The sequence below is a fragment of the Bos indicus genome, chromosome 22 (genome assembly GCF_029378745.1).
Source record: "Bos indicus isolate NIAB-ARS_2022 breed Sahiwal x Tharparkar chromosome 22, NIAB-ARS_B.indTharparkar_mat_pri_1.0, whole genome shotgun sequence".
Classification (NCBI taxonomy): domain Eukaryota; kingdom Metazoa; phylum Chordata; class Mammalia; order Artiodactyla; family Bovidae; genus Bos; species Bos indicus.
Window position 1 is genome coordinate 22000219 of NC_091781.1, and position 72089 is coordinate 22072307.

The 72089-nt window shown below is 39.0% G+C and overlaps 1 pseudogene; it reads left to right on the forward strand.

The window, feature by feature from the left end:
- Positions 1-7045: 7045 nt before the first annotated feature.
- On the forward strand, positions 7046-32304 carry LOC139178590 (high mobility group protein B3 pseudogene; annotated as a pseudogene).
- Positions 32305-72089: the final 39785 nt, after the last annotated feature.

Consider the following 72089-nt stretch of genomic DNA (forward strand, 5'->3'; position numbering starts at 1 on the left):
AACTGGATCATACTTATCAGTAATTACCTTAAACATAAATGGGTTGAATGCCCCAACCAAAAGACAAAGACTGGCTGAATGGATACAAAAACAAGACCCCTATATATGTTGTCTACAAGAGACCCACCTCAAAACAAGGGACACATACAGACCGAAAGTGAAGGGCTGGAAAAAGATATTCCATGCAAATAGAGACCAAAAGAAAGCAGGAGTAGCAATACTCATATCAGATAAAATAGACTTTAAAACAAAGGCTGTGAAAAGAGACAAAGAATGACATTACATAATGATCAAAGAATAAATCCAAAAAGAAGATATAACAATTATAAATATATATGCACCCAACATAGGAGCACTGCAATATGTAAGACAAATGCTAACAAGTATGAAAGGGGAAATTAACAATAACACAATAATAGTGGGAGACTTTAATACCCCACTCACACCTATGGATAGATTAACTAAACAGAAAATTAACAAGGAAACACAAAGTTTAAATGATACAATAGACCAGTTAGACCTAATTGATATCTATAGGACATTTCACCCCAAAACAATGAATTTTACCTTTTCCTTAAACGCACATGGAACCTTCTCCAGGATAGATCACATCCTGGGCCATAAATCTAGCCTTGGTAAATCCAAAAAAATTGAAATCATTCCAAGCATCTTTTCTGACCACAATGCAGTAAGATTAGATCTCAATTACAGGAGAAAAACTATTAAAAATTCCAACATCTGGAGGCTAAACAACACGCTGCTGAATAACCAACAAATCACAGAAGAAATAAAAAAAGAAATCAAAATATGCATAGAAACAAATGAAAATGAAAACACAACAACCCAAAACCTGTGGGACACTGTAAAAGCAGTGCTAAGGGGGAGGTTCATAGCAATACAGGCATACCTCAAGAAACAAGAAAAAAGCCAAATAAATAACCTAACTCTACACTTAAAGAAACTAGAAAAGGAAGAAATGAATAGCCCCAGGGTTAGTAGAAGGAAAGAAATCTTAAAAAATTAGGGCAGAAATAAATGCAAAAGAAACAAAAGAGACCATAGCAAAAAGCAACAAAACCAAAAGCTGGTTCTTTGAAAAGATAAATAAAATTGACAAACCAGTAGCTGGACTCATCAAGAAACAAAGGGAGAAAAATCAAATCAATAAAATTAGAAATGAAAATGGAGAGATCACAACAGACAACGCAGGAATACAAAGGATCATAAGAGGCTACTATCAGCAATTATATGGCAATAAAATGGACAACGTGGAAGAAATGGACAAATTCTTAGAAAAGTATAACTTTCCAAACCTGAACCAGGAAGAAATAGAAAATCTTAACAGACCCATCACAAGCATGGAAATTGAAACTGTAATCAGAAATCTTCCAGCAAACAAAAGCCAAGGTCCAGACGGCTTCACAGCTGAATTCTACCAAAAATTTAGAGAAGAGCTAACACCTATCCTACTCAAACTCTTCCAGAAAATTGCAGAGGAAGGTAAACTTCCAAACTCATTCTATGAGGCCACCATTACCCTACTACCAAAACCTGACAAAGATGCCACAAAAAAAGAAAACTACAGACCAATATCACTGATGAACATAGATGCAAAAATCCTTAACAAAATTCTAGCAATCAGAATTCAACAACACATTAAAAAGATCATACATCATGACCAAGTGGACTTTATCCCAGGGATGCAAGGATTCTTCAATATCCACAAATCAATCAATGTAATACACCACATTAACAAATTGAAAAATAAAAGCCATATGATTATCTCAATAGATGCAGAGAAAGCCTTTGATAAAATCCAACATCCATTTATAGTAAAAACTCTCCAGTAAGCAGGAATAGAAGGAACGTATCTCAACATAATAAAAGCCATATATGACAAACCCACAGCAAACATTATCCTCAATGGTGAAAAATTGAGAGCGTTTCCTCTAAAGTCAGGAACAAGACAAGGGTGCCCACTCTCACCACTACTATTCAATATAGTTTTGGAAGTTTTGGCCACAGCAATCAGATCAGAAAAAGAAATGAATCCAAATTGGAAAAGAAGATGTAAAACTCTTACTGTTTGCAGATGACATAATCCTCTACATAGAAAACCCTAAAGACTCCACCAGAAAATTACTAGAGCTAATCAATGAATATAGTAAAGTTGTAGGATATAAAATCGACACACAGAAATCCCTTGCATTCCTATACACTAATAATGAGAAAATAGAAGGAGAAATTAAGGAAACAATTCCATTCACCATTGCAATGAAAAGAATAAAATACTTAGGAATATATCTACCTAAAGAAACTAAAGACCTATATAGAGAAAACTATAAAACACTGGTTAAAGAAATCAAAGAGGACACTACTGGAGAAATGGAGAAATATACCATGTTCATGGATCGGAAGAATCAATATAGTGAAAATAAGTATACTACCCAAAGCAATCTATAGATTCAATGCAATCCCTATCAAGCTACCAATGGTATTTTTTCACAGAGCTAGAACAAATAATTCCACAATTTGTATGGAAATACAAAAAACCTCGAATAGCCAAAGCAATCTTGAGAAACAAGGATGGAACTGGAGGAATCAACCTGCTTGACTTCAGGCTCTACTACAAAGCCACAGTCATCAAGACAGTATAGTACTGGTACAAAGACAGAAATATTGATCAATGGAACAAAATAGAAAGCCCAGAGATAAATCCACACACCTATGGACACCTTATCTTTGACAAAGGAGGCAAGAATATACAATGGAGAAAAGACAATCTCTTTAACAAGTGATGCTGGGAAAACTGGTCAACCACTTGTAAAAGAATGAAACTAGAGCACTTTCTAATACCATACACAAAAATAAACTCAAAATGGATTAAAGATCTAAACGTAAGACCAGAAACTATAAAACTCCTAGAGGAGAACATAAGCAAAACACTCTTCGACATAAACCACAGAAGGGTCCTCTATGACTCACCTCCCAGAATTTGGAAATAAAAGCAAAAATAAACAAATGGGACCTAATTAAAATTAAAGGCTTCTGCACAACAAAGGCAAGTCTAAGCAAGGTGAAAAGACAGCCTTCAGAATGGGAGAAAATGATAGCAAATTAAGCAACTGACAAAGAGTTAATCTCAAAAATACACAAGCAATACCTGCAGCTCAATTCCAGAAAAATAAACGACCTAATCAAAAAATGGGCCAAAGAACTAAACAGACATTTCTCCAAAGATGGCTACAAACACATGAAAAGATGCTCGACATCACTCATTATCAGAGAAATACAAATCAAAACCACAATGAGGTACCATTTCACTCCAGTCAGAATGGCGACTATCCAAAAGTCTACAAGCAATAAATCCTGGAGAGGGTGTGGAGAAAAGGGAACCCTCTTACACTGTTGGTGGGAATGCAAACTAGTACAGCCACTATGGAGAACAGTGTGGAGATTCCTTAAAAAACTGGAAATAGAACTGCCATACGACCCAGCAATCCCACTGCTGGGCATACATACCGAGGAAACCGGAATTGAAAGAGACACATGTATCCCAATATTCATTGCAGCAGTGTTTATAATAGCCAGGACATGGAAGCAACCTAGATGTCCATCAGCAGATGAATGGATAAGAAAGCTGTGGTACATAGACACAATGGAGTATTACTCAGGCATTAAAAAGAATACATTTGAATCAGTTCTAATGAGGTGGATGAAACTGGAGCCTATTATGCAGAGTGAAGTAAGCCAAAAAGAAAAACACCAATACAGTATACTAACACATACATAGAGAATTTAGAAAGATGGTACCGATAACCCTGTATATGAGACAGCAAAAGAGACACAGATGTATAGAATAGTCTTTTGGACTCTGTGGGAGAGGGAGAGGGTGGGATGATTTGGGAGAATGGCATTGAAACATGTATAATATCATATGTGAAACGAATCGCCAGTCCAGGTTCGATGCATGATACAGGATGCTCGGGGCTGGTGCACTGGGATGACCCAGAGGGATAGTATGGGGAGGGAGGTGGGAGGGGGGTTCAGGATGGGGAACACATGTACACCAGTGGTGGATTCATGTATGGCAAAACCAATATAATATTGTAAAGTAATTAGCCTCCAATTAAAATAAATAAATTTATATTAAAAAAATCAATGAATTTAGCAAAGGAACTCAGTTTTAATCACAGGATACTAATTAAGCCATCTTGCATGAAGAGCAGCACACAAAGGGGAGATGAGCTGAACAGTGACACAGTGTAATATGCTCAAAGAATCAACTTGGCCTCTTAGTGGTGGGCAATGGAGACTTGGTGAAATGAAAGATTTTGTAAAAGATGAAGAGAGGAAATTATAGTGACTTCTGTAATGCTCCTTACAATTTTTCTTTCTATTCCTATGTTTACCCTTCCCTCTCATCCTACTCCTCAAACTGCAGTTCTACTGCAGTAATCTCAGCCTCTTTCCACTCCAGAATAGTCTAAATACTGCTTCCAAGGTTTATCTTTTTATAATAATCCTTTGGTGATTCTAGTTTCTGGCTCAAAATATCTCAAGGTTTTCCTTGCTGAAAGCAGTGGCTCTCAATTTGTTACCAACAGCACATAAGGGTGCTTGTTAGAAAAGTACATTCCTAAACACGCTCCTCAGAGAATCCGATCCCATGAATCTAGCATGATGCTGGAGAATTTATATTTTTCCAAGTATATTTCTAATGCAGGTACCTCAGTAATGTATTACTGAGAGAAATTTACTTACATGGTCAAGTCCAGCTCTTTAGCCAGAGGACTGACCTTTAATGGTGGAAATTCAGTTCTAGGGCAGGTAAAAGAGGGGGAAGAGTGGTTTGGGGAGACTGGTCTCCAAAATATCCATAGGATAGGATACATTGGCAACCATGATTATGGGGGAATTTGCATCATATGGATGGAAAGGAATTTGTAAAGTCATGCCATCTGTTTTTTTGACTTAAGCCTCCCAGATATCTGGCATAGTGAGAAGTCTGGAATGAGGGCAGAAGACAAAGGTGTACTGCTTAACTTCCCTGGGCCTCAGCTTTCTCATCCATAAAATAGGAATGTAAAAATGCCTTCCCTCTCGTTGTAAATATCAAATGTGTGAAAATGCTTTGAAACTTGGAAAGTGTTGAATAACATGAAGTAATTATTTATATTAGTAGTCTGTTCTCTTCACCCTCTGTTCTCTTCACCTTTGCAAAATGACAAAAAAGATCTTGCTCAGGAGAGTAATTGTGGTTAAATACTCTAGGCTAAGCCTGTGGAGGGAGTGTGTGTTATTGACATCAATCCTGCTACAGTTATTTTCAGGAGAAAAGGTATAAGTCCTATAGCAGCCAGCAGAGTGTTTTTGATTACCCCATGGATTTGGGTAGCTTGGAGATCTGCTGTAGAGCTGGAATCTGACTTCCTCTGTGAGCATGAATTTGGCTGAATTTAGTAGTGAGAAAAGCTTAAGAAAACCCACACATGCTGAAACCCAAAAGGCTAATGAGAATAAACAGCTTGTGTAATTAGACCTTGTGCATTTCCCTAAAAAGAAATCATGAAATATGAACAAAATGTTGTCTCTGAAGACTTCATGGTTACTTGGTCTAGTTTTCAATTTGGAAACTATGCTCATTGCCTGCAGGAATTATAAGAACAATAGGCTTCTGGCTGTTTAGTGAATTGATGCCCTCACATGGATTCTGACATTTGATGTCCTGGCCTTGGCCCCACTCACAGCAGCAGGGCACTCATGCAGGCCGAGTTTTGCTCTGTTCTGAGCACTCACAGCTTAGCGACCTTACGTGGCTTTATATCGTGACTTCTTGATGAGCCAAAGTCTTCGTGATTTTGGTTTCAAACACATTTATTCTTCCCTGTATGTCTTGTCCACAGAAAACAATGAAATGTTTTGTTTTAAATAAACTCTACTGTTCTTCTCAGAGTCCTGGTGTTTTCAGTAAAAAGGACACAATTCCCTTACCCACCCAGGTTTGTCAAATCTCTGCATTTTGCCACTTTTGCTCCATGTCTTTTGTTATATAATAAATATCTTTATTTTAAAAACAAATAAAATGGAGATGCAGTTCAAGCGCCTGTGAAATCCTCCCCACCAGATTCTTGTTTCTCTTCCTCTCTTCCCAGAAGTGGCCACTATGCTGAATGAAGCAAGCAACATGAGGCTCAACTGAATGTTTTGACCAAGTAATAATATTTCAAAATGAAGTTCCCATCCCTTGTGGAAATATGAAAGTAGGTGTCTCAAATCAGGCCATAGGAAAGTCATGAAATTTTGTTTCTTCTAGAAATAATTTTCTTAGTTTCTACCACTTTCTGGTATAAACCTTTAAACTTTCCCCTGCTGAATTTCATTAGTAGTACTTCTCTTTAAAAGATAAGTAAGACATTACATGGTTCAAACTTCAAAATTGTTTCCAAATAATATATATTAAGGCTTCTTTCATCTACTTTGGTCCCCTCATTCCCAACCTTGTGGTTAATAACTTTTATTAGTTTCTTGTTTGTACTTCTAGTCTTTTTATTTTATACACAAAAAAATGTGAATATACATTCTTACTTTCCTGCTTTCTTTTCTCAGAATATTATATTCTATATTCATTGTTTTACATCACATTTTCCATTTAGTAATATATCCTGGAGATCTGTACTGCAGCAGCCCCCTTCTCTCTCTCTTTTTATACCATGTTGTATTTTATAGTTGTATAACATTTCATCCAGCACATATTAATGCATAGGACTTTATTAATTTTACAATTACATAGTATTTAATTGCATGGATAGAAAATATTTATCCTAAATGACAACTGGACTTTCTTTTTCTATTGCTTTTTGAGTTTCTTCTTCCTTTTTTTTAAAAATCTTTTTGTTGAAGGATAATTGCTTTACAGAATTTTGTTGTTTTCTGTCAAACCTTAACATGAATCAGCCTTATGTATACATATATCCCCTCCCTTTTGAACCTCCCTCCCCATCCCAACCCTCTAGGTTGACACAGAGCCCCTGTTTGAGTTTCCTGAGCCATACAGCAAATTCCCATTGGCTATCTATTTTACATATGGTAATGTAAGTTTCCTTGTTACTTTTCCCATACATCTCACCCTCTTTTCCCCTCTCCCCATGTCCATAAGTCTATTCTCTATGTCTGTTTCTCCATTGCTGCCCTGGAAATAAATTCTTCATTACCATTTTTCTAGATTCCATATATATGCATTAGAATATTTATCTTTTTCTTTCTGACTTACTTCACTCTGTATAATAGGTTCTAGGTTCATCAACCTGATTAGAACTGACTCAAATGTGCTCCTTTTTATGGCTGAGTAATATTCCATTATGTATAGGTACCACAGCTTCTTTATCCATTCATCGGTACTCAGGGGAGTTGGTGGCTAGGGTGGCAGGAGATATAGTGCTCTAGAAGGGTATGTCAACCAGTACTGGCCAATACACTCCAGTATTCTTCCCTGGAGAACCCCCCTCCCTGACAGAGAGACCTGGAAGGCCCCAGTCTACAGGGTTGCAAAGAGCTGGGCTCTAGCGAAGTGACCCTGTGCATGTAGATGCAAGATTTTTTTTGCCTGTGGCAGCTCTGCCCCAGTGAGAGTTGAGCATTAAGATAATGCAGCTGCTTGGCTTGCGGGGACCCTGGCAGTTCCAACTGTGCAGGAGCATGGACTGCTTCTGCTGCAGGAGTTATGGCCCTATCAGAGTCTTTTTCTGAGCCTCTTGTAGCTGGGGATCAGAACACCTCTTTGGCCAATCTTTCTCTGTAGCTCCACCCATTCAGGCACTTAGAGGGCTCCCTTGCCTGCGGTCCTTCTGTGTTGTTCTGCATGTCAGGCACATAGAGGGGTCTTCCTGGCTGGGATCTTACTCTGTAGATTGGTGGGTCAGGCACTTAAAGGGGCACCCTGGGTGGGGTCCTGCTCTGTAGTTCAGTGCATCACATGTTTGACTGGCCAGCCTGTCTATTGTTCAGCTGCCCATGCTGGCATGTGGAGAGAGAGAGGCTATGGTGATGGCTCCACCCCCTATGCCGTGACTCAGCAGTAATGCCTTCCTTCCATGACTGCCTGGCTTTCCTCCACAGGTATTTCCCACCACAATGTCTTCCCTCACATCCCCTCTATCTGTCTCTCCACAGTCAACAGCAGCCCTTGCCCTGGGATTGCTTCACAATCCCTAAACTCCAGCTCCCAGCCACTGCGTCTTCCAGGGGACCTGCGTCCCTGTCCAGGGTATGTATGGCTGCAGTAAGGACTGTCTGATTCTCATTCCTTTTAGGCTGCCACAGATCAGCTCTTTCACTTTCAGCCTTAAATGTTTCTCCTCTGACTTAGACAATTGCTCTGATGTGGGAACAAACTCCTGCTTTGGTTCCCCTACCCTCCTAGAGCAAGTCCAGTCCTACTAATACTCCTGTTTTCCCCCCTAGTTCCTTTGTCCTACCAAGTTTTGCGTGGTTCTATGTTTTCTTTTCCTTTGGTCAGGTACTCCTGTCTGCTCTCAGCTGGTGTCTGAAGGTGTCTTCCTGATGTATCCGTGGAGAGAGATGTACTCCACATCCACCCACTCCTCAGCCATCTTGTTCTCTTTCCTCTCCTTAATTTTTAGGATTTCCTTATAAATTAGGAATAACATTTTGTCTGTGCTGTGAGTTTTAAAAATTTTTTCTTAGATTGTCATGTGTGGCAAAGTTCACTTTTACTCTTTTATCATGGACGAAATTATTTTAAAATGGAAAGGATCTTAGAACTCTTCTACTCTTTCATTTTGCAATGAGTAAACTCTGGCTTATGATGCCTGAGTACTGAGTACCACCTACCAGGTAAAGACAGAAGCTGAATTTGAATACCAGTCAATGGTTTGTCCACCATGGTCCTGTGCATAATGAAATAGTGCTTGTTATGGAGTGATTGACTTGTGTAAACTTCATGAAAGTAAAAATTTATGTTTTCTCAAAGACAACTGTAGAGCTACCCATATCCTAGTTCCCCAAAGATTTAGTTGAATCGTCAAAAAGAATAGTATCCCATGAAGACATGTCCAGGTGTAGATAGTTTAACTAGGGAATTCTATAAGATATTTAAAGAAAATACAATACTCATCCCACATAAACTTTTTCAAAAAATAGATGTGAGACCTTCTTAATTAATATAATTGAAGACAGTATTATCATGATACCAAAGCCAGATAAAGCCATCAGGAGGAAAGAAAACCATAGACCAGTATCTCTCATGAACATAGAAGAAATCAACCTTAACAAAATAATGGCAACCCGAGTCTAGCAATGTGTTTTAAGGATTATCATCATCTAAATGGTACTTATTCTAGGAATGTAGGGTTAGTTTATCCCTTCCTTCTCCCTCAGTTATTCCCATTATGTGTTACACCTTTTGTAGTTGTCCCACAGTTTTTGGATATTCTTTTCTGTTCTTTTTTGAGTCATTTTTCCCTCTTTGCTTTTCAGTTTTGGAAGTTTCTATTGTTATATCCTCAAGCTGAGAGATTCTTTCTTCATAAAATTAATAGCTGTGTCCAGTATAACTAATAAGCACATCTAAGGGATTCTTTATTTCTATTACAGTGTTTTTGATCTTTATCATTTCTTATATATTCTTCCTTAAATTTCCCATCTCTCTGCTTTCATTATCCATCTGCTTTTGCATAATGTCTACTTTTTCCATTAAAAACCTTAGCACATTAATCATGGGTTTAAAAAAAAATCTTTTAATTTCAGCATTTCTGCTGCATCTGAATATGGTTCTAACGTGTTTTCACTATCTTCAAATTGTGTCTTTACCATTCAGTATACCTTTATTTGGTGTGTGTACGTGATTATGATATACTGGGTGAAAGGAAACTGTGGTAAGTAGGGCATTAATAATGTAGTGATAATGTGTGGAGAGAAGGGGAAATATTATAGTATGTGATTTGGTTTCAGTCTTTTGGGGAGCCCATGCCCCTGGATTGTGAACTTCCACAGTGCTGCCTAGTATCTGCTACCTCACGTCTCCCTCCCCCACCACTTAGGTGGAATAGGATGGCTAGAGAGAGCTGGAGTTCGTGCTTCTCTTCTACCATGTAAGTTAGTCTCTGGTAAAATTGCTTCTCCTGAAGGCAGGCCTTATTAAGAAAGACGGAATGGGTTGATATATTTCAAAATGATACCTTTTCCCCCTCCCCTGCCTGCGGGAAGCGCAAGAGAGTTTTTCTCTGATAGTCACATTGAAAACAGGATGAAGTTCTTAGAGGTAAAACTTAGAAAAGTGTGGCTCCTACTCCATGACTGGGTCCCCTTGGAGTTTGTGGTCTCTCAGACTTGTGCGCACTGAACCACCAGCAATTGTTAACTACAGTTCAAGTAGCCCTACCCTGGTGCCGGGTTCCATGGATGTTTCTGCCTGCAGGTTTCTGTTCCAGTAAGTTGTAACCTGTATCTCTGTATCTGCCTGTCATTCTCTCCAATTTTTAGACCAGCAGTTTGTCCTGTAGCCTCATTTCTCTGATGGATCTAAGAACTCTTTTATCTTTTTACTTGTTGTTAGGATGAAGTGCTGACTTCTAAGCTTCTTACAATGCAAGGTTATCCCAAAATTGATTTGTGTAATGTACCATGTTAACGGAGAAAAAGGACACAAACTACGTGATTAGCTCAGTAAACATAAAAAAAAATTTTTTTTAATATCCAGCATGCATTCATGATAAAAGTTCTCAACAAATTAGGAATAGATGAAAATTTCCTCATCCTGATAAAGAGCTACAGCTAACAACATGCTTAATATTAAAAGCTTGAATGCTTTCTCTCCTTAATATTTGAACAAATGTATGCTCTTGCCTCTTTTATTCAGCACTTCACTGGAAATTCTACCCGGTGCAATAAAGCAAGAATAAGAGATCACAAGTTACAAGATCAGTATCTAAAAATCAATTAATATTTTCTATATATATTAGCAATTCAGAATCTAAAAATAAATTTACGAAAATAATGTTATTTATTATGTAATCAAAAAGAACAAAATACTTAGGCATAAATTTAACAAAAGGAGCAGAAGCTGTATGCTGAAAACTCTAAGACTTTGCTAACAAAAAGTAATGAAGACCTAAGTAAGTGATGGCACCCCACTCCAGTACTCTTGCCTGGAAAATCCCGTGGATGGAGGAGACTGGTAGGCTACAGTCCATGGGGTCGCTGAGGGTTGGACACGACTGAGCGACTTCACTTTCACTTTTCACTTCCATGCATTGGAGAAGGAAATGGCAACCCACTCCAGTGTTCTTGCCTGGAGAATCCCAGGGATGGGGGAGCCTGGTGGGCTGCTGTCTATGGGGTCACACAGAGTCAGACACGACTGAAGTGACTCAGCAGCAAGTAAGTGAGAGATAGACTATGTTCATGGATTTGAAGACTCCATTTAGTTAAAACGGCAATTCTTTTCTCAAGCCGATCTATAGATTCAACAGAGTCCCTATCAAATTCCCAGCAGGCTTTTTAATATAAATTGACAAGTTGATCCTAAAATTTAATTGAAAATTGAAAGTAACTAGAATAAACAAAGCAATTTTGAAAGGACAGTGTCGAAGGAGTTGTGCTACCTAATTTTCAAAGCTTAGTATGAAGCCACAATAATCAAGACAATGTGGGGTTAGCATTAGACTATGAATCACTGGAACAATACAGAGTCCACAAATAAAGCCATACACAGCCCCTTGATTTTTTACGGACTTGTAGATAATTCAGTGGGGTAGGAGTAAGAGAGTTTATTCAATTCGACTGGAACAATTGGATGTCTCTATGCAAAGCAAAAGTACATTATACACAAAGTTCTATTCAAAATGGATCATAGATCTAAATGTAATAGCTTAACATATTATATATCTAGAATTAAACTGGATAGAAAACATTGATAACTTTAAATTTCTTAGGACACAAAAAACATGAACAATGAAAGATAAAATGTTTACTTTTCAAACGACACCATTGAGAAGACAGAAAGGAAAGACAAGTAAAAAGAATGGGAAAAATATTTTAAATTATCTGATAAAGAACTTATATTCAGAGTATGAAGAAATCCTGTACAGTAAATAATCTGAAGGCACACAACACAATTAAAAATGGATAAAAATTTGAATAGACCCTTCAAAAAAAGATCTGTGAATAGCAAATAAGCACATGAAAAGATGTTCAACATTGTTAGACCTTAGGGAAATACAGACTGAAATCCCATTGAGAATCCCCTACACATCTCTAAAATACATGCTACCAGAAAAGACTGAGAACACTAATTACTGAGGATACATAGAAACCAGAACTCTCATATGTTGCTGATGGAAGTGGAAAATGAAACAATCTCCTTTGAAAAATTGCGTAGCAGTTTTCTACAAAGTTGAACTTACATTTATCAAATGACCAAAAAATTTTCCTTTCTAGGTAGGAATATGCCCAAGAGAAATGAAAATACTTGTATCCAAATATTTGTTACACACAATATCTCTTTTTGGAATATTTGGAAGCAATCCAAATGTCCATCAATTGGGGAATAGGTAGGCAACAGTTATATCTAAGCAACAAGTGCCATTCAGCAGTAAAAAGGAGTGAATTACGCATGTAACAGCATGGATAAACTCCAAAAACATGCTAAGTGTAAAACTAACATGGGAATATATACTGTGTGATTGCATTTATGGGAAATTGCTAGAAAAGGCAAAACTATAGAGACAAGAAGCAGGTTGCCTGGAGCTGGGATTGGGAGTAGGGATTGACAGCAAATGTACACAAGGGGAGTTTGGGGGGATGATGAAAGTGTTCTAAAGCTTGAGTGTAATGATGTTTACAACTGTGTACATTTACTAAAAGTTATTTGATCTGTATACACCGAATGGGTAAATGTTACACTATTGTAAACTATACTTTAAAAAGCTGTTAAAGAAGGAGAAACTCTAAAGACGAAGTTGTATCACATGGTAATAGCTTGGAAGGTATCTTTCTTAAATGATTGTTTCTTGTTTCTTCCTTTAAAGTGAGTAGGGTTTTAATTGTTTTTGCTTTTTGAACAGGCTACTTCCTGGTGGCTCTCTGGAGGGATCATCCCCTAGAGCAGATGTACATTATAGCTCATGCTGAGTCTCTCCGTCAGTAGAGACAGTTGCCAGCCAAGAGTGAGACTCAGCTGGAGAGGCAGAGTGAGGCTTCTGGGGTAGGCGCCCCTCAGGTTTTCCTCTAATTATTCCAGCTGAGCATACAAGAAGAAAGGCAAAGCCACAGGGAGGCATATTAATTAAAATGTCTCCTTTTTCAGTGGGCCATTGTGATTCTCCTAACTTTTAGGAGGTTACAGCTGTAGGTTTACAGTTTGTTATTTCCTTCTATTGCCAACATAATTGCAAGATGAAATAATCCCACATTTTAATATTCAGAAATAGTCACTTGGATAGATTAATAAGCAGGATATCTAATTACCAATTGGGGTCAGGTAAGAAAAAGTATCTAGTTTTTAAATGAGACTGTTGAGAACTGTCCTGAATGGGGACTTTCACTATAGATTTCCTTCTGGTGTAGTTTACTTGGACATAGCAGGAAAGATCTTAGTCTTTGAGCTTTTGGTGTCCAATTGCCTCTTATGTGAAAAAGCTCCACTCACTGGTTTTGTTACCACTGTTTGCTTAGACCTTCACTGCCAATTAGTAAGGAACAGGAGAAACATGCCTCTTAGGGAATATAGAGAAAATTTTACTTTGATCTTATCTGTTGCCATTTTTGAATACATTTTCCCTTTGACCAGTGCCCCCCTTTCTCTTCTCACACAAAAAGCCTAAAACAAACAAAAACATAAGAGCAATTTACTTAAACTAGTTGTTATTCAGAAGTGTTTTTGATTTGATGTTTTAATTTTAAGATTACTCTGTTCATTGTAAGACCAGAGGCTTATATTTTCAGAGCCATATGCTGCTTTGGTCTTATGAATGGACACCCTGTGGATCTCAGCGGGAGTTAAAGCTGAGCTAGTTGCAGGATGGTGCTTTCTTCCTTTTGTTGCACAAAGAATTTTTCACTTGATTTTTCCAAAGAGTGTAATCTGCATGTATTAAGGGCACTTGTTTGGCATGTATGTTTACTGACATGTTTGGCTTAAATGTTTACTGACATGCTTGACTAAACAATAGCAATTGTTTTATAGGCATTTCTTAGTTTACTTGCCAGCACTAGACCTGCTAAAGATTCTTCCATAAGAGTGGCTTTCCCATACCCTTGCTGGGCAATTACTTTCAGTTTCTTGAATCTAAATATTGTTTGTCCTATTTTCAGAAGAGTGAGATGTTCCTTTCTCTATCCTAGGAGCTCATTTCTTCTGCAACAACCTTTCCTTAGTCTATGTGTCCATCTGTCATGCCCTCTGATCTCCAAACCTTATCTATCATTCAGAACACAGTTTGAAGTTTGATCTCCTTTATGAAATCATCCGCTGGATCATCTGGATCTGCTGGATCATTGAAAAAGCAAGAGAGTTCCAGAAAAAGATCTATTTCTGCTTTATTGGCTATACCAAAGTCTTAGACTGTGCGGATCACAATAAACTGTGGAAAATTCTGAAGGAGATGGGAATACCAGACCACCTGACCTGCCTCTTGAGAAATCTATATGCAAGTCAGGAAGCAACAGTTAGAACTGGACATGGAACAACAGACTGTTTCCAAATCAGGAAAGGAGTACGTCAAGGCTGTATATTGTCACCCTGCTTATTTAACTTCTATGCAGAGTACATCATGAGAAACGCTGTGCTGGATGAAGCACAAGCTGGAATAAAGATTATTGGGAGAAATATCAATAACCTCAGATATGCAGATGACACCATCCTTATGTCAGAAAGTAAAGAGGAACTAAAGAGGCTCTTGATGAAAATGAAAGAGGAGAGTCAAAAAGTTGGCTTAAAGCTCAACATTCAGAAAATGAAGATCATGGCATCTGGTCCCATCACTTCATGGCAAATAGATGGGGAAACAGTGGAAACAGTGGCTGACTTTATTTTTTGGGGCTCCAAAATTGTTGCAGATGGTGACTGCAGCCATGAAATAAAAGGATGCTTATTCCTTGGAAGAAGTTATGACCAACTTAGACAGCATATTAAAAAGCAGAGACATTACTTTGCCAACAAAGGTCTGTCTAGTCAAGGCTATGTTTTTTTCCAGTAGTCATGTATGGATGTGAGAGTTGGACTATAAAGAAAGCTGAGTGCTGAAGAATTGATGCTTTTGAACTGTTGTGTTGGAGAAGACTCTTGAGAGTCCCTTGGACTGCAAGGAGTTCCAACTAGTCCATCTTAAAAGAAATGGTTCCTGAGTATTCATTGGAAGGACTGATGTTGAAGCTGAAACTCCAATACTTTGGCCACCTGATGTGAAAAGCTGACTCATTTGAAAAGACCCTGATGCTGGGAAAGAACGAGGGCAGGAGGAGAAGGGGAATGACAGAGGATGAGCTGGTTGGATGGCATCACTGGCTCTATGGACATGAGTTTGGGTGTACTCCGGGAGTTGGTGATGGACAGGGCTGCAGTCCATGGGGTCACAAAGAACTAGACATGACTCAGTGACTGAACTGGACTGACTGGCTGATGAAATGATCTGCCTGTGGCTCAGAGCACACTTCTCTCTCTTTTTGAACTCCTGAGCTTAATTTTCCCCATTGAACTCATTTCCAAATTATGGCAAGCACTGATGGTTGGTTCACCAATTCTTTTCTCGCTGTAGATACTACTCTCTTAGAATGCTCATATGTATCTCAGTTAAGGCCATGATGGTGGCAGTCTGCTGTAGGGTCTCTGGGAAGATTTTTTTTCTTACGTAGGTGACAGGCTGCCAAATGTTGAGGTGGTCAATTAGGACAATGAGCCATTCTGAAAGTATCAGTCAAGTCTTTATTTATTGTGACAGTGCAAGCAAGAGGCAAAAGTGGCACCGGCTCCCAGGTGCTCCATTTTTCCCTATGGAGCAATGCCTAACAAGGGTCAGATACATGTGGTGCAGATGAGGGGAAGTGTTTCATTGCTGAGGAGGCCTGTTGTCTTCTCATGGATCCGGGGGGTATGGTAGAGGGAGGGGGAAAAGGGTAAGGAGTAGAAAAGTACTACGCACCATGGAGAAAATGCCTTAATCCAGTCCCAGTAATGAGGTTGCTGGAGGTGTCCGAAGTGCGTTAGCCAAGGCCTCCGATAAAGGGACCTCTGAAGAGAAACGCCTGGGCTAGATGTGTGTATACTGATATGTGTATGAACATGGCTGGCTCAGATGGGTGGGGTAGAGGTGGGTTTCCTTGATGGTAACTCTCTCTCCAGAAAATTGTAGTGCATTGGTGATAAGCAGGTCTGGTGCGGGGAGGGCAGCTTTCCACTATGAGGCCTGTCAGGCAAAGCCTTGCAATTGCCTGTGGTGGGCCTGGATGATTACACACAGATTTTTTGATCTAGAGATGGACTCTTCAGTAGGTTCCACTTCTTCTTTTTATTTTTTTAAGCTGGAATGTGACCTATTGGTTGAAATTGTAGCAGCCAACCTGTGTCCATGAGGGAAATATGAAGGGAATTCAAAGACTCTGGAGTCAACTAAACCAGAAACAAGAACGGCATGCATTTGGACTTCCTCTTATGTGGGGAAAAATAAGCTTCTAAATATTTAACCCACCATAGTCATGTTTTCAGCTCTGTGTAGCCTCAATTATTCCTAACTGGTACATCATTTAATCATGCAGCGTTTTTTACTGTTCCATAACTGATATTTATCTAAATTATTATTTATTACTTGAGATACCTCAAAGGAACAATTTCAGCTCTACGACTGAGCAACTTCACTTTCACTTTTCACTTTGATGTGTTGGAGAAGGAAATGGCAACCCACTCCAGTGTTCTTTCCTGGAGAATCCAGGGATGGCGGAGCCTGGTGGGCTGCCGTCTCTGGGGTCGCACAGAGTCGGACACGACTGAAGTGACTTAGCAGCAGCAGCTGCTACCGTCATAGTATTTTTTGATTCTTATTGCAATTCTGAGTTGGTGGTAAGTATACATTGAAGTTGTCAGTGTTTCTTTTTTTGTAGCTAAGTCACCAGAGATGAAAACCATATAATTCTTAGTTTATTTGTTGCCACTCAGAGAAGAGTGATGCTGACAAAACTCCTAGCATCAACTGCCTTGAAATTGAAGACCTGAGTCTGGGTCCCAGCTATAGTTTCTGATTAAAGAAAGCCCCAGGTCACTTGTGTTTGGAATATTCAGCATTGCTGTCCATGATAGGTTTAGATCCTTGTCTACTTGTTGGGCTTCTCTTGTAGCTCAGCTGGTAAAGAATCTGCCTCCAATGTGGAGACACGGGTTCGATCCATGGGTTGGGAAGATCCCCGGAGAAGGGAAAGGCCAACCAGTCCATTATTCTGGCCTGGAGAATTCCATGGACTATATAGTCTGTGGGGTCACAAAGAGTCGACACGACTGAGTGACTTTCACTTCACTTCACTTCACTACTTGTTACTCCTATTGGCTAGAGGTAAACAAAAACAAAAATATAGGATGATTTTAGTAAAAAATACTTTGTGACCTCTCTAAATGATTCCATATAGATGTAGACCAATTTCATTTTTTATAAGCTGCTACTCTAGGCTTCTCAGGACAGTGTTTTTCAGGAGTATGTGGGTCGTAGACACAGCTCTTGTCTTACTGGGGAACATTACATAAGTTTCATCAGTTAGCGAATAAGTTTCTTAGGAACCTTGAAGAAACCTTGATTTTATTGACCTTGTATCAGTCCTAGGCTTATGTACAGCAATAGGTTATGCTCTAGATACAGAATCCTAGCTATTAATACTTATGTGAGACTTATAACACTACTACCTAGATTTCCAGGTCATTGGCATGAGTAAGTTTCTTGGTAGATTAGATAGTATCTTAAAGGAGACAAAATACAATGTATTTTAAATTCTCCCCCTTAAGGTGGATCTTAATGACTTGATATTATTCCTGGATGAGCCAAATTCATGCATCCCTGCTATAGGGATCAGGCAGATAAACATTTGCCTAAATGCTGATGATATAGTTTATTTTCTCAAATTTAGAGTAGCCTCCACAAACAATGGCTCTTTGATCTAATTACTTTAGTTACTTCAAAACCCAAAGATCATCAGTTTTGACAGAGTTCTGCAAGCATTTAGTTGGTCACAATCTAAGAACCCTATATAGAAAGTCAACTTGTTTACTTACCACTAGGTTTTCTTAAGAGTTAAGCAGTAAATAATACTGTTTTCAATTCAATATTGTTGCTACATGGGCACTGTATTGAGATAATTAACATCTCCAATTGAAGTTGTTACAGGCATATTTTATAGCACAGAATAATTCTGATAATGATGATCAGTTCAGTTCCGTCGCTCAGTAGTGTCTGACTCTTTGTGACCCCATGAATCGCAGCACGCTAGGCCTCCCTGTCCATCACCAACTCCTGAAGTTCACTCAGACTCACATCCATTGGGTCAGTGATGCCATCTAGCTGTTTCATCCTCTGTCGTCCCCTTCTCCTCCTGCCCTCAATCCCTCCCAGCATCAGAGTCTTTTCCAATGAGTCAACTCTTCACATGAGGTGGCCAAAGTACTGGAGTTTCAGCTTTAGCGTCATTCCCTCCAAAGAAATCCCAGGGCTGATCTCCTTCAGAATGGACTGGTTGGATCTCCTTGCAGTCCAAGGGACTCTCAAGAGTCTTCTCCAACACCACAGTTCAAAAGCATCAATTCTTCGGTGCTCAGCCTTCTTCACAGTCCAACTCTCACATCCATACATGACCACAGGAAAAACTATAGCCTTGACTAGACGAAACTTTGTTGGCAAAGTAATGTCTCTGCTTTTGAATATGCTATCTAGGTTGGACATAACTTTCCTTACAAGGAGTAAGCGTCTTTTGATTTCATGGCTGCAGTCACCATCTGCAGTGATTTTGGAGCCCAAAAAAGTAAAGTCTGACACTTTTTCCACTGTTTCCCCATCTATTTCCCATGAAGTGGTGGGACTGGATGCCATGATCTTCGTTTTCTGAATGTTGAGCTTTAAGCCAACTTTTTCACTCTCCACTTTCACTTAAATAAAAGAGGTAAAATTGATTGAATGTTTGTTGTGGAGGGCACTGTGCTAAACAGTTACATGCGTTTTCTCTTTTAATTCTCACCACAACCTGATAAAGTCTGTAGAACTTTGGGGCTTCTTCTAATTATAAATTGTCGTAAATTCTGGGCTGTTTTCTGAGGAAAACCTTGTCTGCAAATATTACCTTGGCCCAACTCCATGTCAAAGTAAGTGGGCTTTTCTCCAGGCTCATGCCTGATTGGTAGGCTTCTTGACTTATATAACAAAATATTAAACCTGTTCTTTTCTTGAATACCCACTGAACGCATGATTCTGCCTTTAACCAGTAACTTGGACTTGAATCCTCATCTGCAGTCCTTGCTGGAAGCTTGACTGTTATAAATATTGTTCATGAAAGAGCACTCAGAGGGCATGTGGGCTCTCATTTTCCCTAGTTGTCTTCACTGTCCAATATGTGGTAGCCATTAGTCTCATGTGGCTATTTGAATTTAAATAAAATAAAAATTAAATAGAATAAATATTCAGTTCCTTAGTCAAAACAACCATATTTCAAATGCTCAATAGCCCTATGTGGCTGTAAGTCTTCATAATGGACAGGATAAATATGGAACATTTTGGTCATTCAGAAAGTTTTATTGGGCAGTGCTGTGATAAACTGTTAGGGTTTCACATCTGGACTGCATCTTCTTTAAAAAAATAATTTTCATTAAGTTGTTCTTTGATGTGTTGACAGTGGCCTGCCATTGTGGTCCATTCTAATAATGAGTCTTGAGTTCTTATATGTCAGAAATGGCTTTAAACACTTTTTATGAATTAAGTCAATTCTTTTAATAGTTTTTTGAGATAGAGCATTATTATTATCTTCATTTTACAGAGCTTGGAGAGTTAAGCGACTTGCCTGTAGTCACCCAAATGGTAAAGGGCAGTGGTGGAATTTGAGTCCTGAAGTCTGGCTAAAACCTTTGTTCTTCACCACCACACTGTGCTGCCTCTGAAATCCTTATAAAGTTTTCTTGGATTTCATTCTTAGGATATAAGTAGTGACCTCATTATTTTTATCTCTTCATTTTTATATCCCTATTCCTCATGGCTGTAGCTCTTTATTTATTTAGTTTCTGTTATTATTATGCTGCAGTGCAATTCTGATGCCAAGCACCTAGTGTTAGCATGGACTCCACAAATTAAAGGCATAATTCCCTAAAAGATTACCTTTACTTCTAATACCAGCCACAATTTCAGAAGTCCTCAGACCAGTTTCACTTTGACCAACTGGCTATAAATATAAGGGTTGCTTTAACTCTTTTAGGTCTGATAATTTGCTAGAATGACTCACAGAATTCTGGAAAGCACTGTATTTACAGCTTTATCATAAAAGTTGTCAATCAGAACCAGCCCAATAGACAATTAGGATGATAACTGGAAGGGAAGTAGAATACATCACCCTTCCGCAATACTTGATGTGTTCAGCAATGAGGAAGCTAGCTGAGGCAGCTCTCATCCAGGCAGCTAGCGCAAGGCTGTGGAGCGCTGAGCCGCGTGTCATGCCCTGCGCTGCTGACTAGCGAACAATACAGTCAAGATGGCTAAAGGTGATCCCAAGAAACCAAAGATGTCTGCTTATGCCTTCTTTGTGCAGACATGCAGAGAGGAACATACGAAGAAAAACCCTGAGGTCCCTGTCAATTTTGCTGAATTTTCCAAGTAATGCTCCGAGAGGTGGAAGACCGTGTCCAGGAAAGAGAAGTCTAAATTTGATGAAATGGCAAAGGGGGATAAAGTTCATTATGATCAGGAAATGAAGGATTACGGACCAGCTAAGGGAGGCCAAAAGAAGAAGGACCCTAATGCCCCCAAGAGACCACCATCTGCTCTGAACTCCGCCCCAAGATCAAGTCTACAAACCCTGGCATCTCTATTGGAGATGGGGCAAAGAAGCTGGGCGAGATGTGGAATAACTTAAGTGACAGTGAGAAGCAGCCATACGTCAACAAGGCATCGAAGCTGAAGGAGAGGATGTCACAGACTATAAGTCTAAAGGGAAGTCTGATGGTGCTAAGGGTCCTGCTAAATTTGCCCGGAAAAGGTGAAAGAGGAAGATAAAGATAAAGAAGAGGAGGAGGAGGAGGAGGATGAAGAAGAGGAGGAGGAGGAGGAGGAGGAGGAATTAAACAAACAAACAAACAAAAAGCCCTGTTATCTGTCTGATTGTGAATACCTTAGAGTAGGGAGTGCTGTGATTTATATACCTCTTGCCCAAGATGTGTCGGTTGCCCTCGTTAGGTTTAATTACCCAATTGGATCACAGTCATATTGTAGTCTCTCAAAGTGCTCTAGCAATTGTCAGAGGTTTACATGAAGTGGCCATGGGTGTCTGGAATACCCGGAAACTGTATCAAAGCTGTACATATTTCCAAACATTTTTAAAATGAAAAGGCTCTTGTGTTCTCATTTCGTGCACTTTGCTGTTGGTGTGACAAGGCATTTAAAGATGTTTCTGGCATTTTTTTTTTTTTTTTAAATTAGTAAGGTGGTGTGTTAACTCTGTGGTCATTGGCTAGAAATCCTGAATTCTCAACTGTACATATCTATAGTTTGTAAAAAGAACAAAGCAACTGAGTTACACTCTTGACCATCCTTGCTTGGTGTGGAGGTTGTGGGGGCTATGCCTTCTAGAGGGGCTGTAGCACAGGGCATGCACTGTGGGGCTGGACCTGTGGACACTGCACTGAGCATCCATCTAGCTTCAGGTTGTCTTGTTTTTGTACATAGCCACATAACACCCCACTGCCATTCTTAGCTGTGGAGAAGGGGAGGTCAGCTGGCATGAGAAGTGTTTTGGGTCCTTTTTAGTTGAAGTGTGATAGTTTTAAACTCTTTGTTTTCTTAAACAAGCTGTAGCACTCTTCATTATCAGCAAAGCAAAGAGCCAGTGCACCAGTGAAAGTTCAAGAACCTTCTGTACTAAACACCATCTGCAATGTTCTCTTATTTTTTGTGCGTGTGTTTAGAATGCTGAAATGTTTCTTAAGTTAAACAAATAGTATTACATTTAAAAAGAAAAGCATATCTGAGAGTTAGTGTCCATAGTTTTTGTTGGGGTTTTATTACAGAGGCATGATTAATTGAATCATTGGCCATGTGATTGAACTCAATCTTTAACACCCCCTCTCCTCCTTGGAGGTTGGGCTGGTTCAAAGCCTCAACACTCTAATCCTGTGGGTAGGTCCTTCCAATGACTAACTCTCATCCTGAGTCATCTCATTTGTATAAATCAGGCATGATGCAAGAGACTCATGAATAACAAAGCCTTCCTATCACTCAGAAAGTTCTAAAGATTTAGAGGTTATCTCCGGGGGACCAGGGACCAAGACAAGATAAATCCTTTGTTACACAACAGTAGGTATTTTTCTTCTTTATTGAAGAATAGTTGACTTTCAATATTATATTACTTTCAGGTTTACAACATAGTGATTCAATATTTTTATACATTATGAAATGATTACCACTGTGAGTCCAGTTACCATCTGTCACCATAGAAGGTTATTACAGTGTTATTGACTATATTCCCTTTGTTGTACATTATATCCCTGTGACTTACCTATTTTATAACTGGAAGTTTGTACCTCTTAATCCCATTCACCTCTTTCACCCACCCCCTTCCCTCCTCCCATCTGGAAACCACTAGCTGATTCTCTGTGTCTATGAATCTATTTCTGTTTTGTTATGTTTGTTCAGGAAATCTATAAAACTATGATTAGTAGTCCTCTTGCACCTGTATAAAAATATGTATTTATATATATCTACATAAATGTTCTTTTATTTTTATGTATCAGTTCAGTTCAATCATGTCAGCTCAGCCGTGTCCGACTTTTTGCGACCCCATGAAGTGCAGCATGCCAGGCTTCCCGGTCCTTCACCACCTCCCGGAGTTTGCTCAAATTCATATCCATTAGTCAGTGATACTATCCAACCATCTCATGCTGTTTCACCCCCTTCTCCTCTTGCCCTCAATATTTCCCAGCATCAGAGTCTTTTCCAATGAGTCGGCTTTTCGCATCAAGGGACCAAAGTATTGGAGCTTCGGCATCAATCCTTCCAATGATTATTATACTTGACTGGTTTGATCTCCTTGCAGTCCAAGTGACTCTCAAGAGTCTTCTCCAGCACAGCACTTTGAAAGCATCATTTTTTCAGTGCTCAGCCTTCTTCATGGTCCAACTCTCATATCTGTACATAGCTTTGACTATACGGATGTTTGTCAGCAAGCTGATGTCTCTGCTTTTTAATATGCTGTCTAGGTTTGCCATATATTTCTTTAGGCTGACTCAAATCCTTTTTGAAGTAAGGTGAAATGTTTATGTGTGTGTGTATGTGTGTGTGTGTATGAGTATAAATAGAAACAAACATTTTATGTATGCCTGTATAAATATATATTTTTAATATAGGTGCACAAGAACTAACCACAGTTTTATTGATTCCCAGATCTATAGATTACCTTCGAAATAACTTAGTTTTACGCTTTTATTTTTCTGATGAAGAAATAAACCAGGAGACATGAAGTATCTGCCTAGCTGGTTAGTGGCAGAGTTGGGACTGGAATTCAGGGTTTTTAATCTTGCATTTAATACTCTTCTTGTTTTCATAATTTTAAGCTTGTCCTTTACATTAGTCATATACTTATCACCTCATATTATTCTCACCACCTTGCTAGGTCCAGAAACCTCAAGCTGCCCTCCAGAAACAGCTTTGGTGCAATAGGGTGAAGCTCAGCACAAACTATTTTTGTACTTTCTGCCTTTACGCATGTGCTATTCTTTCTGCCTCAAGTGTCCTTCTCACTCACTGGTCATTTCTTGATTGTTTTTAAATGTACAAGCTAAACCTCATTTCCCTGTGAAGGCTTCCCTGACTTTCTTTCATAGAGTTAATCTTTCTCTTCCTTTTCACATTATTTAGCATATGCCTGTATCTCAGTGGCGTTTATCACACTGCATTTTAAATTCTTTTCCCACATTTCAAACCTTAACAGAATTATTTATTTCACCCTTGTTGCCACTAAACCTATTACTCTCTCTGTCTCTCCAATCCTGATATAGCATCATCAGTGACTCAGCTGCTCCATCCAAAAATCTAGAAGTCGCCTTGATTTCCCTTTCATCCTCATCTTGCACATTTAATTAACAACAAGTCACTTGGTTATACAGCCTAAATATATCCCAACACTTTCACCTCTCACCTTCAAACTGGTCTGTTTCCACTCTTGCTTTTTTTTCAATCCATTCTCCAAGCTGTGACCAGAGTTCTTTCAAAATAAAAAGCATCTCATGCCACTTCTAGCTTTAAATTCACCATTAGCTTCTACTTTTAGTAAAATACAATACAAACTTCTTAATTTCAGGTGAACAGAAAAGTGAATCAGTTATAGATGTGCATGTATCCACTCTTTTTCAGATTCTTTTTGCAAATAGGCCATTACAGAGTGTTGCAGTGTTCCCTATGCTTTGTAGTAGGTCCTTGTTTTATATATAATAGTGTGTATATGTCAGTCCCAATATCCCAATGTATCCTTCCCTCCTCCTTACCCACTAACTTTAAGTTTGTTTTCTATGTATGTGTCTCTATTTATTTCTGTTTTGTAATTAAGTTCATGTGTACCCTTTTTTTTAGATTCCACATCTAACAGATATCATATATTTGTCTTTCTCTAGAAACATGCTTTTTTAAAAAATTAAATTTATTTATTTTTTGAAAAAATCCAAACTTCTTTCTGTGCTTGGAAGTAACCTACATCATGGTACCCATCCCTTCTTCATTGTCACCAGGCTCTCTCACTGTCCAGGTACTGGCCTCTCTCAATTTCTTCTGGTTTCTCAAACACACCAGGTTTGTGAATAAATAATACCCCTTATTGTTTTCAGCAGGCTATATACCCTGTGGGGCAGGTGTTGTGACTTGTTTTCTGGTATCCCTAGTGCTCAGCACGAAGAGTTGCACAGGGTGAGAAATCAATGAAAGTTCATTGAGTAATATTGAATAAAATTTGACTGCTCCCATTTATTATTTACGTGATCTTGGCTAGTCCGTTAACCTTTTTAACTTCATTTATAATGCCCATATCTTAGGGTTGTTGTCAAGATTAAAGGAGGTCAGTGGGTACAGTATTCTACAAATGTAGGGGATTGTTACTGCTATCATTGGTCACTTTTCTGTTCAACATGCCTTTGGGGCTTATATTAACAGTGCATTTCTCAGTAATGCCAAAGCTACTCCTTATTGGCTTTCATAGGCCTGAATGCATTATATGGTAAATTCTAGAGAGGCTGGAAGGCTGTTATAACTCTTGCTTCTGTTCTGTTTGTAGTAATGCAAGCCTACTTGGTAATTGGAGCCGCCTATAGATGTATTGCTGTTGCCAACATGTAGTTCTTATTCTGTGCTTCCCTAGTGTTTCCATTAGCCAGGTAATATATTTTTCCAGCTAAATGATTAGCATCCAGCAGTTCCTGTGTAAATGCTTGTGTTCATTTCATTAAAAACAAAAATGAAAAAACAAACCACCTCCCAATAAGGATTCTTAGTTAATTAAATAACTGTTTAAAGCACAGAGAATATTTATTTTTTTGTTAAAAAAAGTAATTATTCAACTCAGGGACATTTTTTAGTGTGGGATTAAGAATCTCTACAGATATCAATGATTATTTGGAAAAGTTAAATTGGAGGGCAATTCACTGATGTTAAGTACAACAGCTACTGGAACTATGTTTAAAAATGTGTTCCAAAGTGAAGGGTGAAGAAAATTGATTTTGCAGATGCTCAGTTGAAAGCAGTCACTTCATATTAGGCAGAAAAAGGCAGTTTGAGATAATCTCAGTATGAGAGAAATGTGATTTTTAGGCCAGCCAAAGAATAGGAGCACACTGGGACAGCTGGAGGTGTGGAAAGTGTTATCACTGATCCAAAGGGATAGAGGATTAGGGAGAGGGTGGGGAGATAGTGTCAGCTCAGATAAGGGTAGATAATTTATTTTTAGTTTTCTCCTGACTTTAGTTCTTAGACAACCTGAGTGTTTAATCCTGGCCTCCTGTTCTTTTTTCTCCTACCTTGTAAAATTTAACCTTTTCTATCATTTGTCTCATCACAACATATGCATGTTCTCACCTGTCCATCAGCCATCTGTTGGCTAAACTCAGACCCTATTTAGTGGGCATAGCATAAATGAGCATAGCATCAGCTTATATTTGTCAGGAATGCCCTGGGAGTATCTTTCTTGACTCCAAGATGATGATGACTGCTCTTTTAGAAATGTAATGCATTTTGTTTTAAGATGCTTATCTTTTCAAAATTTTCCTGGAATCACTTCCCATAGGCATTATCATTTCTTCCCAAATGGACAAAGATAGACTTGAGTGGGCCAGTGGTCAGGCAGTTGTGTGTGATAATCAGAGAGGAATAGAAACACGCTCGTGTGGCATATTCAAGTTCCTCCTTCTCCCAGTTTCAGTCCTCCTAAATTAACTTCCTCTGTCCTAAGATCGGACCAGGAACACAAATACAATATAATACAACTTATTATATTCAGAGACTATTACCAATGGATTAGTATTTTGGATTTGATTGTACAGACAGCTGTACAAATCCCATTTTCTGATTGAACAGAACTGAGTAACTTGACCAAATCACCTATGTGTCTTAAGCCCATAGAATATCAGATAAAACCCATTAAAACTGTTGTTTTTGTATGTCAAAGTGGTGAATTATTGGTAATTTCATACAGTCAAAACTAATAATAGTAATCACTAACAATAGCTAACCTTAATTGCATGTAACATGTATTAACTGTGGTATTTATTCAAATGAATACAAACAAAGCACTCTGGACAGCTCTTGGCAGAATGGGGTCACACCATGTGCTTTATTTTACAATGATGACCCCATTTAATCCTCACAAACGCTTTCTGTAGTAATGATTCTTATTAATCCTGTTTTATACATGAAGAAAATAAGGCTCAAAGAGTGACCTCTTTGAAAAGGCACTGAGAGACGATCCAGGATCTAATCCTGAGCAGTGTGTCTCCCAGCCTGCTCTCTTAACTACTACAGACATCATCTCAGATGCCTATGTATGCCTATTGTACTCTCATTAAACAAATGTTTTATTCAAAACCTACTGCCTAGAATTCTGCCCTGGGTAAGGTTTTCTAGAGAAAACCTCACTTGTGCATAAAAAGATTTTATTATCAAGGGTCAGTACAAGATAGTAATTTTGGGGTGTCTCAAGGAAGTACATGTTAAGGTCCAGGCGCATGGTGAGCAAATACTGTTAATTCTGTTAAGTTCAAGCATTATTTGGCAAAGTGAGGTCCAGAGGAAGATTAAGATAAACTACTAGTATACACTACATTCAAAATTAAAAGAAATTATTGATTTCTTCTATGTTATTAATAATTTAATGTTTTCATTATCATTGACACGCATACTCAGATACCATCATCCCTGTGTGCATTGCTGTGTTTGGTGAGTATAGATGAATGACTACTCACAGTTGCTGCATTGAAAATAACTTTGATTTTCATTTATTCAGAACCTCTTTAAAATTGTGTCCTCTTCAGTTTAAAATCCATAATTCTATTTATTCATTTTTTAAAAACTTACTGAGTATTTTCAGTATAGCAGGCACTGAAAATTATATATCAGCAAATAAGACATAGTCCCTGGGCCTAAGAAGCTCACCATATTCTGAATGAAAAAAAAAAAAAAAAAAAAAGCACATGTTTGGACAAGAACTCAAATGTCTGAAGAAGAAAATCAATGTTTCAGTGCAGCACAAATCTTAAAATTAACAAAGATTTACTCAAGTGCTTCCTGACTATAAAGTCTGTGTTTCTTCTTAATTGTTTTACCATTTCAGAAGATCTACGGTCTACTTTCCATTGTGTAGTACAGTTCAGGTCCTGCTGGAAGATGCTAATGACTTACTGGTTTGTATCTGTTACCTTCAGGGTCATTTTCAGTAGATGTCAGATTCTGGAGTAGATCTAAACTTTTACTGGAATTGGGTAAAATTCAACCAACATTGTATAGAGAAGAAAGAGAAGAGTTTGACTCAGTACACTCTTAGAAACTTTGCTAACTTCCTGAATTCCTGGAATCATGGGAACAGATAACTTCTCACATTTTCTTCATGGAGAAAATTTTAGTTAAGTTTAAATAGTTAATTTGCATCTTTACAGAGAAGCTATTTTCCGTAGTCAATGTGTAAGAAAAAATTTGGGTATAATAAATATTACCTCTAAATACTCAATAAAATTGGTCTTAATCATATCAGTTCAGTTCTGTCACTCAGTCATGTCCAACTCTTTGTGACCCCATGAATTGCAGCATGCCAGGCCTCCCTGTCCATCACCAACTCCCAGAGTTCACTCAAACTCATGTCCATCGAGTTGGTGATGCCATCCAGTCACCTCATCCTCTGTCGTCCCCTTCTCCTCCTGCCCCCAATCCCTCCCAGCATCAGAGTCTTTTCCAGTGGGTCAACTCTTCACATGAGGTGGCCAAAGTACTGGAGTTTCAGCTTTAGCATCATTCCTTCCAATGAACACCCAGGACTGATCTCCTTTAGGATGGACTAGTTGGATCTCCTTGCAGTCCAAGGGACTCTCAAGAGTCTTCTCCAGCACCCCAGTTCAAAAGCATCAATTCTTCGGCACTCAGCTTTCTTCACAGTCCAACTCTCACATCCATAAATGACTACTGAAAAACCATATCCTTGACTAGACGGATCTTTGTTGGCAAAGTAATGTCTTTGCTTTTGGATATGCTATCTAGGTTGGTCATAACTTTCCTTCCAAGGAGTAAGCGTCTTTTAATTTCATGGCTGCAATCACCATCTGCAGTGATTTTGGAACCCCCCAAAATAAAGTCTGACACTGTTTCCATTGTTTCCCCATCTATTTGCCATGAAGTGATGGGACCAGATGCCATGATCTTAGTTTTTTGAATGTTGAGCTTTAAGCCAATTTTTTCACTCTCCTCTTTCTTTTTCAGCACAAAGTAATTGAGATTGGTTAAGAAACGGTGGGTCATTGCATTTTACTTCCCACTCACGCTTGGCCATATACTTATTGAATGAAATGGTAGGCAGAATTGCCTACATTATTTAAATTATTATTATTATTACTTTTGCTGAGCAACATATATTTGAATTTGTCTAAATGTAAAGAGCACATGATGATAATCCACTGTATTGATTATGCCCCTGCTCCTTATAGTTCTCTTGCAGTTCAGCTATACCCCATTATTGTAACAACCCACATGAGTAGTCTTACTCGAAAAAAATGGAAGGATTGAAGCTCCCAACACAAACTTGACCCCAAGTTTGTCAGTGTTGGTCTTCGGGTTCTCATCGTTGTCTTGTAGGGTCTTGGTATTTTGTGACATAAAACAGGTGCCCATAGGCATAAGCTTCCAAGTTGATCCAGACTGTCCTAATGTCTTGGTGTAAAGGAGATAAACTCCCTCAGTGTTTGTTAAACACAGAACTTGTAATATCTTGAGTGTATTTAAAATTATCCCACCACAGATGATGACACAATTAGTCATCTTAATGGTACTATCCATAGGGAAAGAGAAAGAATAAAGGTAGGTTTGAGCTATCCAGGGCCAGACATTTGCTTCTGGTATGTCCAGTGTGGCTCCATCCTAGTTGAATCTGAGAATTCCTCAATTTAGTCCCACCTACCATAAACTACTTTTTCCATGGAAAAACCATTCCTGAATATATAAGAACAAGAAAATCCTGTTTCAGCCTGCATAATTCACAACCCTGATAATTAGCACATGTTTGTGGTTATCTATATTTATATATAAATATATTAATTTACAATCACTGTAATCATTATTAACTGTGGCATCCCTTGTATTGTTGTTTTTGGATCCAAATATTAAATTTCAATTGCTCAGTTCTTGTTATTACTGACTCTGAAGTTACCTTCAGTGTGTGTGTTTCTGTCTGCTAGACATGAGGCTCAGAACATCAGAGACTCTCAGTAGACTTTCTTTGCAACACAGGAAACATGGGCGCTTTCATGGTGGTTACTGGACTGGAGTAGGATACTGTATCTTGTGTTAAGTAATTCACCAGTATCTTTAGTTGTCATGATATCCAAAGAAACAATGAAAAATAAAATAAGCCCATCATCATCTTCTGCAGCTAAAAATCATTATTCACCCAATATTGGTTATTGAGTGTACATGTAAGCACTTAGAGCATACACAGTTCCATCTTTATAGCAAGATGGGGTACATATAGTATACGTATGGTATTCAGATGATCTCTTTGAAGCTTAAACTGTGGATTATTCAGTAAGGATTATACCTTTTGAATTCTGCATACAATATAATTTCTCTAGGGAAATTTATATACATAAAAGAAGCATGATATGTGAAACTCCTAACTTTTATTTTATAAGACAGCATCATAGGTCTGACTGTCTTACAGCTAAATTTTACCAACAAAATCTAGTATGTGACATAAGATGATCATACCTTATTTTAAATCAGAGAAGTTTATAGAATGATTTTATTAATAATATATTTTTAAAAGCACATGGAAAAATGTCTAGCATATTTTAAACCAGGGAAAATACTTTTTCTGTAATACCTAGAGAGGTGAAATTGGATTTAATTAATTATGATCTGAATCTGAGATCACAGAACATTGAAAGTTTAAGTGACTTTCAAAACTATCTTGAGACCAAGTCTCTCTTACCTGTTTTCTTTCAGTTCAGTTGCTCAGTCATGTCCAACACTTCGCAACCCCATGAATTGCAGCACGCCAGGCCTCCCTGTCCATCACCAACTCCTGGAGTTCACTCAAACTCATGTCCATCAAGTCAGTGATGCCATCCAGCCATCTCATCCTCTGTCTGTTTTCTTTAGTACCTTTTTTGTTGGGGTATTTACTTTTTATAAGGTAACCCATTTCCTTGTTGACCAGCTCCTAATTATTTGCTTTAATTAATGAGAATTCTGTTTCCTTTTAACTTCCTTCCATTGGTCTTGGATATCCTGAATCATATATGCAGGCTTCAGGAAAATAAGAAAATCATATTGATTCTGATTTTCAGTATGAACACTAATTTTTCCTTGAATCTTCTTTGTCGTTAACACCATAGATTCTTTAGTTGCAGATCCTGCCAAAGAAGTGAGCCAGTGACACTTTTTCCTCTAATTAGTTAACTCTGAAACTAAATTAAGTCTGAATCAGCAATCTGTAATAAGTACATTAAGATTGTTATCTCATGACTGCTATCAATTTCACTTCTGTTTCTGAATTATTAGTGTCTTATTTGTTTACATTACAAATTCAGTAGGAGTAATTATATAATAAGAAAATGATGCTGTCACTTTAAATAAACTGCTTAGCAACTAAAACATCTATAATTAAAGGCATCATTCAGAGCTTCCATTTTAATATATAAAGGAGAAGGACATGACTAGATTTTAATGAACTTGCTTTTGTTTTAGCTTTATTATTGTTTTATTTTAACCTGGATGTGGTTATTTCAAAATACCACTAAATGTTACTAAGCGTTCTTAATTTCATACATTGGTGTTAGAGTAAATTTAACTCTGACAGCAAGCTTTCAGTTTTTCTCATACCTGGAATAAATATTCTGCAACTTCTAGGCTAGTAAACTGTCTAGTCCCAGCTAACCAGTGGTAAAAATGTGTCAGATCACATGAATAAACCCTCAAGCAAATGCCATTGTCTACTTAAGTCCTTAGTTTAAAATAAGCCTAGAGAATCTGCCTGAGGAATAATAGAAGGAGTGCTGAGTAAGAGCAATGGAAGGAATACTTGGAGATTCATGACTAGGGCTGAGTATATGAGTTCCTGAGTTACCCCCTCTTTCAGCCTCAGATTCCTCACATGTAAAATGAAAATAATATAATCTACCTATGGAGTTATTGTGAGGAATGTCACAAATTACGGATTTGAGCCTGTTTTGTTAACTCTGAAGCCCGATACTGGTTTTGACTATGATTTCTGTCTGCTAGTGTAAACTGAAGTTCTGAAACTATACCTGAGGGTCCTGCCCAAATTTTCCCACTGTGCCTGAAATTCATACTATAAATATAATTTCTTTGAAATAAATTATCACTTCTCAATGTGTGTGATTCTACAGATGTGTAGATCTTCTCAGGTGCTTTTTAGAAGTTCAGACTCTTGTACCTCACAGTTGGCCTACCGAATTAGAATCTGGGCTGGGACTCAGTAATCTGAATTTTAACAAGTGTTTTTGATGACTTATAGGCATACTAAAGTTGAGAACTCCCCAGTAAGGCATTGAAACCTCTGTTAAAATATCAATACTTTGAAATATCAATACTTTGGGTCAGCACTATTACTCATTAACATTTTTTGTGAATTAATATATTGGAATATGTAAGTTTACAGGAAATTGGGGATAGGCCAAGAAAAATCAAAACAAAAAATTAGGGGCAGAGGGATGGGCAAAAATCTAGTTTTAACTGAAACTTACAGAACTCTGAAGACCTGGACTCTTGCACATGAATCTCTAGGGCAGCCTTTCATATTTTTAGGCCCTAATGCAAGAATACCAAAGATAACTCACTCACTGTGTATCTAAATATTTAAAAGTTGTAAATCACACTAGCCAACTATCAAATATATTCTCTCCTCCTACATTAACAAATTAATATTATAATGACTCAGAAGGCTAGGTTCTGTACTCCTCAGAGTGTTGTGTCAGTATATGGTGGCAGAGGCAACCATTCAGTAGCCTGTGCCCTCTCCCACCAGTCCAGATCCATCTGTGCATGTGGATCCTGCAGTCTGCATGGTCATCCTCTGCGGACAGCAGCCTCTCTGGAAGCTGGCTCAAAGCCCTTTGAGCAGAGAATTCTAGTCTCCTGGATGTTTGGAAATGAATTCAAGGGTCGGCTCATCCCTCTGGTCCTAGGGAGTCTCTAAAGTATGGGGCCCAGGACAAGGGCCCTTCTTGCCCAGGTATAAGGACAATTCTGGGAATCCTGCAAAATATGTGACTCATAAAACTGAACAGGAATTTAGAAATCACCTAATTCAAGGCCTTTGTTTTGCAGACAAAGCAACTGGGATGCAGAGTTGATATACTAGCCCAAGGTCACATTGTAGCTAACGGCAGACTAACCCTTTCCTTTCTGTCCAACCTTTTTATTTATGATGATATTCCCAGGTAGGGTACTTTTTACTGCTTCTTCAGTTTGAGAATGTTGTTCAGGCATTAAAAAAAATTTTTTTTTTAATTTTTAATTGGTGGAAAATTGCTCTACAGAAGCATTCTCCTAAGTAACCGTGCTCCCCAGGGTAAGTTGTGATGTATGCCAGGAGCCTTGGTGGCAGTGGCATGCACTACCAGGAAGGAGGAAGCAGGTAGAGGTAGGCAGATTGGCACTCCCTTGAACAAAAGATCTAATGGAAAAGAGGCAAAGAAAACACGAGTTAAGAACTCATTGTTTATTAAACATAAGTCAGGGGGCCACCCTCACATGGGAGCACAGTAGGAGACACACTTAGTTGTGTGCCAGTGTTTTCCTCTGTTATTCTCAGTGTAAAAATTCCTATGACTCCTTCTGGTATAGATAGCCATTTCATAAAATGTGTTTTCACTCTTTTTACTTGATTCTCTAACCTCCAAAATGAACACAATTTATTATTGCTATTATTATTACTTTGGTTAGGAAATGAATCGTAAGCTTATTTTCCTTGAATATTCAAAGAGATATGCTTTAGCAGTAGAATTTTTATCAACCAATATGGAACTCAAGTTTTAATTTCCAGATTGAGAAACCATAATTTAATTCTAGCTAATAATAGCTAGTTATACGACTTTGGGTAAATAGCAATTTCTCATTTGTAGAGTGAAGGTGTGGCTAGATATTTTAGAGTTTAAGAAAGTGTGCCATGAAACCCACTCCTAGCTGTGACCTTAGGCAGGTCACTCAATGTCTTTGAGCCTCTATTTCCTCATCTGCCAAACAGCTAATAATAGCACCTATCTTACAGAGTTGTTATGAGGATTAAATGAATTGTATATAGAAAATGTTTGTAAGAATGTCTGCAATTTAGTAAAATGTGCTATTCATTATTCTTGGCTGGGTTTTAGTCCCTATTTTTTAGCATATGCCTAGAAAATACACATGTAAATACTAGAGCCTTTACAAACTCCCTGTGTCCAAAATCAAGCCTCTCATCTTTCAAAAGTCTCTTCTCCCCTTCGGGTATTTAATCTTGGTACTGACGTCACCATTCACTAGGTGAAGAGTGAGAAAACTGGCCAGTTTTCTCAAGCCAGAAACCTGAGAATCATGTTAGATGGCTCTTCTTTCCCCTTTCCCTGAAGTCTAATCAATTACTAAACATTGTGGATTGAGTGTTTCAAACACTTCAAATCAAGATTTAGATTTAAGTACATTCTGTTGTTGCATTTGTTGTTCATTGGCTTAGTCATGTCTGACTCTTTGTGACCCCATGGACTGCAGCATGCCAGGCTTCCCTGTCCTTCACCATCTTCCGGAGTTTGCTAAAATTCATGTCTGTTGAGTCGATGATGCCATCCACCCATCTTATTTTCTGTTTCTCTTTTCTCCTCCTTCCTTCAATCTTTCTCAGCATCAGAGTCTTTTCCAATGAGTCAGCTCTTTGCAGCAGGTGGCCAAAGTATTGGAGCTTCAGCTTCAGCATCAGTCCTTCCAATGAATATTCAGGGTTGAATTCTTTTAGGATTGATTGTTTTGATCTCCCTGCTGTCCAGGGGACTCTCAAGAGTCTTCTCCAACACCATTATTTGAAAGCTTCAATTCTTTGGTGCTCAATCTTCTTTATGGTCCAACTCTCACATCCATAGATGACTGCTGGAAAAACCATAGCTTTGACTATATGGACCTTTATCAGAGAAGTGATGGCTCTGTTTTAATACACTGTCTAGGTTTGTCATAACTTTTCCTCCAAAGAGCAAACGTCTTTTAATTTTGTGGCTGCATTCACTGTCTGTGGTGATTTTGGAACCCAAGAAAATGAAATCTGTCACTGTTTCCATTTTTTCCCTATCTATTTGCCATGAAGTGATGGGACCAGATGCCATGATCTTAGTTTTTTGAATATTGAGTTCTAAGTCAGCTTTTTTCACTATCCTCTTTCACCTTCATCAAGAGGCTGTTTAGTTCCTCTTTTCTTTCTGCCTTTAGGGTAGTGTCATCTGCATATCTGAGGTTCTTGCATTGCCACTATCCTATTTGAAGTCTTGGTCCAATAGAAACTTTCTAACTAATCTCCCTGCCTCCATCCTTGCTGCATGAAACACATCATCTTGCTTTTGACAGGATCTTTCTAAAATACACATTTAGTGACATCACTCCTCCAGTTGAAGGTGCCTATAAGAATGAAGTGTGTTTTCATCAGCCTGGCACAAAAGGACAACATGGTCTCATTTCTTACCACATCCTCTGGTGCCTCATGTTTCAGATATACAGAACTAGCTTACTCCTGAAAGCACTTATTGTGCTTTCTCTCACCTCCAAACATGCTCTTCCCTTTATTTAGCATATACTCCCCAGCCCACAGTTCTATCTCCTTGCCATCTCAGAAGCCCGTCTACCTGTAATGCCAGTCATTCTTCAGACCCAGTTCAAGTGTAAAGCCTTCTTTGGCAAGGAACCAATTTACTAATTTATTTTCACAATTGTCTGGTCTGATTTAGATAAAATCAGGCAGCCTGAATTGTTCCTATGATTCTTGGATTTGTTTGGCACATTTAGATACATTTATGAAATTCCCATTTAACTATCCCCTAACCAACCTCAAAGTCAATTTACCCTTTACTTTTAACTTTATTGCCTATTCTGGGGACCGACTTCTTATATAGGCTCTCATGTGCTGATCAACATTTTGTTAAATAAATGACGAGGGGATTTCTCTATGTATGAGAGAATCCTAGACTAGACTATAGAGAGAGCATCTGCAAATACTTCTTGCTTCTGCTTATGTAAAAATCTTTAGGAGCCGGCAAAACTCTGCATGGTAGGAGTGGCAGCAGGGACTGGGTTATATGGAGCAAGGTGTTCGTTCAGCAATACTTGAAAATAGGGTATATTTCTTCCTTAAGGATATTTGACTAATTCTCTTACTAAAGTGTGAATTTGAGGTTAAGATTCTGTTTTTTCATCTTTAGGACTAAGTAGTCTTCATATTTAGAACCTCAGAAGTATTCTCATGAGGCTAATGAGTTTGGGAGAATGGCATGAAAGACATACATTATTACATTCTTCAAACTTCTTTTATGTTTTCTTTCTTATAAAAACAGTGAAGTATAGTCCGTGCATCAGTGTCTGACCTAATATGCTTCTGGGTTTACCCTTTGTACAAACCATGAAAAAAAAGCTGCTATTCTGTGTATGAGTGTGGATAATGGATTAAAGTTCATCTTTTTGCTAATGGATATTCAACAGTTCCAGTGCCATTTGTTAGAAAGAAATTCTTTCTTCATTGAAAAACACTTTCACCTTTGTGAAAAATCAGTTATTTATGTCACGCGAGTGTATGTTGCTCAGTTCTTTGTCTCGTCACAACAAAGATTTTGGAGCCTCTGCCTCCTTTTGAGGAGTTCCCCACATCAGTGGGATTGAATCATCTCGTCCCTTTAAGCTTTCGTATAAGGGCTGGGCAATTAGACCATAGTTGGGTATCCAGATTCTACAATAACCAGTTAGCCCCAGGAAAGCTCGCAATTGTTTTTGAGTTGTGGGGGAGGGCAACTGGAGAATTCCTTGTACCCGATCAGAGGACAGCCTCCTGGACCCGTGTGTAATCTGAACTCCCAGGTAAGTGACCTTTGTCTCGACCATCTGTGCCTTAGCACGGGAGACTTTATATCCCCTTTCTGCCAAGAGGTTTAGAACCTGAATTGCATGTTGTTGGGCACTTTTCTCATCTGGAGAGCAGATTAGTAGGTCATCCACATATTGTAATATTTTCCCATTAGGTCCTAGGTCCAGATCTAGGAGATCCCGGCTAAGGGCCTGTCCAAACAGGTGGGGGCTATCTCTGAACCCCTGAGGTAATACTGTCCAAGTCATCTGTTGGTGTTTTTCTCCTGGGGCCTCCCACTCAAAAGGCAAAAAGGTATTGGGATTCTTTAGCCAGTGGTATGCAAAAAAAATGCATCTTTGAGATCCAAGACTGTAAACCACTTGGCACTGGGTGGGATTTCTCCCAAGATTACATAGGGATTGGGTACTGTGGGATGGAGGGGGACTACAGCTTCGTTTATGATCCAGAGATCTTGAACCATTCGCCAGGTTCCATCTTTTTTCTTTACTGAGAGGATTGGGGTGTTACATGGCGAACTGGTAGGGACCAATAGCCCACAAGTAAGGAATTTATTTATTAAAGGCTGTAGTCCCTCCCGAGCCTCTCTTTTGAGAGGATATTGTTTCCGGTCAGGAAACCGAGTGGGATCTCGGAGGACAATGATGACTGGTTCAGCTTGGGGGGCTTGTCCAGAAATCACCTGGTCCCACACCTGGGGGTTAATTTTGTCTTCCCATAGTTTTTGGTCCCTCTCTATTGAAGGTGTAATAGGTTCTTCAGTAGTAACCAAGAGCTGTAGAGTTCTAGGGGCTGAAAAACTTCCCATCATAAGGGTGGTCCCCAGTTTAGTGAGTGTATCTCTTCCCAATAAGGGGGTAGGACACTCAGGGACCACCAGAAACTGGTGGCAAAATATTTGTCCATCCCAGCAACAAAGAAGTGCTCGGGTGAATTTTTTAGTAGTTGCTTTTCCTGTAGCACCCAAAATGGTACAGATTTTGGAGGAGAAGGCTCTGGAGTAGGAGATCAAGACAGAGCAGGTAGCCCCTGTGTCAACCAAGAAATTCTCAGACCTACTTGCCACATCCAGTTACACCCTTGGCTCCAGCCCCGTGATGGTTATCTGTGACAGGCGGGCTGGCTGGAGCGGGCCACTTCAGTCCTCTTGAACCATCCTGAGGGTAGGCTTGGCACTTGACCTTGAGGCTCTTGGGTCCCGAGGGCAGAGTGCCACCCAATGTCCCAGTTGATGGCATTTGTGGCAAGCCATTCTAGGAGACTTGTCATGGTTTGGACACTCTTTGGCCCAATGCCCCACCTGTCTACAGATCAGGCATCTGTCTCGTGCCTTGTCCCGCAAGGCCTCGGGGTTTGCCATAGGGCTTCTCTGGAGGGCAGCCAGCATCTGGGCATGCCTTGTGTCTTTCTTTCTCTCCTTCTCCTATTCTCTGTTATAAAAGGTATTGGTGGCTGTCTAGACCATCTCATCCAAAGAGGCAGCAGGGTCCTGCTGTTGTAGCTGCTGTAACTTAATTCTGATATCTGATGCACATTGGGACAGGAATTTCTCCTTTAAAATTGCCTGTCCCTCGTAAGAGTCTAAGTCCAGGTTGGTAAACTTTTGGAGTGCCTCTTTCAGCCTCTCCAGAAAGGCAATGGGGTTCTCATTGGGCTCCTGAGTTATTGCTGAGACTGGGCACAGTCCCACAAGTAATAGGCTTCTTTATGTTTCCATGAGTGGACTTCCTTAGGGGTGAGTCTTTCTAAAGCTTATCCTACCCAGAACTGTTACAACCTGAGAGCCAGGCGTCCCCGGTTCAGGGTGCAGATCCCCAGGCAGGCTGAGGCATGACAGCCTCCTAGAGATCGAATCCCCAGGCAGGTCAAGGCGTGACGAACTCCTGGGACCACTGGGACTAGAGGATCCCCGAACAGGTTGAGGCGTGACAACCTTTCGAAGACCAATCCCTAGGCAGGTCAAGGCGTGATGACCTCCTCGGACTGGAGTTTGGGCGTCCCCAAGATCTCCAGTGTGACCAATATTGGGTAGGATTAGGTGGTTGGATATTATAGAGTATTTCCCTCCCAAGGCCAACTATTTTCTGGTTGTCTCTCCAGAAGACTGTAGAGGCAACCTTGTGAGTCTGGATGGGGCTCAGGAAAAGAGCATGAAACAGGAGGGAAGGGGGCAGAGCACAAACTTTGAAAGAATGACATAGTATGAGGGTATAATGTAAACCAATTAAAATCAATTTGGTCCAAGATGACAAGTCAAATTCAAGTAAACCTTAATCCCCAATCTATAAGCCAACAGACACACCCAGAGGTGGCAAGACAGCTCCAAGGCTATAAGCCAACAGACACACCCAGAGGTGGCAAGACAGCTCCAAGGCATAAGGTCAGAAGAGGGAGGAGTGGGTGGTTCCCCAATGGCTGGGATGATCCTCTCACTCATTAGCATATGAATTCCATCCCCTCACAAAACCTAGCCAGGCCTAATACCATGGCCGCAGCCCTTGCCCTTGGCAATGGTTCACAACCTGAAGGATGGCTTCTCTCTGGATCCTAACAAATCTACCTCTTATCGCTTTGTCTCTCAATGAATTTTTGCAATGAGGCATCAGAGCCTGAGTTTCATTAGTTTTGGCCGGGCTTGAGTCCTGGGAGAGAGCTGAAGGACAGGAGGAAAAAGCAGTGGGAAAAACGTGCCAAGGAATCCCCTTCATAGCCCGCCGGAAAATTTGCTAAATATCTGACCGGTGCTCACAGTTTCATTGGTCTCATCCTTGGCACAGAGAAGAAAAAGGACAGAAGAACCCCCACCGGCTTGTGTAACAGCTACTGGGGCTCAGCAGATAGCGCCTTTGGGACATGCTGAGGAGCAGTCTCTCCAGAGTCCCTCAATTGTGCCCCTGTCGCCTGCCTGTTCATGGGAGGTTCGAGGAAACAAGAAACGAGAGATTGTAAAGGTCCCTCCAGCCATAGGAGCGAGGACCTCTTACCTTAACCGGAGGTCTTCTGGAATCTGAGACTGGGCCATGTGAGCTTTCTGCTGAGTTCGTTTTTCACTGTCCCGGTTTCCAGCACGATGGGCCTTCCCCTGCGCTGGGTTTCTTCGCCTTCTGCTTCTAGCGCGGGAACTTCGCTGAGTTGGACTCCTGTTGTGCTTGGCCTCTTCCACGCAGAGGTTGTTTCAGCCAGGTTATATCCGAGTCACGGCACCATAGATGTCACGCGAGTGTATGTTGCTTGGTTCTTTGTCTCGTCACAACAAAGATTTGGAGCAACGGACATTAAAGCCCTCGGCGCGTCACAGCTCTCGGGTCTTGGACAAACCGTGCTACAGCTCTTAGGCAAATCAGTGTTACAGCTCTATTTTATTTAGAAGATAGCAGGAGAGTGAGAGAGAGTCTGAGAGAAAGTGCTTTGGCTCCTCCTTTTGTATGGTTTTTCCTCCACCTGGGCCTGCCCTATGCAAATTGGGCTTAGCCAGGAGTGCTGTTTGTTCTGCCTGAAGTCTTCACTCTGGTCCTCGGACCTTCCTTTGACCTTCCTTGTCTTTTAGCCACCGCCATTTTGGACTCCTTTTCCCTATTCTACCTACCTAACATTTATATATGTGATGGCTTAATTCTAGGTTCTGTCCATAGGCCTGTAGTCTATCGTTTTGACAATACCACACTGCCTTGATTACTTGTTTTATAGTAAGTTTGAGATTTGGCTGTCTAAGCCCTCCAACTGTCTTCTTTTACAAAATAAAACAGTTTTTGATCAATTGTCTTTATCTCTCCCCTCTGCCTTAAATCACTCTTACTGGTGCATCTACTCAGTGTAAACTTAAAGCATTTTTCTCAGAGTGTGGTCATTGGAACTTGTTAGAAATGCAAATATTAGGCCCCACCCTACATGTTTTTCAGTCAAAAAATCTGGTGAACTCAGCAATCTGAGTTTTAACATGACCACCAGGCTGATTCTGATTCCTGCTAACATTTGAGAACCACTGATATACAACATTCTACTTCAGAATTCAACAGACTTTTTCTCTAAAGAGTCAGATGGTAAATATTTTATGCTTTGCAGACAATATGGTCTCTGTTGCGATGACTCAACTCTGTTGTTGAAGCATGAAAGGAACCATAGATGATATGTAAATAAGTGAGCATAACTGTGTTCCAATAAAACTTTACTTACAAAAACAGGTGGTGGGCAGATTTAATCTGCAGGCCACAGTTTGCCCACCTCTGCTGAATTCCATTCCCACCTATTCCCCATCTAAAATCTTAGCATTTGTTCTATTTCTCTTGCTCATCCATATTCTCTATCATTTTGGGCCCTCTTTGTTTTAAAGCTCCTCAAGGAAGACTCTCTCAGTGAATCTATAATAAGTAATTCTTGTAACAGGGCTTTTTCAGTGCTGAGGTCACCTATTCCAGTTAACCTTTAAGGCCTGCTACCATATATCTACTTTTTATTGTAAAACAGGCAGTTTGCAGTTTAGCTTTGCTCTTGAGCATGCTACTTGCACGAGCCCTGCACACTGGCCATATGTTACAGGACCTTCTAATTTTCTTCAGATCAGCAGCCCCAAAGATCGTACTGGTAATAGTGATTTTACTAGCTTGCCCAAGCTGGATGGCTTTAAATAACAGAAATTTGTGTCACAGTTCTAACAGCTAGAAGTCTGAAATCATGATGCCTGCAGGGTCATGCTCTCTGATGGCTCTAGAGGAGAATCTTTCTTGCCTCTTCTATCTTCTAGTTTTTGTCAGCAATCCTTGGTGTTCCTTGTTTTATAGATGCATCACTTCAGTCACATGGCTCCTTCTTGCCATGTGTCTTTTTGTTTTCTCTGAACATGTCTATCTCTGCGTCCAAACCTCCCCTTTTCCAAAGGACACCAGTAGTGTTGGATTAAGATATACTCTCATGACCTCATCTTAAGCTTTTGATCATCTGCATATTTTTTCCAAATAAAGTCCATGTCACAAGTACTGGGGCTTAGGACTTCAATATCTTTTGTGGAGTTAAAACTCAACCCCTAACAGTGGTAAAGGTGAGACCTAAGGTTTAATAGTAGTTGTTCTAGATAGAACATTTGCTCGTGAATTTGCAAGCCATATCTGTTCAAGCCTCTACAACATGTAATATTTACCTCTGGGAAAGGTACAGATAAATCTCTTTGCTTTCTGCCAGTGAAAGAGAAAATAGTCCCAATTTGCTAATTGAATTTTTGCTTGAAAGGGAGAGATCATTATTACCTGTATAGCAAATGTTAGGGGTGCATCAAATTATCAAGAGGAATTTAATCAACAAGTTCTTTGAGCAGTGTCTAATATGGTTGCTGGCATACAGTATGTACTCAGTAAGTGGAGAAATGTGTGGAGTTGAGATGGAGATTAACATTCATTCATCTATATTAACTGCAGCCACCATTTGTTAATCTCTTCTCGTGTGTTTGGCACTATGCTAGGTGCTTCACATGTACCTCACTGAACCTTTACCATGACACTGGACACCATGACATCTCCTTCTAACAGATAAAGCTTAGAGAGATGAAGTATGAAGTGACATGTTCAATGTCATGACCAGAAGATGGCAAGGCACAGATTTTAATTCAGTGGAAATAATTTGACAGTTCATTAAAAAATCTTTTTTTTTAAAGTGCAATATGTGCACATATCCAACTCATTGGAAAAGACCCTGATGGTAGGAAAGATTGAGGGCAGGAGGAGAAGGGGGCAACAGAGGATGAGATGGTTCGATGGTATCACCAACTCAGTAGACATGAGTCTGAGTAAACCCCAGGAGATAGTAAAAGACAGGGAAGCCTGGCATGCTGCAGTCCATGGGGTCACAGTCAGACACGAGTTAGTGGCTGAACAACATCTACACTGAAAAGTGTACATGTTTTAAGTGGAAATAAAGCCCATGTTTTTAACCACTGTGCTACTTTTATCTTTCTGTAATTCTTTTGCATAAAACTTATTGACTACCTACTGCATAATCGTTTAATGATTATTACTGTGGAGACCATGCTGCTGAAGAGAGCTGGGACTTAGTAGGGTAGATAGCCTCATCTGTCTTCAGATCACAAAAAACCCTGAACTCCAGACTAAATAGTTCATACTTATCCTTAAGCAAATCTGGGTCATTATTGATTTTTAGGTAGGATAGAGACCTGATTAAAATGAAATCTAGTGTGTGTGCTTTGGGCGGGGTTAGGACATCATGAGAAATGCTGGGCTGGATGAAGCACAAGCTGGAATCAAGATTGCTGGGAGAAATATCAATAACCTCAGATATGCAGATGACACCACCCTTATGGCAGAAAGCAAAGAAGAACTAAAGAGCCTCTTGATGAAAGGGAAAGAGGAGAGTGAAAAAGTTGGCTTAAAGCTCAACATTCAGGAAACAAGATCATGGCATCTGGTCCCATCACTTCATGGCAAATAAATGGGGAAACAGTGACAGACTTTACTTTTTTGGGCTCCAAAATCACTGCAGATGGTGACTGCAGCCATGAAATTAAAAGACACTTACTCCTTGGAAGGAAAGTTTTGACCAACCTAGACAGCATATTAAAAGCAGAGATAGTACTTTGCCAACAAAGGTCTGTCTAGTCAAGGCTATGGTTTTTCCAGTTGTCGTATATGGATGTGAGAGTTGGACTATAAAGAAAGCTGAACGCTGAAGAATTGATGCATTTGAACTGTGGTGTTGGAGAAGACTTTTGAGAGTCCCTTGGACTTCAAGGAGATCCAACCAGTCCATCCTGAAGGAAATCAGTCCTGAATATTCATCGGAAGGACTGATGTTAAAGTTGAAACGCCAATACTTTGGCCACCCAATGCAAAGAACTGATTCATTGGAAAAGACCCTGATACTGGGAAAGGTTGAAGGCAGGAGGAGAATGGGATGACAGAGGATGAGCTGGTTGGATGGCATCACCGACTCAATGGACGTGAGTAAACTCCAGGAGTTGGTGATGGACAGGGAGGCCTGGTGTGCTGCAGTCCATGGGGTCACAAAGAGTAGGACACGACTGAGTGACTAAACTGAACTGGTACAGTAATAATAGAGATTTTGTCCAAAATTTGTCATATGGTGGTTGTGATCATATTTAGAAATGGAAACCTTTCCAAATAAAAACAAAATTAATTCAAGTTTTTAGTTCTTGTCTTATTGAAGGCATATAGTCTGCTACACGATAAACTCCTTAAAGTAGAGGCTGTATGTACTAGATAGTAGTCACTGCTAAGTGTCCGAGCTAGTACTAAACCCTTGTGAGCATATTAAATTTTCCTGTGAAAGACTGTGGTCCTCCATTGTTGAAATACTGTACTTCATGCTGGGATTTCAGAGAAGCAAGTGATGATCAGATGCCCACTTTGCCTTTTCTCTATACCTAAAAAATAAGTAACAAGAGACTGTCTCGTCATTCTCAGAAAAATGCAAGCCAAATCCCACAACTTGCTTCTTTGACATTTTTTCTGTGGTCCCTGCATGAAGAAATGAGCAGAGTTGTTTTGTTTGACTTGCCACTGCTACCATCAAACTATATCTATCACACAAGTAGTGGTTCTGACAGTTTTCTGACTTTTTATTTGGCTTCCCACAAGTGATTCTCAGTACTGGCTTCTGTGTGTTCCATGGCAGAATTGTCTCAGACATGGATAAAACATATCATTCACCTCTTTAGAAGGCAATTCTTAGAAAAATATATAATGATGGCTGTCTATTAAAAGGCTGATATTAGAAATTAAGAAAAAATATTAAACCCAAATATGCATATTGATCTCCATTCATGATGTGGTGTGGAAGAGTTGAAAGAATATGGACTGGGTGTCAGGAAACCAAGGCTCTTGTTTCAACTCTGCTTCAGTTTAGACCTCAAGCAGGGCACGTATCTTCCTTAGGCCTCAATTTCCTTCCATACAAAGGAACTGAAAGATGTGTCCAAGAAAGTGGTACCAGGAAAAGTATCCCAGGATGCTGATGCAGGAAAACCAAAATGTCACCAAACAAATTGAAGGACGATCCTAGAACAGGTCTTCAAGAGGTTCATAGGTCACAAGATAGATTTTTTAAAAGTCTTTATAAACTTCTGTCTTTTCTTTCCCTCCCTCCTGGCCCACCCCTCCTCTGTCTCTCTCCTTCCTCCCTCTCTCCATCCCTCCCTTCTTTCTTCCTTCTGTTCCTTCCTTCCTTCAATGAGAATCCACATGAAAAAAAATACTAAAAAAGACAGGAAGAAGATTGACATTGCTTTTGGTATGATGAAAACAAGGAGGGAGAATGATTATTTGAGTGCTCTTGTTCCTTTTCTGTTCAGTGTGCTTATGTGCAGTGCCCTGGATATCCTGGCAGTCTATCGGAAGGGAAGTGGCATACATTTCCTTGGTGGAGAGGTACACAGAGAATTTTACAGACTGCTGCATAGTTTAATACCCAGTGACTTTGCATCAGACTTTTATAAGTTTTTGATCAATCCTGGGCATTCTTTCCCCTTTAACTCACCCACTTGGGCTAAATAATAACTTCATTCTCTTAGAGTTACAGCAAGGGGTCCTAAGGTGATGAGTTTGCAGTTTTGTAAAACATTCCACATTTTCAGTTTTTCTTCACTAGTATGCAAATGTTTTATTTATATCTTTATTGTAACTTACCTCATTCTTCCTTGTATATATGTGATTATTCATGTCAACATCTAAGACCATAATAAGCTCCTTGAAGGTAGAGACTGTGTTTTTGGCTTCTTAGTAATTGTGAAGGATACCTAGTGCAATACCTGGCACAGAGTATGTGCTGTCTGAATTGAATTTAATTGGATTGGATTCTCCGGGGTTGTCTAGAAATTAGGGTACTAGCTTAAATAAAATCAATGCTTTCCTGTAATATGTTCAACTTCCCTGGTCCAGGTATTGAGCAGGGCTATCAGACCCAGAAGGTATAAATGCAGAATACAGTATTAGATGCATGACCTAAGTATAGAAGTATCATTCAAATGGGCTTGGTGCCCAGAAGCTAAATAGCTTTTGGCTTGATGACAGGGTGCAGAGCCTCGGTGTATTGTGATAGAAGTAATTGCTAATAGATGCCTTTCTGTCTCACTTATGTGGCAAGAACTTAAAATCTGAATTGCCTCATGTTGGAAAAGGGAATATATATATAGAAGTATATAGAGATAAGCAGAACAATAAGGGGAACATAATATAAATCCTCTTGATGATTTGAGGGTAGAGCTCTGGGACGAGAAGGTGCATAGGCCAATTAGAGTAGGATGTTCACCGGTCAATGCTTGCTCTCCAATTCATATGGTGATGCAAATGATTCTGAGAAAGTGACCCTGAAGTAAAATATTATGATATAAAACTATGAAGAGAATCTATTGATTAAAAAATATTTTGGTGAAAGAAAATAACTTCTTCCTGAATGAAATGAAAGATGACAAGTTGAAGAAATGAATGGATGGATTATTGGCTAGATTGTCAAGTCAGATCTGATTCCTTTGGTGGGTGTCTTAACCTAAGCTCCAATTTCCTTGGTAGTGAGATGAGGATGGAATTTAATCTCTCTGTCTCCCACTATAGTTGTGAGGATCAACTATGACTATGGAAGTAACCTAACAGAGCCCTGAAAGCTTGTTTGGGCTATTCAGAAGACAAGAGTTTGGTGAAGGACTAGATTTTTGCTTAGTTTATGCCATACAACTAGCTTTCATTGTGTTGGTGGGGATTATAATTTGACAGTGTTTTATATATATCTAAGGAAAACGTAAACTTCAGAAACTAGAGCAGTTGTCAGGGAGAGAGAATTCTAGAAATATTTCTTCTGTATACTCATGAATCCATGAGCAGCAGTGACATTACTCAACAGTGCTTCTGGAGCTGAATTTCTGAGATTTTGAGTGAGGGAATGGGGACCAGCAGAATCACCACTGTTACTGGATTTAGGATGGCTATGGGCCGCATGAACCATTGACCCAGTGAGGTTTTCAGATGTAAAAGTGGTCTCTGTTGAAACCCATCTCTGCAGTGGCTTATGGAGTGGATCCATATACTGTCCCTTTTGGTTTAGAAACTGGACTTCCTTTCCAGAACATCCGACAAATGACCAAATACCTTCTTGGATCAAGCCCTTTCTTCCTTTTCCATCTCTCACTGATTTGTCCCAGGCAAGTTTGTAAATAAGTCTAAGTTTATTTTAAATATCCAGATTCTTCTAGTCCTTTGTTCCTTGCGGTGCCTAATTTAGTACTTCTGTATGATCCTAATGTTTATTCACTTTTATGGCCCATAGCCTGGTATCAAGAATCATATGAGCTATTTAGATATTTATGTGACATTTATATCATAAATGATTCCTTTTTAATCATGGTAATTCTTGAACTAGGGAACAAAAGGCATTGTTTCCCATAAGCAGGGTTTTGGAAACTACCTAGCAAGTAGAGGAGAATTTTGAGGGTGACATGATAGAACCTACCATGCTTATATGAGAAGGTAAATTATACCTAGAGTTGTCCTATTCTAGTCCTAGTGCATCTTTTCACAGGGCATAGAGGACTGGTATCACCACTGCTTCCTTTTCTTATTGAAAATGAAGTTGAGATGATTATGAGTAATTCCTAATCTATGTATTTTTGTTCAACAGTGAAATGCACAGAAGTGGTTTTTTAAAAGTATAAATCAGTATACCAAATCTCTAGAGGCTAAATTTTAATGTCTAAGATATCCAGTGGAAATCTACTGTTATAAATATGAGCCTACTGAAGTGATGTTTCTCATAGGCAGAGCAAATAGACAAATGGTTCAGATGGATCATCAGCTGAAGCAAACAAAACTCTGTTGGACTCTATCCATCACTACTTTGCTTTGCCTCTTGGCACCAAGTAGGACAGCAAACCTACCGGCAAGGAAGCAACCCCATATGTGAGAACCACCCAGTCTTCCTCACCCAAAATTGCCAAGTTAATAAAATTTCAAAATGGTTGTATATGACCATAGATTTCAATGGTGTCAAGTGGGGCAGTTGCTTCCTGTTTGGGGATTATCCATAGTAGCTGCAAAGCTTATGGGAGATACATAGTTTAACTCCATCTGAGGAAGAAATTCCTAATGGAGTGGTTCAGGAAGGAATGTGTCACCTCCAGAAGTCATTAGTTTCCTGTTGTGGTAGATATTTCATCATATCTACCAGGCTCATCATATCTAACAGGCTCAGTGAGCTGTGTGGGGATGGGGTCAAGGGGTTACAAGACTTGAATAGGGCTGGGGTAGGTATACTGCCAATTTATTTTATGCTGACATAGATTTTTTGAGGGCTTCCCAGATGTCTCAGTGGTAAATAATCCGCCTGCCAATACAGGAGACGTAGGAGACATGGGTTTGATCCCTGGGTCAGGATGATCCCCTAGAGGAAGAAATGGCAACCTGTGCCGGTATTCTTGCCTGAGCAATCCCGTGAACAGAGGATCCTGGCGTGTTACAGTCCATTAGGTTGCAGAGTCAGATACGACTTGGCGACTGAGCATAGCACAGCAGCAGAGGTAGATTTTAAGATCGCTCATTATAGTAACCCTTGGAAATCTATTATGAAGACACCATTATATAGAGCCTCAAACTCTAGTAAATTCATTGCTTCTCTTTTCCCTCCCTTGGAGATAACTGCTGTTTTTTGTTTTTGTTTTTTTTTTTTTTAAGTTGGCCTCCAGATTAGGTAATCTGTGAGTGGCATAGTAAGAAAGTAAAATGATATAGCTAAGATATTGCTCTGTAGGGCAATGTGCTCATGTGATGAACGCTCTGGAGAGTTCTAGAATTCCTCAGGAACTTCAGAAGGGTCAGAATCAGAAAAGGTGAGAGATTAAGGAAGCATGACATTTCTCTCCTCTTCCCTTAGATCTTTCTTCCTCACCAGTCATAGGTTAAACTAAATGCAATGATAGGTTAATTGTCTACAGTGTTTAAATTGTTAATTATTTTTCTCCTTCTATCTCTGTTTTTGAGCTTAGAGCATATGAATTGAATTTGGGAAAGTAAATGCACAGTTGATATGATTCCTGTGTGAAAGTCCTTCCAAACATGAGATTTTGCAATTTCTACTCAGTAGGTCTCATGCGAAGAGTCGACTCATTGGAAAAGACTCTGATGCTGGGAGGGGTTGGGGACAGGAGGAGAAGAGGACGACAGAGGAGGAGATGGCTGGATGGCATCACTGACTCGATGGACGTTAGTCTGGGTGAACTCCGGGGGTTGGTTGATGGACAGGGAGGCATGGCCTGCTGCGATTCATGGTGTCGCAAAGAGTCGGACACGACTGAGCGACTGAACTGAACTGAGGTCTCTAGAGATCTGATTTGAGAAGTTGCTAACCTTTACAGCCCAGGATTGATGACCCAGTCTGCAGACTAAATTTGGCCCATTGCCTGTGTTTATAAATAAAGTTTTATTAGAACACAGGCATGTGCATTTTTTTATACCTTGTAGCTGCTTTCAAGTTACAGTGGCAAAGTTAAGAAGTTGCAGTGACAAGTGTATGGACCTCACAGGCTAAACTATTTACTGTTTGTTCCTTTACAGGAAATAGTTGGCTCACCTTTGCTCTAGTTTTTTTTTTTTTTTTTTAATAAGGAAGCATACATGTACTTATCCCTTGCACATAGATGGCTTCCTGTAAGGTAGAATTTTCTAATGATTCTGGGAAGTAGTTCACCTGCCTAAGCACTCTGACCCAGAAGACTATTAGTACTTGTATTTCCAGTAACTAAATTGAAGCAAAGAACTTCTATAAAAACAGTCTATGAAACACTGCTTATCACTACATCAAAATTGTCAATAGAAATCAACCCCCATCTTTTGGGTGAGAAATTCCGCAAATGATTATGACTTTAGAGAAAGACATTTATCTTGTCCCTTGTCTCAACAGCCGGCTTTCTCTGCCTGATTAGCTAGGGTGGAATTTAATTCGGCATTTGGAGATTTCAGATTAGATTAAAAGAAATATTTGTTCAGAGGTGTGGGTAGGAGCTATACTTGCATGTGGAAATGCTGATATTAAACCTTGTGATTAAACTTAGTTTAAAAAAATTTTTTTTAATGTGCCAAAGGAGGTTTATATTTCATTTGACCTCAATTTCCCTGAATAGAGCTGAGTGAGATTTCCTAGCATAGTGCAGAGCTGCTTATCTTGAGGTGGAAAAAAAAAGTATGATTAGCTGATTCCTGCTGAGGCATCATATTTAGAAGGCCTAATGGTTAGCTGGCTAACTTAAGATCAGGGAAGGGGAAATTATTGCTTATTATAGGACTATTTCCACCTCTGATTTGGGTTCTCATTTGATGTGATAATTCTGCAGACTTAGGAATACAGGAAAAAGGGATGGTGGTGCCGGTTCTTTTTATCTATGTGCTCTATCACAACTGTTAGAGGAGAGCATCTAGTTCCATACAGCAATAAGTTAGTCACAATATGTGGCCATAGTTTATTTTCTAAAGGAATTTTTATGTAGGTTTGGCCTATAGCTTTTGTCATTTTCAAATTGGCTAGGAAAAGACTGTAAATTCTGACAACAAATAGCTTTTCTGCCAAGGCATTTATTATCTCAACTCTGGTACCAATCAGGGGCTAGCTGAATTGAGAAACTTCCATTCTCTAAGTCCTTACCTATAAAACGAAAGGTTAGATAGATGATTTATGTGGATCTTGATTTCTGGTCTTCCAATAGTCAGTGCTGTTTAGGACTATGAATTTTCCAAATCCACTTCTTCATTCTCTGACAGTGTTGATTACATGCAGAAGGTTGGAAAATGGTACAGATTTCTCCATTCACCATTCCCTCCATTCTTGGAGATGACTTTTTTTGTTTAAGTTGGGCTCCAGATTAGGTAATTTGTGAGTGCCACAGTAAGAAAGTAAAATAGCTGTATGCTATATGCTTCCCCTGTCTCTACAGGAGGTGTCATCACTCTCCATCCTTTCCTCAGACTTACCTCCTATTCCTTCACCCCATCATTACTCTCTTAAACCTCCCCACTTTCACTCCCCCCTCCATTCCCATCCTATCTATTTATTTCTGCTCTTTTCACCATTTCATTCCCTCCCCTACCTTTTTTCTTTCCCCTTTTTATCCTCCTCCACTTTTTCACAGATTTGTTTTGAAATCCCCCCAGAGCACACTTGTGATTCTCTTTTTTCTCACAGTGCTCAGGTCCTTAGGTGAAATGCCTTTGCTTGAGTTGTTAGGCAAATGCTAAGTGTTTTATGGACCTACAAAGGTCAAGTACCTGTCTTCTGGAATAAACGGAGCCTCGAAAAACTAAGATCATGGCATCTGGTCTCATCACTTCATGGCAAATAGATGGGGAAACAGTGGAAACAGTGGCAGACTTTAATTTGGGGGCTCCCAAATCACTGCAGATGGTGACTGCAGCCATGAAATTAAAAGACACTTGCTCCTTGGAAGAAAAGTTATGACCAACCTTGATAGCATATTAAAAAGCAGAAACATTACTTTACCAACAAAGGTCTGTCTAGTCAAGGCTATGGTTTTTCCAGTAGTCATGTATGGATGTGAGAGTTGGACTATAAAGAAAGCTGAGCGCCGAAGAATTGATGCTTTTGAACTGTGGTGTTGGACAAGACTCTTGAGAGTCCCTTGGACTGCAAGGAGATTAGACCGGTCCATCCTAAAGGAAATCAGTCCTGAATATTCATTGGAAAGACTGATACTGAAGCTGAAACTCCATTACTTTGGCCACCTGATGGGAAGAACTGACTCATTGGGAAAGACCCTGATGCTGGGAAAGATTGAAGGTGGGAGGAGAAGGGGGTGACAAAGGATGAGATGGTTGGATGGCATTACCAATGGGATGGACGTGAGTTTGAGTTGGCTCCAGGAGTTGGTGATGGACAGGGAAGCCTGGCATGCTGCAGTCCATGGGGTCACAAAGAGTCGGAGACAACTGAGTGACTGAACTCAACTGAACTGAACTAGAGTGAGAGCAAGTCAACACCATGGGGAGAGGCAGTGGGATTTTCTTTTTTGTTAGTCCATGATGAAATCAATCATAATAGGCCTCCCTGAAAACTGAACTCAGAGAACTGGAACCAGTGAAGTTCTTTGTAACTGTACCTGAAGGAGTAGGAGGAGAAAGGAAGAGGTGAATAGGCTAGGCAGCCTTTTATGGTAAAAATATTAAAATATTTTTCCATTGATGATTCATCCTTGTCCTCTGCCCCCATTGTCTTATGTACAGAACAAATAGAACCTATTCATCATGAAACCCAACCTCCCCAAACTCCTTGATTGTGATTTGAATATGAATTCTATCAATTTTTTGATACAGTTATAAAGGAGGCATAGAGGAGTTGTGGCTAAAGTTGACTGTGAACTTCATATCTATCATGACTCAAATGTATTATGTATAGAAATGAAAATAATCCCAAAGTAATATATGTGTAGTTTGGAAGAGCACTGGTACTTGCTTATAGCTGAGGGGTAGTCATGTAGAAGAAGATGCAGATTTGCTCTCCTCTGAATCAAAGTGATTAGATGTGAATTGCAGGAAAGTAGAATTTGGTGGAGTGTCAGGAAAGACTATCTAATAAGTGTACCTTCCTACTCAGTAACGTATCTCTGAGTTTCCAGTTCAGGAGAAGTTGGAAGGAAGACCACTTGCCAGGAATTTGCTCATTCATTCTGCAGATGTTTACTGAGTACCTATTCGATGTCAAGTATTCTTCTCAGTTCTGGGATTCAGGAATGAGCAGAGAGATATCTTGAGGTTTCAGACATTACTTACCCATGTGACTTTAAGATCCCTCATACCTTGAGGATAGTTATGGGAGTAGTTCAGCTTTTAGGATTTTAACAAGCTAAAAATAGATGAAGCCATCACATATTAACTATCTGTTTTTCAAGAATGCTGCTGCTGCTGCCGCTAAGTCGCTTCAGTTGTGTCTGACTCTGTGTGACCCCATAGACGGCAGCCCACCAGGCTCCCCCGTCCCTGGGATTCTCCAGGTAAGAACACTGGAGTGGGTTGCCATTTCCTTCTCCAATGCATGAAAGTGAAGAGTGAAAGTGAAGTCGCTCAGTCATGTCCGACTCTTAGCGACCCCATGGACTGCAGCCCACCAGGCTCCTCCGCCCATGGGATTTTCTAGGCGAGAGTACTGGAGTGGGTTGCCATTGCCTTCTCCTTTCAAGAATAGAATGAAGTAAAACTTGCTCAGAACTGAAATTGCACTGAACACAAAAGTCAAATGAGTTCCTCTCTGGATTTTAGGTGCTATAGGGTCATCATTACAAATATCAGTTACAAGTCCCAGAAAAAAGCTGATTGATTGTGCTTTGGAGTGACTTGGATTATAAGTAAGTAGGCATAGATATTCACCTCTCTTATTAGTTTTTTCTTAAAGGCTAGTATTGAAATGCGGAGAATTTGCCTGGAGAATTTGCCTGGAGAATCCCAGGGACGGGGGAGCCTGGTGGGAGCCCGTCTATGGGGTTGCACAGAGTCGGACACGACTGAAGAGACTTAGCAGCAGCAGTATTGAAATGCATTTATATTATATACAGACCTATTGTTAGAGGAAACTGAAAAGGATATTTACTTTTAGTCCTGTCCTTCAATTTTTCTTTCCTCTTCCAGATCCAGAATTTTCTTTTTATTTGCTTCAGAGATGGTGGTTCTCTCAGGGTCCAAGTCTCCCATAATTCACTTTGTCTCCTATCTTTCAGCATCCTTCTGAAAGCATCTAGAGCTTTCCAAATGATACATTTCTACCACTTCTCCTCTCATTTCTCAAATAAATATTCTTTTCCTCAGTCCTGCTTCTCAAACTGTCTTCAGAACAATAAGAACGTGATGCATTAGGGAGACCACATTGTTTAGTACAGCGCTTCTCAAACATTCACATCATTTAATGTATACACATCACTGTAGCTCTTGTTAGGATGTGGAATAAGTTTCAACTGATCTGGCTTGAAGCCTGAAATTATGCATTTCTAACAAGAAAGCAAGCAGATGCTGCTGCTGCAACTGCACTGAGAATCACAATGTACGTAACAAGAGTTTGATGAATTAGACTTTGAAACTTTCTCACTTAATTTTATAACCTTTAAAAAGTTACCTTTTCTTCCTTGGGCCTAACTTATATAAGAATGGAGATACACCAGTCCTCCCTTATCTCTACATATTCTCAAATCTAAGTTCAACTAGTTTTTTACAAAGAAAACTACTTTCTTTCATAAAGTGGGCTTGTGTATGCCATTAGGTCACATTTTATGTCAAAATAATACAGACTGTAAGCTACTAAATGATTATCCTCATTGGGATGCATTGGAATGTCAAAAGTGAACTGTTCAGACATAATGGCTATTGTTCTTGATCAGATTCCTACCATCTGACTTTCTCATGTTTCCTAGGAAAAAACAAAACTTTCTTCATGTGAAATGTACTTGACATTCTTATAGTCAGGGTCACCTTGGAAAAGTTATGCCATGGAACCCAACTTACCCCTGAATTTGAACCAACTTTTCTGCATTGGTCTGTTCTTGAATCTAGCACTTAGCATCTGTCTAAATTTAGTGGGCATTTTCTGCTTTAATGAATATCTAACTGTGTAAATATAGATGCTGTTTGGTCAGCATTTTCCCCAGCAGTATTTTCCAGTGGTAATTTGCCTGCAATAAACTCCTGAGGCAAACATGCTTTTCCTCTACCAGCCTTGTACCAACAGCTGATCTAGGCCTGGGGACATAAATAACCTTTATTTGCAGAATGACACTTACTTCCAGAGAGTCCCAAACTTTGTCAGAGAAGGTTTTGTCTTGGAAACTATTGCTTTTCATATTTCTATGGTTGAATCTTTGAGTTCCTATTGGAACTTGATATTGGCAAGTATGGCCATCCATTGTTTGGGATCGTGGGTCTTTTTAGAGCTAGAAATTCTTTGAGATGACCTAATTTAGTCATTCTTTTTTTTAGCTCAAGGATACTTGATTTACAGTGTTACATTAGTTTCAGGCATATAGCATAGTGATTCATTGTTTTTCAGATTATATTTCACTGTAGGTTATTACAAGTTATTGAATATAATTCCCTGTGCCACACAGTAAATTCTTGTTGCTTACCTATTTTATGTATAGTAGTTTTATCTGTTAATCCTGTATACCTAATTTGTCCTTCCCTTCCTCCCTCTAACCTTTGGTAATTATAAATTTGTTTTCTGTTTCTGTGAGTCTGCTGCTATTTTGTATATGAGATTTCATATATAAGTGATATTATATAGAACTTGTTTTTCTCTTTCTGATTTACTTCACTAATATTTTTTAGGTCCATCCATGTTTCTGGAAATGGTAAAATTTTGTTCTTCTTTTTATGGCATATATATTTATACATGTCACATCTTCTTAAGCCAATCATCCGTTGATGGGCACTTTGGCACCTGGATTATTTCCACTTCTTGGCTGTTGTAGTAGTAGTGCTGCTATAAACACTAAAGTGGATGTATCATTTCAACTTAAGTTTTTGTTTTTCCTGGATATATACCCAGGATTGGGATTGCTAGATCATCTGGTAGCTCTATTTTTATTTTTTTAGGGAATCTCTGTGCTGTTTTCTGTAATGGCTGCACCAATTTACATTCCCACCAACAGTATAGGAAGATTCCCCTTTCTCCATACCCTCTCCAGCATATATTTTTTGTAGACTTTTTGATGATAGCTCTTTTGATCAGTGTGAGGTAATACCTCATTGTTTTTTTCTCTTCTAAGAGTCTTATGGTGTCATGTCTTATATTTAGGTCTTTAAATTGTTTTGAGTTTATTTTTGTATCTAATGTGAGGGAGTGTTCTAGTTTCTTCAATTTACATGCAGCTTTCCTAATGCTGAAGAAACTGTCTTTTTTTCATGGTATAGTCTCACCTCCTTTGTTGTAGATTACTTGACCATAGGTGTGTGGGTATATTTCTGGGCTCTCAATTGTGTTCCATTGATCTATATGCCTGTTTTTGTGCTAGTACCATACTGTTTTGATTATTGTAGCTTTGTAGTATGGTCTAAAGCCTGGAAGAATTATGCCTCCAGCTTTGTTCTTTCTCCTCAGGATTGCTTTGGAAATCTAACCCTAACCCTAACCCTAAATTGTATGTTTATTCATTCTAGTTCTATGAAGATATCATAAGTATTTTGATAGATTACATGAAATCTGTAGATTACTTTGGGTCCTATGGCCATTTTAACAATATTAACTCTTCCAAACCAAGAGCATGGATATCTTTCCATTTCTTTGAATCATCTTCAACTTTCTTTGTCAATGTTTTATAGTTCTTAGTATATAGGTATTTCACCTCCTTGGTGAAGTTTATTCCTAGTTTTTTTTTTTGCATACAGTTTTGAATGGAATTGTTTTTTAAGTTTCTCTTCTCAATAGTTCATTGTTAATGTAAAGAAATGCAACAGATTTTTGTGTATTGTTTCCTGTGCTGAATTCATTTATTAGTTCTAATGGTTTTTGTGTGGATACTTTAGGGTTCTCTGCGTAGTATACCATGTCATTTGCAAACGGTGACAGTTTTACCTTTTTCCTTCCAATTTGAATACCTTTCATTTCTTTGTCTAATCTTATTGCTATACTATGTTGAATAGGAATGGTGAGAGTGACCATTCTTATCTTATACTTGAATTTAGTGGGGAGGATCTCAGCTTTTCACTGTTGAGTATTATGTTGGCTGTGGGTTTGTCATAAATGGCTTTTATTATGTTGAAATGTGTCCCCCTATACCCATTTTGGAGAAGACAATGGCACCCCATTCCAGTACTCTTGCCTGGAAAATCCCATGGATGGAGGAGCCTGGTAGGCTGCAGTCCATGGGGTCGCTAAGAGTCGGACTCGACTGAGCGACTTCGCTTTCACTTTTCACTTTCATGAATTGGAGAAGGAAATGGCAACCCACTCCAGTATTCTTGCCTGGAGAATCCCAGGGATGGTGGAGCCTGGTGGACTGCCAGTCTATGGGGTCGCACAGAGTTGGACACGACTGAAGCAACTTAGCAGCAGCAGCAGCATACCCATTTTGGTGAGAGTTTTTTTTTTTTTAATCATGAGTGGATGTTGAATTTTGTCATGCTTTTTCTTCACCTGTTGAAATGACCATGTAGTTTTTGCCTTTCCTTTTGTTACTGTGGTGTATCAAATTGGCTGATTTGCATATGTTGAACCATGCTTGTGGTCCTGGAATGAATCCAATTTGATTGTGGCATATGAGCCTTATTATGTATTGTTGAATTTGGTTTGTTAATATTTTTGAGAATTTTTACATTTATGTTCATCAAAGATATTGGCCTGTAATTTTATTTTCTGGTAATGTCTTTGTCTATTTTTTGTGTCAGGGTGACAGTGACCTCATAGAATGAATTTGGGAGTGTTTCCTCCTCTTCAGTCTTTTGGAGTATCTAGAGAAGGATAGGTATAAGTTCTTCTTTGTATGTTTAATAGAATTTCCTAGTGAAGCTGAGACGTCTGGTCTGGCACTTTTGTTGCAGGGAGTTTTTAAAAAATTGTATATTCTATTTCACTTCTTTGTTTAATGACCCATAAGCTCATGATGGCTTATGGGGGGCTTAAACTGAAGATCCTCTTAAAATGTTTGTACACTTTGGAGGATATGAGGGCTGTGAGAAAGGTACAAAGCATTTACAGGATTCTTAGAGAGTCTATAATTAAAAAATTTTGAGGACTTCTGATCTAACCAAGGGTATCTCTTTCCCAAAGACATTTCAAATACATAAAATAATAATTAGCCTTTATCTGTGTCTTATAGTTCTTAAACAAGCAACAAATTGGTTATATTAGGTACTCTGGAGTGTGCAAGGAAGTGCAATGGGTAATCACTAATTTCCTGTGTCTTAAAATATAGTATTCATTTACTTATCAAACAGTTAAGGATTGAAAATTACATGACATGTCGTATTTGGACTGGGGATACAGAGACAAAAGACACTACCCCTGATCTTAGTAAAACAGAGTAGATAAAGACCTCTGACCATATAGCCATATGTGGTAAACATCAGTGTATTGTATGTCCCCAAACTTCCCAGAGGAACTGTAGGACATATGCTAGAACTGCCAGAAGTACTGATTCCATAATCAGCTCTGTGAATTGGGAAACCTAAGTCACAATTCTGTGTATTCTGCAGCAGTACAAAAACCAAACAAACAAAAAAACCACTTGTTTCTCATTAAGAGAGAAAATAAAAGTAAACCAACTATTCCCTGTGTAAGTTTGGGGAGAAATTAACAGGTATCCCATGCTTAGGGAATACCAAATACCCTAAGCAACCACATTCATTGAATAGTTTTCAAGTTTGGCTGTACATTAGAAAAACTTGGAGGGATTTTTGTTCTTTAATACATATTGTAGCCACACATTCTGGGAAACAAACTCACTCAGAAGGACAATGCAGATAGTGGAGGGCAGTTTATTACATCACCGGGCCCAAGGCAGAGTCTTCTCTTAGCCAAGGACCCTGACCAGTTTTTGTGAAAACTTTATATACCCTAAGTGTACATGCCCAAACCCACCTCCCCAAATTCCCTGAAATTAGTCTGAACAAAGGAAAAGAAAGATACAATCAAAGTTAACCTGTGATTCATATGCCTTAAGCCTAGGTAGTTTACAGTGGACAATTATCAATAGGCCTGTGGTCATACCCCAATAAGCATAATAGAATTTATGATTCTATTCATGTACACAGATAATTAGGGTATTCTTTTAGGTGACAGAGAGTCTAGGTACGAGCCCTGGGTCTCTTCCATCTGGGGGTAGGGGTCTGGTTTTCCAGTTGGTATATCGTTTCCATAGATACTGGGCATATAGCTCAAAGTCCACAGTCTGGCCCAAGATGGAGTCCTGCTTTCAAGATAGAGCCTGTTCTGTTTCCTCCTTCAATATTAAAGTAATTAATGCATACAGTTATAAATGTCAAATAGTATTGATATTTGAGGATTGAGGGTTGATTGTGAAGAAAAGCGGTAGCCCCTGCTTCAACAATTTTTGCTCCCTGGTCTTGCTTGAGCAGCTCTTAAAAACATATAGGCTGCCTAGATCTAAAGATCTCCTAATCATTTGGATGAGTGATAAAGGTCCAAAACTTTTATGTTGTACTCAGCAGCAGTTTCTAACGTTCCTTATAGACTTGTCCAGATTGACTGATTAGAATCCCTTGACTTGTGACCTTTCCCCCCACCCAAACATTTTAGGCCTTTGATGCCTGTGGTTAAAGTGCCATAAAAGTGCTATAGATATGTTCTTAAGGAAAGATCATATCTACAGCCATAGTCATTGTCAGCTTCCTGAATGACGTGGCATTGAAATGACTCTTGATGAACAGGCCAGATTTTGAGGCATACCATGCTTTTCTTGTCCTGGGAAGCTAGTTTTCATTGATGATCAAGTTATCTTATGGGTGGTGGCATGAATATAATGTAGCATTTCTAGCAAGATCTTTTTAAGCACTCTTTGAAAGAGCTTCTGAAAATTCTATAAATTGAGGTGAATTTCAATTTCTCCTCTCTCTTGACTATCCCAACAGAACTTTTGCTTTCCCATAATGTCTAATTGCAATTTGCTCCCTGTTTATTGATGATTACCTCCAGGTGAGGAAGAAAATGAGATAAAAGATCAAGGCAGTACACTCACTGCTACATTTTCTTAAAGCCAGTGCACATTGCCTTGTAATGCTGTGGCAGAAAGTACAGTGAACCAGAATGAAACTATGCCTATGACTAACTTGACCTATTCTCATAACAATTTCTAAATACTAATCTTATTATGTGCGTCTAATGTCATACATGAAGATGGATGCTTCTAAAGGTCAATAAGTGAATTATTAAAGTAGTCTCTTACTTGCTTATCAGGTGAAAATCCAAGCCATACAAGATTTTTCATTTTCTAGAAACTTTGGGTTCCCCCCCCCTTCCTTGTTTCTATCACATTTCTTTGATTTTAATCTCTGCAGGTTGCTAATAATCTCATTTTGAAAGCTCTGTGATCTTCAACAAAACAAAAACTTTTTTGTTTTCCATTTATAGTTGGAATTTTTCCCTTTCTAAGGATATCCCTCTACTTTGAGGACAACCTGAACTATTCTCTGCTTAAAGGATAAGAAAACTAAATATTTATTAATAATGAAATAATTTGAAATCCTTAGGAGAAAAGTACTATATAAAGTAGTGTCATGTTGTTTCAAAGGAGAAGTAAGGACAAGAGTTGGGTTAAGTCAAGACATGGTATAAAGGTTTAAATAGGAATAGGAATAGAGGAATAGAAAAAAAATTTATCAACTACAGGAGATAGAAATGTATTTCATCTTTATTAAGTAGGAAGGAAAGCAAAGAATAGATGATTCAAAGGTATAGTATTTTTTCATACTTTTCAAAGAGCTAAACTCTGCTTTGAAAACTGAAATAGACAAATGATGGCATTCTAGTTTGGAATAGAGAATTACACAAGAACAGAGCAAGAGGCAGTTTTCTCAATCCTTTTAAAAATTATGTTCAAATAAATATTGTTTGGTGGAAAGGAGAGAGAAACCCTAGACCTTGGGAGTGCTTACAAATGCATCAGAGAAGTTTAGTCAAGTCAAGTAGGGTTTACACTTTAAGAAAAGCTGATAGGTATGAATTCTAGAAAGGGAAAACCAGAAGGGCAAGTTCATGCCCAGGTATCCTATGGAGAATTAAGTCAACAGCATTGGAAATGAGAATATATTCTAGTCCAAGAATTAGGATTATTGTTATTGTTTAAGTCACAAAATTCTGTCAAACACTTTGTGACCCCATGGACTGTAGCCTGCCAGGCTCCTCTGTTCATGGGATTTCCCATTCAAGAATACTGGAGTGGGTTGCCCTTTCCTTCTGCAGGGGTCTTCCCTACTCAGGAATCAAACCTGCATTGGCAGGAGGATTCTTTACCACTGAACTACTGGGAAGCCCCTTTGTAAAAATACTAAGAAATAAAATTGCTGGGTTATATGGTAGCTCTATTTTTAATTTTTTGAGGCTCATGCATACCGTTTTCCACAGTAAATATACCAATTTACTTTCCCACCAACAGTATGCAAGTGTTCACTTTTCTTTACATTCTAACTGATACTTGTTATTTGTCATATTTTTGATAATAGCCAATCTGATAGGTATGAGGTGTGATATCTCACTGTGCTTTGATTTCATTTCCCAGATGATTTTGAGTGTCTTTCTATATGTCTGTTGGCCATTTGTATGTCTTCTTCGGAAAAATACCTATTCAGGTCCTCTGTCCATTGTTTGTTTATTTTTTTGATGTGGAACTGTATGAGTTCTTCGTATATGTTGGATATTAACTCCTTATTAGATATATCATTTGAAGATATCTTCTCCCATTCAGTAGTTGGCCTTTTCATTTTTGGTGATAGTTTCTTTCATTGTGTGAAAGCTTTTTAGTTTGATGTAGTCCTATTTGTTGATTTTTGCTTTAGGAGAAGAAAGAAGAGACAGAACCAAAAAAAAAAAAAAAAAACTTCTAAGACTGATGTCAAAGCATACAGCCTGTGTTTTCTTCTGAAAGTTTTATGGTTTCAGGGCTTACAGTTAAGCTTTAATCCATTTCAAGTTTATTTCTGTATGTAAATGTACAAAATGTGTGAGAGAGTAAATCCCATTTGGTTATTTTGCATAAAAGGTCTAGTTTTGCAAATACCATTTATTGAAGAGGCTATCTTTCCCTTTGTTGTTCCTTAATTGCCCATTTAATTGTGGGTTCATTTCTGGGCTCTTGATTCGGTTCCATTGACCATTGTGTCTGTTTTTATGCCAGTACCATACTGTTTTGATTACTGTAGCTTTTTTAGAATTTTTTTGAAATATTTTTTTGAAATAAGGGAGCATGATTCCTCTAACTTTGTTCTTCTTTCACAAGTTTGTTTTGCTATTCTGGTTTTTTTGTGGTTCAATTTAAATTTTATAATTATTTTTTCTAGTTCTGTGGAAAATGCTGTTGATATTTTCATAGGGATTGCATTGAATCTGTAGATTGCCTCAGATAGTATCTCCATTTCATGTAGTTCTTCTTTTGGGGGTTTTTATCTTGATTCTTTGCTTGGAAAATATTCTTTTGTTGCCTCATTTTGCTTAATTCTCTCTGTTATTTGTATGAATGAAGTAGGTTGATTATGTTTTCCCATCTTGCAGACGTGGTGTTATGTGGGAGATGTCATAGGGGACCTGGCAGCACATTCCCTTCTGGTCACCAGAACCATATGATTTAGGAGTGCCTCCTGTGTGGGCTGAATGGACCCGTCTGTTGTGATGGGGCCCACTACTGTGAAAGTGATGGTAAGAGAGGCTCGTCTTCTCTCTATTTGCTGGCTCTTCCCTTGTGTGGAAGTTGCCAGTCGTGGGTGGGCAGGGCTGGTTGTGATGTAGCTTGCTACCTGGCCTGGGTAATCCTAGGGCTGCTGCCAGCCTGTTAATAAGCAGGATTAGATCCCAGGATGACTGAGTCCTGAGCTTTGTAGTTTGGGACTGGTGATGGTCCACTGATGAGTAGGCATGGCAGGTTCAGCAGCAACTGCCTGCAGTGCCCTGGCGAGGTCCTGTGGCTGATTCTGGCCTGCTGGTGACTGGTAGAGAAAGTTTTGAGTTAGGTCAGAATAGTGACTGAGCAAGAGCTAAGAGAAATGAGTTAAGAGATTTCAGAAAGGCCCTAAGATATTTATGACTCACTCATCTTGGGTTTCTGCAAAGGTTGAGTGGTTCTTTGGAGTGTCTGAGTGGCTGAAAGAGATACAGCAGTCCTTTAAATTGAAGCACATTGCCAAGTGCACATGTTTAAACAGCAAATAAACCTGCAGTATGTCTATAAAGAGTAGGGTGGGGTCATTGCAGAACTGGTCCATGTCATTGTTTATGAAATAATGGTGACCTTTCTACCTATCTGGTTGTTAGCCTCATTTCTATGTCTAGAATTTATCAAAACCAATCATGTAATTAGATTTACTGTACAATTGTTTGTCAAATGACTAGGCCTGTTTCCTCGGCGATAATAACACTAAAACCGGTAGTGTGCTGGTAAGTAAATCAGTCACCTAGAGCCAGACAGGAGTGCCAAGTCAAGTGGGCCTTAAGAAGTATCACTGTGAATAAAGCTAATGGAGATTATGGAATTCCAGTTGAGCTATTTCAAATCCTAAGAGATCATGCTGTAAAAGTGCTGCAAATGGCTCAATATGCTCAATATGCTGGCTCAATATGCCAGCAAACTTGGAAAACTCAGCATGGCCACAGGACTGGAAAAGGTCAGTTTTCATTCCAATCCCAAAGAACGACAATGCCAAAGAATGTTTAAACTACTGCACAATTGCACTCATCTCATACACTAGCAAAATAATGCTCAAAATTCTCCAAGCCAGGCTTCAACAGTACATGAACCGTGAAGACCAGATGTTCAGGCTGGATTTAGAAAAGGCAGCGAAACCAGAGATCAAATTGCCAACATCCACTGGATCATAGAAAAGGCAAGAGAATACCAGGAAAATATCTCAGTTCAGTTCAGTTCAGTCGCTCAGTCGTATCCGATTCTTTGTGACCCCATGAATCGCAGCACGCCAGGCCTCCCTCTCCATCACCAACTCCCGGAATTCACTCAGACTCACGTCCATCAAGTCAGTGATGCCATCCAGCTATCTCATCCTCTGTCATCCCCTTCTCCTCCTGCCCCTAATCCCCCCCAGCATCAGAGTCTTTTCCAATGAGTCAACTCTTCTCATGAGGTGGCCAAAGTACTGGAGTTTCAGCTTTAGCATCATTCCTTCCAAAGAAATCCCAGGGCTGATCTCCTTCAGAATGGACTGGTTGCATCTCCTTGCAGTCCAGGGTACTCTCAAGAGTTTTCTCCAACACACAGTTCAAAAGCATCAATTCTTTGGCGCTCAGCTTTCTTCACAGTCCAACTCTCACATCCATACATGACCACTGGAAAAACCATAGCCTTGACTAGACGGACCTTTGTTGGCAAAGTAATGTCTCTGCTTTTCAATATGCTATCTAGGTTGGTCATAATTTTCCTTCCAATGAGTAAGCGTCTTTTAATTTCATGGCTGCAGTCACCATCTGCAGTGATTTTGGAGCCCAAAAAAATAAAGTCTGACACTGTTTCGACTGTTTCCCCATCTATTTCTACTTCTGCTTTATTGATTATGCCAAAGTCTCTGATTGTGTAGATCACAGCAAACTGTGGAAAATTCTCAAAGAGATGGGAATACCAGACCACATTATCTGCCTCCTGAGAAATCTGTATGCAGGTCAAGAAGCAACAGTTAGAACCAGACATGGAACAACAGACTAGTTCCAAATTGGGAAAGGAGTACACCAAGGCTGTATATTGTCTCCCTGATTAATTGACTTATATGCAGAGTACATCATGTGAAATGCTGGGCTGGATGAAGCACAAGCTGTCATCAAGTTTGTCAGGAGAATAGCAATAACCTCAGATATGCAGATGACACCACCATTATGGCAGAAAGTGAAGAAGAACTAAAGAATCTCTTGATGAAAGTGAAAGAAGAAAGTGAAAAACTGGCTTAAAACTCAACATTTAAAAAAACGAAGATCACAGCATCTGGTCCCATCACTTCATGGCAAATAGATGGGGAAACAATGGAAACAGTGGCAGACTTTGTTTTCTTGGGCTCCAAAATCATGGCAGATGGTGACTGCCACCATGAAATTAAAAGACGCTTGCTCCTAGGAAGAAAAGCTATGACCAACTTAGACAGCATGTTAAAAAGCAGAGACATTACTTTGCCAACAAAGGTCCGTCTAGTCAAAGCTATGGTTTTTCCAGTAGTCATGTATGGCTGTGAGAGTTGGACTGTGAATAAAGCTGAGCACTGAAGAATTGATGCTTTTGAACTGTGGTGTTGGAGAAGACTCTTCAGATCCCTTGGACTGCAAGGAGATCTGACCAGTCCATCCTAAAGGAGATCAGTCCTGGATGTTCATTGGAAGGACTGATGTTGAAGCTGAAACTCCATTACTTTAGCCATCTGATGCAAAGAACTAACTCATTGGAAAAGACCTTGATGCTGGGAAAAATTGAACGCGGGAGGATAAGGGGACAACAGAGGATGAGATGGTTGGATGGCACCACCGACTCAATAGATATGAGTTTGACAAGCTCTGGGAGTTGGTGTTGGACAGAGAAGCCCGATGGGGTTGCAAATAGTCGGACATGACTGAGCGACTGAACTGAACTGAACTGAACCAAAGTGAATCACCAAAGGGATCTCAAAAAAAAAGAGTATGCATATAGATATCTAGTAAAGTTTATTACATGTTTTACTGACATAAGAGAAGTCTACCACACAATTTACAAATAATAAGAAACTAACAGTACTTTTTATTGTAAATTCTATATAGCCAACTGATTCATGCAGAATGTTCTTGTTGATTTTTTCCCCCAAATTCTTGTATCAATAGCCAAGTTATGGTTGCAATTGATGAATGAGTGTGGTTCTGACATGAAATTTGGTTGATACTTTAATTTAGAATAATAAGTGATATGGAGGTGAAACAATGAGGACATATGCTGGAACTTTACTTTTTTGTTCAATGATGTCAGCAATTTCTTTGCTGAATTTTATAATAATTTTTAAATACTGGAAGAATATTTTTTTCAACTCTGTGCTAATCACAATTAAATGACAATGAATACAATAAACTTTTATGTTTAATCTGTATTATTAATAGTTTCACTATAAGCAAAACAATTGATTAAGCCCTGATTTGTAGCTTTTGATGTTTTCTGTTATATAAATACTCTCACAATCAATTGAGAATTGAACATGGTGAAATTTCAAGGTACCAATGTGAATCATTGCACGTGGAGTTGGGAAGAGATCTTCGTTGCCAAACAATGATGTAATAAATCCAGCATACACATAAAATACACATAAATACCTTCCCGAGCATCAGACTAGCTGGCAATAAGCTTGAGGAGTCCTACAGTCATCTTCACATTTGATAATTCAATAGAACATCTCACAGAATTCAGGAAAGCACTATACTTATGATTATAGTTATAGCAAAAGATACAAATTAGAACAAATAAAAGAAAATTTACATAAGATGAAGGCTGGAGGGTATCCAAACGTGAAGCTTCTTGTTGTCTTTTTCTTGTGAAATCTTGGGTGGCATTACCTCCTCCCAGCCTTGATATGTAACTGTATTCAAAATCCTCAAAATTCCCAATCTGGAAAGCTTACCTGAGCTTTTGGTGTCTAGAGTTTTTATTGGGGCTTGATCATATGTTGCTCACATGACTGATTTTTAATCTTCATCCCCTCATGGAAATGCAGCCTATACTTTAAGTATTATTTCCTCCAGAAGTTAAAATTGATAAGGAATATCCCAAAGTTCTCATTGTAAATTACAGAGTTAGATTATTCAGTGATTAAAGCCCCAGGCAACACTCATGTCAGGCAGGGTATTGCAAGGACCTAGAGATCATCTTCTAGTACCTGAGGGCAGAGACAAAACCACCTTTTCAGTTCAGTTCAGTTGCTCAGTCGTGTCAGACTCTTTGTGACCCCATGGACTGTAGTACGCCAGGCTTCCCTGTCCATCACCAACTCCCAGAGCTTGCTCAAACTCATGTCCATCAAATTGGTGATGCCACCCAACCATCTCATCCTCTGTTGTCCCCTTCTCCTCCCGCCTTCAATCTTTTCCAGCATTAGGGTCTTTTCCAATGAGTCAGTTCTTTGCATCAGGTGGCCAAAGTAATGGAGTCTCAGCTTCAGCATCAGTCCTTCCAATGAATATTCAGGACTGATTTACTTTAAGCCTGACTGGTTTGATCTCCTTGCAGTCCAAGGCACTCTCAAGAGTCTTCTCCAAAACCGCAGTTCAAAAGCATCAATTCTTCGGCGCTCAGCTTTCTTTATGGTCCAACGCCCACAACCATACATGACTACCTGAAAAACCACCATATCAGATCAGATCAGTGACCACTTTTTAGGTAAAGTTAATTTTTCACTGTATCGATTTTGATAGAGGTTATGTTGAGACTGTAGATCAGTTTGGGTAGTATTGTCAGTTAAAAAATATTATGTCTTCCAAACCATGAACACAGAATATCTTCATGTTCACTTAGGTCTTTAATTTCTTTCTTCCATGTTTTGTAGCTTTCATTGAACAAGTCTTACACTTCTTTTGTTAAATTTTTTCGTAAGTTATTCCTTTTGATGCTATCATAAATGGAAAATTTATTTTAGGATTGCTCATTGCTTAGTTTATAAAAGTACAATTATTTTTGTGCATAATTTCTATCCTTCAACCTTGCATAACTTGTTTACCAGTTCTCCTTGTGTATTTGTGTGTGTATAAGTGTGTTCCTTAAGATTTTTTATATACTGTATTGTGTCATCTGCAGATGGAGATAGTTTTACTTCTTTTCCAAGTCGAATCTATTTATTTCTTTTTCTTGCCACATTGCCCTGGTTAAATCTCCCGTATAATATTGAATAGAAGCGATGAGAGCAAATAACCTTGTCTTGTTCTTGATCTTAGGGGGAAAGATTCAGTCTGTCATCATTAAGTAGGATGTGAATTATAGAATATTCATAGATGCCCTTTATCAAGATAAGGAAGTTTCCTTCTTTTCTTCCTTTGTTAAGTATTTATGTACTTTAAGTTTTAATAGTGGTTGTGTTTAACAACCAGATTATAAAGTTCATATGTAACAGTTGGCACTTGAACCAGTTCAAGCCAGCTCTAGCATACTACTGTAAAGCTGACAATTTTACTCACTTTAACATGCTATTTTCAACTTTGGCAAATGAGGCCTCCCACATTGCTGATTGAATGAGTGCTAATGTAGTTATAATTCTAAGTGCCTTCAGGAAAAGATTAAATAAAAACATTAACTTCCATAATAGAAATCAGTTACCACATACTTTTTTAAAAGCACACAATATATTATCTTAAATAAGTAGCTTGAATTGAGAATAAAAATTGTCAAGTACCTAGTATATTCATTTATGTAATTTAGTGAGATGAATACTATGTAAAATGAGCATATTCTAATATATTATCCAGTAGCCTGGCTATCTTAATTCAAGTTTAGTTTGCAAAAGATATTATCAATGAGCATCTTGTTTTTTTTGATCAGGGAGGTTTCTGTGGTTGTGAAAGTATTAACCATAAAGCAATACTCAGTAATAACAACAAAAGAACTAGTACTATAGCTGTGGAAAATGCCTCATTAAAAACCACATTTAAAGGTGCACTGTTTTGGTTTTGCCTCATTACATGTGCAATTAAGGAAAAAACAGTGAGAAAAAGTTTCCTCTTCTACCTCAGTTACCTTTAGGAAGTTTAATTAATCTAAGAAATTTGCAGAAGAAGTAAATTTGAATATGAAACTGTCATGTGGTCTGAAAGCTTGTTATTGGAACTCCATAATAGTTTATACCTGCTATTATTTCCATTAAAATAGGAGAAAAAGGCATCATTGAAGTCAGAATCTATCATTTATGACTTTTACTTATATTTAATCATTGTTTTCTATTGCTAGATTTTATTAAACCATCAATTTTATGAAGTGAATTGGTTACACAAAGACACGTGAGGCTTATATCTCTATGATCTAGGCTTTGAATGTTCTAATTATTGAGATACTGCTGTCTTTTGTATTCTTATTGAAACTAAGTCCCCCTTCTTAGCACTTACCAAGGCCCTTGGGGGAAATTTATTGATTTTTCTTAGAGAGAGCAGTAGAGAAGTTTGGTCAGAGTCAGATATGACCCTCAAAAGTCAAGAATTCACATGTAAAAATCCTCATTGAAGGTGGATGAAACTGGAGCCTATTATACAGAGTGAAGTAAGCCAGAAAGAAAAACACCAATACAGTATAATAACGCATATATATGGAATTTAGAAAGATGGTAACAATAACCCTGTGTACGAGACAGCAAAAGAGACACAGATATATAGAACAGTCTTATGGACTCTATGGGAGAGGGAGAGGGTGGGAAGATTCGGGAGAATGGCATTGAAACATGTAAAATATCATGTATGAAACGAGATGCCAGTCCAGGTTCGATGCACGATACGGGATGCTTGGGGCTAGTGCACTGGGACGACCCAGAGGGATGGTATGGGGAGGGAGGAGGGAGGAGGGTTCAGGATGGGGAACACATGTATACCTGTGGCGGATTCATTTTGATATTTGGCAAAACGAATACAATTATGTAAAGTTTAAAAATAAAATTAAAAAAAATCCTCATTGAAAGCATTTTGAGCTAAAGGATTACTCAAGAGGGTTGACAATTCTCTAGAAAGTTTCTAATTATAATAGTGGGAACAAGAAAATGTATTAAGATTTAAAGAAAAGACATCGATTCAAAGAGTGCTCTCTTACCAATTTAGACTTATTAGGGTAAAGTAGATGTATTTGGGCATGTCTTTCTATCTTACAACGATGTCCTTAACCTTTTCTCGTGTCCATGGTCATAACTTCCTGGCAACCATCTTCATACAATGTGATTGTACTTCCTGTGAACAGTAAGTTACAAGCTGGAAGGAAATCTGATCCAACCTTTAATAGACATTGATTTGTGAGAGAATAAGTCTGTGTATTTGGAACTATAGTATAGGAACATGGGGGTTCTGGGCAGCTATCTTTTCTCTGCCTTGCTTACTAAGGTGTGTAGAAAGTCAGTTAGAAGGAATGAAACAGAGCACACGCGAAGAGAAGATGAGACAAGAGAGAAAAATATGTGATGTTTAAAATGTCCAAGGGTTTTTGAGCATGAGGAGGAATATTGTTTATTCTTTGAATTTTGTTTGTGCTGTGCTTAGTCGCTCAGTGTCCAACTCTTTGTGACCCCATGGAACATAGCCCTCCAGGCTCCTTTGTTCATGAGATTCTCCAGGCAAGAATACTAGAGTGGGTTGCCATGCCCTCCTCCAGGGGATCTTCTCAACCCAGGGATTGAACCCAGGACTCCTGCATTGCAGGTAGATTCTTTACCATCTGAGCCACCAGGGAAGCCCCCTGTATTTTGTTTAATGCTCAGTTATTCATTTTGTATTCATCTAGAAAACTATTTTTGTTGAATACACATTTAGATATTGATTACAAATTTTGATTAAAGTCCTCCAAACAATGTAAGGGAGAAGACAATGGCACCCCACTCCAGTACTCTTGCCTGGAAAATCCCATGGACAGAGGAGCCTGGTAGGCTGCAGTCCATGGGGTCGCTAAGAATCGGACACGACTGAGCGACTTCACTTTCACTTTTTGCTTCCATGCATTGGAGAAGGAAATGGCAACCCACTCCAGTGTTCTTGCCTGGAGAATCCCAGGGACGGGGGAGCCTGGTGGGCTTCCGTCTATCAGGTCACACAGAGTCGGACACGACTGACATGACTTAGCATAGCATAGCATAAACAATGTAAACTGAAGTAAAATGCTACTCATAGTATGTTTACAGAAGAAGAGTAAAGAATAGTGTTTTAATGGTATAACAATAGCAAAAAAAAAAAAAAAATTAGGAAAGGCTAAGCTAACAGAAGACAGAGAAAAATCTGTCAGGGATCATTATTTTCAAACTTGACTAAGTAGAACATTAATGGAGAAGTTGAAATCCACAGGGAACATCTCATTTTAACTGAGTTTAAAATTATCTAGGATGTAAAAATTATGTACATGGATGCAAAGTAATGACTAGACTATTGTCAGTGATCTTTGTGGACTCCTGAATGAAAGGAGATTGATCGGAAGGGCACTGGTTGTACATGACACTGTGTGTGTGTGTGTGTGTGTGTGTGTGTGTGTCTGCACACATGCACTTAGTTGCTCTGTCATGAGTTATAGTTGCTCCAACTCTTTGTGACCCCATGGACTGTAGTCCACCAGGCTCCTCTGTCCATGGGATTTCTCAGGCGAAAATGCTGGAGTGGGTAACCATTCTCTTCTCCAGGGGATCAAACCTGGATCTATGGCATTGCAGGTGGATTTTTTTAACCATCTGAGCCACAGTACAGTACTGTGAGGTGTGAAGATGTAATTCTAGTAATGGTTTGTTCATACTTGGAAAAGGTGGCAGGAGGGACTGGCATGGGTTTAATGATCAGTGACCATGACAGAAGAGCCTTCTATCCTCTGTTTATTTCCTTCAGCAGAGTTACAGATGTCCATTACAATAGACACTGGGCACTTGAATTTCAGCAAGACATTTGATAATATCTCTCATGACATTATTATGAGTAGTAAGAAGATAGTTGGTTAATGGCAAAAAGCAGGCAAGTTTATAACTGGTTAAAAAGTATACTCACCAGTGTTTATGTACAGATTGATATCTATTGGAATAATCAGTTAAAAGAATGAAAAAAACATTTCTCTTAGGGCTGCATAAAGATGATACAACCCAATCCTTTTTTTTTTGTGTCCCTTCGTACCAGCACTGTTCAATAGAATGTTCTGTAATGATGCAAATGTTCTGTAACTGTGCTGCTCAGTACAGTAGCCACTGACTACATGCAGTTTTCTAAGCATTTGAAATGCGGCTAGTTCAACTAAGGCACTGAATTTATAATATTTTATATTTAATCACTTTTAATTAAAATAGCCCCATATGGCTAGATACTCTATTGTATGGCACAGTTTTACACTGTCTCCAGAATTTTAATGAAACACACACAAAGTATATATTTTTTATTGCGATTAAAGATTAATTTTGTAGGATTTTGATATGGTTTTACTAAGAGAATCTTCAACTATATTATAGCTGTTTACAGATGATAAAAATGAGACCTAAAGGAATTAAATGATTTATTCAGAATCACACACGTATCAACTGAACAGAGACTCAAACTAAGGTTCTTTGAATCTCAGTGAATGCATTTTCATATGTACCATAGTGTAGAAAATAGCCCTTTATATGTATGTAAGTGGGTATTAGATATTGACTTCCAGTGACCAAGCAGTAAAAAATTTTGCCTCTTAATTGTTTTAATATTAGGTA